Raw genomic sequence first — 67,049 nt, forward strand, 5'->3', positions numbered from 1 at the left:
AGCTGACAGCTGTGACCCTGAGTCAGGCACAGCAATGTGTCATGGATCGTCACAGGGTGGGGGCAGCCACAGGGATAACCCACAGCAACGCGTGGGAGGGTCAACTAGTGTTAGGATGAAAATGATAATTCTAATGCAGCTTTCTTGCTATCATGGAAAATGTTTTAATACAACATTATACTTCCTACATCAGCTGTGGCTGAAATGCACATTAAGAATCAGTGTGGTGTATTTTCCAAGACATTGAGCCCTTTGAAATCAGAGAGAGAGAGAGAGGGAGAGAGAGGAGCAAAGCGAAGCAATGCTCCACTTTTCACACTCATCATAACAGTACTGGGATACTATTACAATAAAAAGTATAACCTATTTCTCAGAATCACAACCCAACTATTTATTTCAGAGATGGTGGAAATGTGTTCTGGGGCAATTTCATACTCACTCGAACACTGTGGTAGGAAATTTCCTGACAGATTCAAAGCTCTTGAGGTTTGGGGTTCAATTTATTCACAAATGTGCAGTGATGGGAAGGCGTGGAGGGGGGAGACAGAGCCAAATTTCAGCAAATTAAATGAGTGACAACATAAGGAAAGTGAAAGAAAGTGGAATTAGCAGGACTACTGTTAAATAAATAAATGTTTTGCCTATAAGGAGGATTAAAAAAAAATCAAAAAATACTTTGGAGTGCAAATATTCAAGCAACATACAAGGTATTGCACACCCGGAATGCATGGTGGGGCAGTGTAATTGCACACCTGTGCCCTTTAGCCTTACCTGCCCCACACTCAGGGCTTATCCACACCTTTCTTCCACTTTTTCCAAGCACAGGCCATAATTTACAGCTCCATGTCCAAGCATCCTTTTTTCACTTTGGAAAATTCTCTGCAAAAATCCATCAAATAAAGCTCCATTTGCTCCATTGAAGCAAACCCTGATGTTAGGAAAGATTGAGGGCACAAGGAGAAGGGGACAACAGAGGATGAGATGGTTGGACAGTGTTCGCGAAGTGACGAACATGCGTCTGACCAAACTGTGGGAGTGCATGTTTCTTACAAAGCATACAAATAAAAATAAAACCTTATTTGACATCAGTATCTAATGCAGGGGTTCCCAATAAAATTTTTTTCGAGGACCCCTCATTGAGCCGCTATTGTGACAAGGACCCCCATTAATTCCTAATCCTAAAATTAAAAAGTGAGAGCCAAATTAAGAGTCTTTTTATAAGAGTCAGGGAGGAGCGAGGGGAATGGAGAAGACAGGGTACCTGCGCAGTAGCGCACAAATGAAGCCGACGCGCGCAAAGCATCTTGGGGAGGTGAGCGTTAGTAGAATGCGCGCGCTGCCTCTTTGCAAAACAGTAGTGTTTGTAAAGCGCCACCTAACGGCATACAGCAGAACTACTGCCTCTATCTAATTCTAGTTTTGCGCTAGACTCTGCTCATGCAGGAAGCGGCCAAAACAAAAAATCTGTTATCATACGAAATATATTTAATATATTTTTTATTCTAATAGCATCTGGCGGACCCCTCTGGCATAGCTCGCGGACCACCTGTTGGGAACCACTGATCTAATGTACTCACACACAAAAGTTCAATCCAAAGATTAAATCAAAAGTCTCTCCATCAGGTCCCTGCACTCCAGCAAGGGGCATGGTGAACAGCAATCTTCTCAAGGACAGACATTAGCACATCTTTGTAAACTGAGAAAACCTTTAATAATAATAATATAAAAACAAAGGTTGCCAAAGGAGAGCAATTTGCACCTCTAGACACCGAGTATATATCCTTATATATCCTCATTAACCCCATGAGGTATTGCGATCTTAAACCAATCGAAGGGATTCTTTAATCAGTCAAGATCCAATGATTAAAGACCTAGCTCTTATTTCCACATATCAAAACAATGGAATACAGCTGTGAGAATGTTAATTTACAAACGTCCTGGGGTATGAATCCCTCCCTATTTCCAAGGTCTGAGATAACAACAGACTAATTACAATTGACTGCTCTTTTACAACCCAGGACCCAAATTACCCCAACTGTAGTGGATTTAACATACATCCACATTGGAACCCAGATAACATCTTCTTCCTTCCAGATACCGTAGCAGTAAATCACATCCAAGCAATTAAGGAAAACCAAAAGGGGAACGTTTCCCTTTAAAGGAGAACCAAACACACATTTCTTTAAACTACGCAGGGCAAGAACCAAGGTTTAATCCTTTCCCCAAACTCCCCTCGCACTACAGCTGCTTTGAGAAGGATTGTAACAGGCAGCAAATAAACATATACTGTACCTCATTTTGGGGAAGGCAATTTAAGAGATGAGGGTTAGCTGGAGAGGCTGGCAGGCAAAGTGTTAAGCACCCCTTCCTGCTCAAAATGTAAGCTTTTCATTAAAAAGAAATGCTTCATTCCACACATTTGCATGTAATGGTTAGTCTGCCCCAGAGTTCAGGAATTAAAAGTGTTTGAAGTGAGGATCAGCACCAGCCGTTCTATATGGACGTAAGCTTTGCCAGAGGACACCGCAGAGCAGGTGTGCAGGTGTGCAGGACTTGTCCCATATGATGAGCAAGCTTCTCTTTCTTTCGCTGCATATATATGCACATGTCAGGAGGCCCTGTGTGGCAGCAGGATCCCTCAGTGGGTACACACGAAACCAAATGTGTTTCTATACACATGCATGAAGAAAGAGTGATAGTGGTTCAGTCGGGGGGGGGGGATTGTTAGAAGTAGGTCTGTGGACCCACAACCCCACCCCATCCAAAGCTGGCTGTTAACTGCCTGATTCGAAGCCTGTGCTGGGGGGGGGGCAGGTGGGGGCTGGCAGGAGAAGTAAGAGCTGCTTTGGGCCTTTTGAAAGCTTCGTATTGGGGGTGCCAGATGGCGAGGCAATGATTTCACCCAGTCCAATCATGGTAGGAATGTTTAAGATCAGGCATTAAAGATGATGCAATGTGGTAGATTTTACTGCTTCTTTTTATTGTCCCATTAATTAACAGGATAATGTTTGCAGGAGGGGAATATGAGGCAATAAACTGCCTTCGTGGGTGATTAAACATTTGAATGAAACTAAGACATTTGATGGTGCAAAAGCAGTTTATTGAAAAGCACATTTCCACTACGTATTAAACAAAGACCAGATTGCAAAGGCGAGGTGGGACAAGGACCAAATTCTGAACTACAGGCAGTTTCAGCATTTTCTGGACAAGCAATAAGGGAACAGATTATTTTATATACAGGTGAAACTCGGAAAATTAGAATATCGTCAAAAAGTGCATTTATTTCAGTAATGCAACTTATTATTATTTATTTTTCTTTTAATTTTTACAAAGGCTTTCTTTTGGAAATTCCACAGTAATAAAACAAATAGTTACAATAATACAAAATTAAACAAAAATAAACATCGCTATTACATTTCATTAATTACATTCCATTTATAATTGACCCGCCTAACGACAAATTACAATTACAACAAATAAAGGCTTGACATACCTTGCTTTGCATGTCATGCATCTATCTCATATATTGGTTTCACCTTTTAAGTTGCGTTACTGAAAGAAATGCACTTTTCGACGATATTCGATGATTTCCCAAGTTTTACCTGTATGAATTTATTATCAATCACATGGTAATGGGAGATGGGAAGGATCACATAAGCACTCCATAAACAAATCAGAGTGATGCTTAATAAAGCCCAGACACGGTCAAACTGCTATGTAGGTTTTGTGCCAGCAAATCAGGATGAATGTTCAATAAAGAGATCTAGTGAAGCCCAGAGATAAGAAGAAACCGCCGTTTAGATAATTTAAACTTGCAGAACGAAATTGAAAGCTGCCATTGACTTTAGCTCAATAGGGTCCCCCCCCCCCGAATTACATACATTGATATATACATTTTAGAGTTGCAACCAGAATTTAATGTCTAAATTTGAAAGTCACCTGCAAATCCAGGAGATGTGTTGAGGCAGCTGTGGCTCTGAATATTAATTTCAATTCTTTATACAAATATATTATATTAAACTTTACGATTGCAATACTAAGTTTATTTATGCCAACATTTTATACAGTGCTAATACTGTAGTATTGATATGGCATCCATAATTAATCAATACAGTGGTACCTCGGGTTACAGACGCTTCAGGTTACAGACTCCGCTAACCCAGAACTTTGCTTCAGGATGAGAACAGAAATTGTGCTCCGGCGGCAGCAGGAGGCCCCATTAGCTAAAGTGGTACCTCAGGTTAAGTACAGTTTCAGGTTAAGAACGGATGTCCAGAACGAATTAAGTTCTTAACCAGAGGTACCACTGCATCCTACTATCTTAGCATTTTTTTGGGGGGGGGATTACCTCATTTCAATTTTTTCTTTTGGCAATCTCATCAAATATATCTAATTTTGGTGTTATCTTGCCCATATTGGTGCATGGCTGAGCAAGAGAGGTGAGCAGAGCCTTTTTTGTGGTAGGGTAAAAGATTTCCTCCTCTTTCAAATATTCTTATTATTTCTACTTTTAGTTAAGCATTTTTATTTATTTACTTGGTTACGGGGGAGGCGAGCTGCCCGCCTCCCCCCCGGCTACGCCCAGGAATCCAACCCTACACTTATTACACAGATGGAAGTCTAGCTGTGTTCAGCAGGCTGCAAGGTGCCTTCTGGCACTGTAAAGACTTAACGTGTTTATTGTTCATAAGCTTTTATGAACTCTGCCCAGAACTCTTGATGAACCTATGACTATTTCTTGCATTCGCTTGGCCTTTAGGCCCTACTGTGTAAAAAATTGTTTTTTCACACACACCCCAGTCTGCACCCATCTTTCTAGATCATGTCATGCTTTTTAACCAATGGTTGGTGGGTGTAGGCACAAGATTCCCTTTCATTTCTACTGCAACATACTACTTAGGCTACTCTTCAGGAATCACATTTCTGTCTACCCTATTGGAACTCACAACACAAAATCTCCACTACCATTTTGGTTCTAGTCTTTTCTAACTGCAGACACAGGTTTTGAAAAGACTGCCTTTTGTTTTCCTTCAGAGAATAGTAAAAGTGTCTGATGTTTTTCCTTGCTGGAAGCATCTGAGGAGCAGACAACTCTTATGAACAATTTAAAAGCTGCAACAGTTCAACTGAACTGCAATGTTTAACCCATTTTATTCTCTGCCTATCACCAACATTAAAGGCAAAGCTTTGATTCCACATTTTATGATTCCATTTGTTATTGTCTTAAGCCTGACTGCAGCCTGTGCGTTTCCAGCAGATTATCTCTGGTAATCACTCTCTTTTCTGCAATGGAAATGATCTGAAAATTGCTCTTTGATAACCAGGGATGGGTTCATTGAGGCCACGATGCACAAAAGCAAGAATTGTGCAATAATCATTTGTAAAGAGAAACCGTTATCAAAGGAACTGCGGGGGACATCTCCAGGACTTCTCGGGCGAGTTGTTGAAATTTGAAACATATATTTCTCACACAGGAATTTCACTGTAAACTCTTCTGAATAATGCATGAGACTTGATTTAACATCACAGTTAATCCTGGCATTTGCCGCCAGAAAATAGTACTCTTAGGGTACATCAGTTTGGGGGTAGGAGAGAGGATAGTTGTGGCAGAATTCCAAACAGCTTGATAGGAAGATGCTTCTTGTTGGTAAGAACCTTCCTTAATGAAGCACAATAACCAGCTGCTCACATAACAGAGGCAGGAGAAAAGGGCAATGCCCATTCAAATCTGGATTTACCACTGCACCAACTCAACAAGGTTCTGCTTTCTCCTGGACTAGAGACTGTGTATAAAAAACACAATTGTCACATTCACATATTTTTAAGAGTGACTACTGATGCTTTGCATCCATGGAGTACTTTTCAGAGTTCAAAGCGCGTGTACCTTCACAACAGTCTTGCAATTGTTTATTGTGCCGCAACCATAGCTGCCAAGTCTCCCGTATTCCCCGGGAAATCCCTGTTTTTCCAGCTGTTCCTAGCTGAAAAAAATTATTTTATTGTTTTTCCCCGGTTTATTCTGGCGCGGCGGCCATTTTGAAACTGGGCGGAGCATGCTCAGAAGTGACTTTTGATGCTGCTCTGCCCAGTTCCAAAATGGCTGCAGTGCTACTTCCGGTCTGCTACTTCCGGCCCGGTCCCTTATTTCTCGGACAGCAACTTGGCAGGTATGGCCGCAACACATCCATTGGCCACAATGCAGTATTATAATATTCATGATGCAGGTTGGGAGCTAAGGGGGACAGACACGGCCTTGCCTGAGCTCTGCAAAGGCGTTTGTGGTTGAAATGAGACTGCCTATCCACAAGCAGGACAGACTTCAGCTCTTGCAAAGAGACTTCCCATGGTGTATCCTCACTTCCTTGTTCCATGTGTCTCCCCCCAGCGTGCTCTAGCAGGTTGGTGGACCCTCTGGAGCAGATTTGGAGGGCATGTTGGAATGCAAGGGGAAGCAGACGTTTCACCGTGTGAGCAGAAATTGGCTCAGGTGTTGTTGGAGCTTAAATGCACTAGGGATCTTCTCTTACCCCAGAGTAATGCTGCTGCTTTGATTATGTTGAATTTAATTTATTCACATTTTGATCCTGATCTATTCCCTTGCTCTCTGCTACGTATTAATTCATGAAAGCCTTGTTAGTTAAGCAAACATGAATATTTTTTCATTATAGTCATTCTTAATTTATGAAAGGAATTGCTTTTTTATCTATTCAGAAGAAGTTTAACTGGAATGTTTGCTAGCTAGTTAATGTGGATATACATTTACGGAATGTATCTAATCAGCTGAGTATATTTATGTGTTGTTTTGCTGCACCTACATGTTGATTTGTTTTACTCTTTCCATGGGCCGCTTTGAGCCTATCTATGGGAAAGCAGAAAATAAAGACACAAATATAATTAATAGCAAACAGGCACCTGATTCCTGCACTGCTTTGCTGAAATCAAAAGCTCTTGGCCCTGCAGCAGATGTCTCCTATGCCAGCATTACTCAGGTCTTGTATTGAGAAATAATATATATATGATAAGAATAATATTGGAGAAAACTGGGTATTGAAACTTGCTTAATCTAAATCATATATCCCAGTTTATAGCGGCCCTTTAAAGTACGCTTCACGCAGAGTATACACAGTCAGAAGTTGACCTGGCTAAGAAAACACCACCAAGAGTGTAGGGTATTATTTCCCTTATATGAAACCCCTTACTAGCTGCACACTTGTAAAAGTATGCAGATGAAAATACAAACGGTTGGGTTTCTTTAACTGAAAAACAAACTGAATCTAAAGAGACTTTAAACTAAAGATAAATGCTTTCTCTCTTAGCAATGTTATCTACCCACTTTCCAAACCTCCCACTAAACTCCCACTAAACTCCCATTAAACTACCCAAGAATTAACAGCAAACTAGCTTTATAACTAAGCAACTCTCATACTACGATTCAACTGGGAATCTCTTAAACTGAGAACAACTGAGAGAGTGATCTACTAAGAGATTAATCAAACTGAAAAGATCTAACTAAGAGATGGAGAAGGCTTTCTGGCAGAGCCTTATATACAAGGAGCAGAGCCCACGCCTGTGGGCAATTAAATCACCTGCGCCTGTTTCTCTTAAACAGACAGTATTTACATTAGACCGGCTCTAAAGTAACTTGACTATTCAAAAAATCCAACATCTTGAGCAATGAGTGCAAGCCATAGCATGGGCTTTTCACATTACCCAATAGCATGGGAAGGAATCACATTGCAAATTGCTTTTTCTACCTTACAAACATGAGCAATGGGCCCTAAATTACTCCTAAAGATGTAACTTGTGAAGTGGTCCAGTATTTACAGCTGAATCAGAAGTTCTGCTTATTCTTGCTCTCACCTCCCACGTGGGATCAAATTGGAGCAATTCTCAAAGAACAAATCTGATGTCCCGTAAAAGATTTAGAAGTGGTAGGGAAAGCCAATACATCACTGTAACTTTGCAAACACAAAACACAAACCCTCACAAAGATTAATGTGTGGTCAAAGTATATCAATCAATTCTTTATTGCAGTCCAAAGACTCACCAATAGATTCCAGTACATAAAAAGACATAAAACATACTTACGGTACTACTTGGACATTGGATAAAACTAAGCTTCTTTCAGACCTTTAACTACTGGTAATACAAAGTGCTCTCTGATCCTGACCGCCTTAGAATGAAACTTGGCAACTGCCAAAGATATGCTGGGAATCCTATCCTCTAATACAGTGGTTCCCAACAGGTGGTCCGGGGACCCCCAGGGGTCCGCGAGCTATGCCAGAGGGGTCCGCAAGATGCTATTAGAATAAAAAATATATTAAATATATTTCGTATGATAACAGATTTTTTTGTTTTGGTCGCTTCCTGCATGAGCAGAGTCTAGCGCAAAACTAGAATTAGATAGAGGCAGTAGTTCTGCTGTATGCCGTTAGGTGGCGCTTTACAAACACTACTGTTTTGCAAAGAGGCAGCGCGCGCATTCTAACGCTCACCTCCCCAAGATGGTTTGCGCGCGTCGGCTTCATTTGTGCGCTACTGCGCAGGTACCCTGTCTTCTCCATTCCCCTCCCTCCTCCCTGGCGCACACTGCCTCTTTGCAAAACAGTAGTGTTTGTAAACAAAGCAAGCATTTTCTTCCATGTGTTTCATTAAAAACAAATATAGGAATCGGCTCGACATGCGGTCGGATTTCAGCGTGAAAGTTTCAAGTTTGGAACCTAATATTTCAGAAATAATGGACTCAAAGGACAGATTTAACTCATCTCATTAAAACTAACTGTATACTGATGGAGTACTCTGTTGTAACTGTAAAAAACGTATAAATATAAAATATAAAAGACTCTTAATTTGGCTCTCACTTTTTAATTTTAGGATTAGGAATTAATGGGGGTCCTTGTCACAATAGCGGCTCGATGAGGGGTCCTCGAGAAAATTTTGTTGGGAACCCCTGCTCTAATAGGTACCTAATATAAAATTGTGCAGGTCTTTCTGGAAGGTTTGCAATTAAAGGAATAATCTTTTGTTGTCGGACCTGCTTGTATAGTCTGCAGGACAGTAGACTACGCTGTATAGGTTCTACTTCCTGATTGTACAGGGGCATAATCTAGCAGAGTAAGGAATACCTGAAAATCTGCCTTTTTTTTTTTAAATACGTTTTATTCCAATTTTCCAAATTCAACAAATTAACAAAACCAATCTTTTATACAAAATCTTATATTCACATCTTTTACCTTGCTCCGCCGAGCTATGACTTCCCCCCCTCCCTTCATGCGGGTTTCTTGTTAATTCCCTTTTTTGCAGTTCCTTTTTTAACATATTGGTCAATTCGTAAGGTTTATTTTAATCCTGCGAGAGTTTTTAATGATCTACAGTTTTTCTCCATATAGTCCACATATTTACTCCAGTCCTTTTGAAACCTTGTCTCCCCCTGGTCACGAATCTTGCATGTCAATCTAGCAAGTTCAGCATAGTCCATCATTTTTATCTGCCACTCCACAATTGTAGGTAATTCCTGTAATTTCCATTTTTGGGCTAACAAAGTCCTAGCCGCGGTTGTTGCATACATAAACAGTGTTTGATCTTCTTTTCTAATCTCTCCTCCTATTATTCCTAACAAAAATGCTTCTGGTTTTTTTGGAAAGGTATATCTAAACATCTTTTTCAATTCGTTATATAAACTTTCCCAAAATCTTTTAACTTTTTCGCATGTCCACCACATATGATAAAATTCACCATCTTTCTCTTTACATTTCCAGCAACTTTTATCACTCATTCTATACATTTTAGCTAATTTAACTGGAGTTAAATACCATCTGTACATCATCTTATATACATTTTCTTTCAAGGCAGTACATGCTGTAAATCTTAAAGTTTGATTCCATAATTTCAACCACGCATCATATTCAATATTATGCCCCAAATCTTTTGCCCATTTAATCATCACTTCTTTTGTCAACTCATCTTTTGTATACCACTCCAACAACAAATCATACATCTTTGCCAAAAGCTTTGTTTTGAAAATCTGCCTTAGAGCATTCAGTCTGGCCTTGGTAAAAAGTCTGCGGTAGTTGACCACTGTCAAGTTCTTTAGATTCTTAGTTCTTTAGCTATGTGAAATGTCCCGACATACTGTAAACTCACAGTTCTTGGTGAGCAGGATGAGTATGAACAGGTCTGCAGATCACCATAGTCTTTGTTTTAGTGATTTGAAGGCTATGTTGAAGCCCAAGTGTTCAAGAAGAGATGGGGACAGCTTTTTGGGCGTTGCGCTTGGACCAGATTCCAGAAACTAACATACTCAATCTATATGTTGAGTAGTCCTGTCCCCAATCCGAAAACACTGACTTTAAGCCAGTATCTGAAGGCTGCCTACCAGGGCATTCCTAAGTTTCCAAGAAAATGACTGAAATAGGCACATCTGGGGATCTGGAGGAGAGCCCTCAAGAATTTAGCCCGGAGTTCATCCAACTCAGATGTTAATCCTCCACTCCAGATATTAGAAGCATATAGTAATTTGGCAGCCGTCTTTGATGGCAGGTGGAATATATTGGCCCCCTTGTGCTTTCTGGAGGGCCGCAGATCTATGGGTGATCCATGTCGTTATGTGATGGAAGCCAGCCCCAGGTATTGGAAGTTTCTAATCTGATTGAGGGCGTGCTCACCTAGTGACCATTTGCATTGGGAAAGATTCTTCTCAAAAACCAAAATTTTAGATTTCCCAAAGGTAATTTTTAGGTCATTCTGTACACAATAAGACATGAACCTCTTTAGTTGATAATTTAGACCTGGTCTGGAACATGAGAGAATGGCTGCATCATCAGCATACAATAATAATGGAGCCCTCCTGACCCCAAGTTTGGGCAGGTGGCCAAGTGGCTCCTCTAGGACATCCTCTAGGTCATTTATAAATATGTGAAACAATGAGGGTGCCAGGATACATTTATAATTATCTAGTGGCAGCTAAAATAGCAGTATGTACTTGTTGCTAGGCGCCAGTCAGTAGGCTGTCAGCCATCAGTTTCTGAGCCACGTGATGAGAGATCAACTGAATTTAGATTTAGGCCAAATCCATCATTCTAGAGGAGGACTCATTTGACTCCCCTCTATCAACCCTTGGAGGGGGGATTTCACATACAATAAATACTATACAAAAATCCACATACACACAGTTTACACAGAATTGCATTCATATATGTATAAAGTGTTCCTGAGGAAACATAGCAGACATATTACTTATTAAATTTATATAATGTCCTTCATCCAAAGATCACAGGTGGGCTACAGTATACGTAATTTAAGACTGTTTGCAACTTAAATGCTTTAAAAGGCAGATATTACTAAAGGAATGAAATCTAAATCAACTGTTACGCCTTGCTTCCTCAAAATTACTTTCTAAGATTTTTTTGTACTGATAGCTTTGTAGATGTTACACAGTCATGTGCTTTGAAAAATTTAAGAGAAATTTGATTGGGAGCACAGCTCAGTGGAAAAGTGCCCTGCCTTGTATGTTAGTGGTCCCAGATCCAATCTCTTGCATTGACCAAGGGAACAGAGGTAGCAGATTTGGAAGACACACACACACACACACACACACACACACACACACACAAACACACACCTGGCACCTGGAGTTGCCAGTAGGAATAAGCCTATTTTGTACAAGGCTTCTTCATGTGAAGCAATTCATTTCTGTATGCGCTGAAAATTGATTGAATGGAGCCTAGCACAGAATAATGTGTGTCCTTCCTAGGGGTGCATCCCAGAATGCGTTTTCAAGGTAACTGCTCACCAGGCACACTTCGAGAACTGAATATTGTGGGGTAGAAATCTATCAGTAACCCAATGAAAATATTTATCGGTACCAGAGTACTGAAAGAAGGAGTGCCTTTGGGTGACCAGATTAAATTCAGGCCGAAGACACAAGCCAGGTTGGAACCCGTCATTTTGTTGAAAATGCTTTCCTGTGACACCTGGAAAGAGGAAACACATGCAGATCACTAAGCACAAAACACACAGAGGACCAAACTGCTAACTATTCAAAACTGGAGGCACAGCTGCCTCCAGTTTAGCGATTTCATTCTACGCTCTGCTTCTCTGCCCAGAAGTCTACCCAGCCTCTGAACTGGCTTACAATAAAATAAGATAAACAATTGATGCAGCATTTGTTTACTAGCAGGTATAGTGCAATTGGTATACATAATTCTAACAGTTATTTGATTCCAACTCTGAACAGCAAAGTAGAGATGGAGTTAGGGGAGTTTGACCGTTTGCCCTCCCCCCCCCTCCAATGAGGGCACTGCAGGGAGCATCCTGTTTATGTCAACTGAAAATCTTCAGCTCCCCTCCCAGGATGTTCATACTACCTTGACCTTTCCAAATGTAAAGTGTTCCCTCAGACAGTGAAGATGAAAAAACAAGGATCAGCAAAAACTGCAGATGTGAGCACCAAAATCAACTCAAGCCTGCATTTTACATAATAAGGGACACTCAAAAATAATTCTATGTTCTGTTATCCAATTACCAGAGACATCACAGAGTACTTTTGCACACCTCATTAACACCTTGAGCGTAGAGAAGTGTGTTGAAACGGCATGTCTATTACTGGAACAAAAAGTCACTTAGATCCATAATGCTGAGGAGAGATATTTGTAGCTAAAATAATAGCAAATGAAGTGAGGATTTTCATAATAGCTTCTGGAGATTATATTAAGCAATGACAGATGAAGGTATCTGATGCGTCCTGTAGCACCGTGTAAGCAGAAGTGGCTCTATTATAAGGGAAACTGAGGCAGAATGAAAGAATCACCTTGCTGCGTCACAGGGGACACTTAGTCTTGTTTTACATGTTTTTTAATATGTTGTGAGCCACCCAGAGTAGCTGGGGAAACCCAGCCAGATGGGCACGGTGTAAATAATAAAATTATTATTAGTACCGCGTTTCTCATAAAATAAGATGCACCTACAAAATAAGACATGGCAGGCTTTTCACGAGTTGATTAAATATAAGACATACCCCAAAAATAAGCCATAGTGGGGGGGGGGGGCAGGTCTGGCAAGGCAAGGAAGGTGTTTAAGCGCCTTCGGAAGAGCCGGCAAGAGGCAACAGCGTGCTTGCTGGCAGCCTTCTTTTCATGCCACTCGCAGTGGCCGCCTCCGCCGCCGCCGTACTTTGGCGCTGGGTGCGTGCCCGCCGTTTCTCTCACAGCCGCCTCTGCGGCTGCTTCCTGCTCCGCCAACATGGCCGTGCTCCTTGGATCACGGCGTTTCTTCTGCTCCTCAGCAGCACGCAAATGGGGAGGGCAAATGGGAGGGCAGCCTTGCCGTTTTTATTTTCTGCTCCCCGGCTCTCCCCGGGTCCCGCGCGGCACGTGCTGCAGGCTCTCGCTGGGTTGGGGCTCGGCGCAGCGCGCTGTTGCCAGCTCCCGCTTGAAAAAATAAGACATCCCTTAAAATAAGCCACCGTGGGGGTTTTTGAGGAAAAATAAATAAAAGACGGTGTCTTATTTTATGAGAAACACGGTAGTACCCCATCTGCAACATGGTCCAGGCACTTTGCTTTTAAAAAAGGTGCAGCCTCTCTGGGCTCAACAAAAGCAGAGGCCGTTACAGAATTTGGGCTGGTGTTCAATATGATGAAGGAACTGTGAATGCCAGCAAGACAACTGCCTTAGGAGACAGGTTTCAGTTAGTGATGGATATTTTTGATCTATGGGGCACCAATATGTTTTCTGGAGCAGCTCTCACTTGAAACGAATGGTGGCTCTTTTCAGTGAGGCCTGTGCATTAGAGATTCCAGATGGACTGTGCTCCAGCTTATTAGCCTCCCCCTAATAACAACAGAGAGACAAACCCCTCGGAGTGCTGATAATGTTATATCACATGCAGATGAATAAATGTGTATAGAAATGGTGTGCATGCTCTGGGCAACTGTGATGAACTGGAACTTCACAGCCACGTGTATTTGCAGCAAAACTGTCGCTTGCTATGATCAACATGTGGATGTCATTCTTTTTTGTATGTGAAAAGACTCCCCATGCTGGAAAAAGTGGTCAGAGTGCAGCAGGTTTAAAAAAGATAAGCACACATATTTCAATAGGTGCCGCTGGAAATTGGATAGTCGCAGGTCTCCAGACTGCTGTTATTTTGTTATTTGGCTAGATATGGCTTTGAAGCTGGATTAAATACACGTTATAGCGGTCACAAGGAAGTTGCTGAAAATGATAACCACACAGTGAGTTAGTTCTCCACCCACCACTAGCAAGTGACTTGCAGTGCAGTTGGCCACCATCCCCTGGGAAGACAGCCACACCCCTTTTGCAACCTGAAGCTTAGGTTTTAGGAGGAAATATCTTGCCACAGAGACACTTTTCCTTGTGGCATCCTTGCAGCAACTTTAACATGTATTCCAGATCTCAGTCCAGATCTTCTGAACATGCTTAACAGTAGAGAGTAAGTTACGGCAAGGCAAGGCACACCTGGCCATTGTATAATTTAGGCTGCAGCATCCTTTGACAGACTACAGTTTTGTTTTCACAGTGGAAAAAAGTAATATTTATGTTCACACGTTTAAGGATCTAGCCTACAAATCAAGGGAAAGCTTTAAGAAGTAAATAAGAGAGGCTTATAAATGCTTCTTTTAAACGGTTCAGTGGATTATTTGATTTTATTTGGATTTACATGGCACTTTAGGTTATTTATGAAAGGGGTTTATACTAAAGTTATCATTGGGGTCATTAGTCTGCTCTGACTTTTATTATTACTGGAGACAGCAGCAGTTTGTAACTGCTGTTTTGGCAATTAATGTTTCACAGCCTCCTTGAAATGTTTAGAATTAAAACCAGTTGTTACACAACAGCTTCAGAATTAAACAGCAGCAATCATGAGGATTTAATTCCTACTCACCATATGGAGAAAGCATATCAGAAACTTCAGAACAGCATAATTTTGCTCAGGAAGCCCGTGTACAATTTCTCTGCAGTTCATCACCCGTAAGCTACTTTCTACACCTGCAAGAACACAGAATTTATTATATCTAATGTTGATAAAGAGTCAAAGAGGTGCGTTGCCAGAGAGGAACAGTATGTCTTCGTTTGATCCCAAATGATTTTGTCTGTCAAGGCTTTTGTCTGGTACAGGCTAATAAAGGAGGACAAAATGCACTTGCGGTTCCAGTTTACACCCTCTAATGAAACTGCCTGGGAACCCTTTGCCCAAAGCCAACTCTCTTCCATATCCAAATTCAATCAAAACAAGACTGCACCGCTTATCCATTAGCTAGTGGGAACCTGAGTTCTAATGTGATCTTGCCCAAAACACACACAAACACAAGCTGCAACCCAACACACCCCTCGTCCTCCTTCTCCACACAATGCAGAAGAGCCACAGGTTCACTTCATGCCAAGCAAGAGTGACAAACAACATTCTTTCCCCTGATCATTTGGCAGATGCAGAGCACTTGGCACCAAGGAGGGATCAGCTTCTAATTTTGTACCACCTTTTGTAGACACTTGGAAACAGCAGGGATAGAGTCTGGTAATCTTTTGTAATATGGCACCCTTTGTGAGGCCAAAATTTGGTGTCCCCCAAATGTCTCTTCTCAATTTTGTGCCTCCTTGGCTTGGTGCCCTGTGCAGGGAAAGCATTTCACTGCTCTAAATCCAGCACTGGAAACAGCAAAATATTCTTGCTTCTTCTCAGTGTTGACTCCTTGCCTGTATCAAGTTCCACAACACTTGAGGGACATGGGTGTACCCAGGATCAAAACTAGGGGGGGGGGCAAGGGGAGGGGCCAAGGCACGGAAGGGGAGGGGCCACAAAGTGGGCGGGAACGGCGAACTCGCGCTCCGCCGGGCTGTGCCCCTCCCTAGAAGCAGGGCTGGTGGGCGGAGGCGGAGCCCAGCCCAGCGGAGCGCGAGTTCGGCGTTCCCGCCCACCGCGCCGCGCTCCCTGGTTCCCCGCCGTGCTTGGCCTTGCCTGAGGGCGCGCCGGGGAGCTGGAGGGAGGGTGCAGCGCGGCGGGAATGGCGAACTCTCGCTCCGCCGGGCTGTGCTCCGCCTCTGCCCACCAGCCCTGCTTCTAGAGTAGGGCAGCTGCCCTAACTTGCCCTGTGGTGGGTACGCCCTTGTTGAGGGAGGATCAGGGCTGACTTATAAAGCCCAACCAAAATATGTGAATCCCTGCAATGGGAACTTCGGTTTCACTTGTAGGCCTGCAAAGTCCTGAAAATTCTAGGTGTCTTTAAAAGAAAAGCATGTGTCTAACTCTCATGGTTCACGTAGACAGATCTGAATACTGCATTGCATGTCAACTCTTCCACAGAAATGCATGAGACTTGCAAGTGCTCAGTTCTGGCAGTGTTTTTTGGATGGCAGAAATCACAGATAAATGAGAAGCACATTCTCATCATCATCATCATCATTTACTCACTGGTAATTCCAATGATTTGATCATAGGGTTCAAAGGTTAGTAAAGGCTCCGGGAGTTCCCTGAGTAAAGTCTTAAGGATGACAGCAGGAATATGGATATCTCCATAATCATCAAAATTAACAGACTTTCCTACGTTAAAAAAAGAGAGAGGCAAATTAGCAATATAGTTTTACAACCTATTTACAGCCTGTAGGCAGACCAACTTTTCATTATGAAGATGTCTGCAAACATAACATGAAGGCTATATGTGCAGAGTTGGGCCAGCACCTTCTTGAAACAAGGGGTTGGATTATCACTTTTAAATATTGGCTGAAAATTCATTTTAACACAGTCAGAAAGCTTACTATCCTTTTTATTAAAAGACAAACATAATTTTATTTGGTTTTCTGATATTTTTCTTAAACTTAGGCAAATAGGCTTTAATGTGGATTCCCTCTTGCCATTCGAGGAATCGCACATTTTTGCACTTATTAAGCAGAGGCTGCTAGATAATGAATTTCAAAAATTCTATCCTTCTCAGCCCTCTGTATGTTCCCCTGACTATCTGGGGCTGCAACCCCATCATGGAATGATGCCTAACTACTTTTATGATTTGACCACGCCATCTCATCGTAGAGCATTTATGTTGGCCCGCTTAAGCGCCTTTCCGTCTTCTGTGTTATTTGGAAGGCTTACGGGCATCCCCTATCAGAACAGACTCTGCCCCTGTGGCCAGAATGTGCCAGACTCTATGGACCACATGATTCTGGAATGCCCTCTTTCTAACATCTTCCATGTTGGCCCTTCAATGCCCTTTTTGTGGCTCAGGGCCCCATCCAATAAACAACACATGGTCCAGTTCCTGTTGAGGGACGACTCCCCTGTACTCACTAGAGTTATGGTGCAATACCTGAGCAGGATTTTTGAAATCAAATCCAGTACATCTGGCCTACCCAATAGTGACTGCTGAGGATTCCCTATCCTTCACCCTTTTCCCTTATTCATTGTGTGTTTTAGAATCATCACGGGTGGTGTGTCACTTCAAGAAAAAACCCATAATTTTGCGATCTTTATAGTTTAAATAACAAAAAATGTATAATTGTAATATATAACTGTATTTAATAAACCAAAAACTAATTATTTAACCAAACCAAACCAAAAACCGCTTATTTATCACAAAGTGCCCAGAGTTGTTGAGCTTTTTGGGGGGAGCTGCTAACCAAAGTTTTGGAGGTTTTTTTGGGGGGTGCAAAAGTTGCTTTGCTTTTTTGGGGGGTGCCCCAAAGCTGCTGCGCTTTTGGGGGGTGAAAGAGAAGAGATATAAATGACGAATAATACCTTCGCTGGAACTAACACACAGCACCGACATAGTTTGCCAAAGTGCCAAAAAACCCAGCACAGAGCGGGTTAAAAAACGAACACTGTTACACCCAATCATAGTCTGCCAAAGCGCCAGGAAAAAGCAGCACAGAAAGCGTTAAAAAAACCAATCTCTGGCTACCAGCAACAGCTAAGTAAAGCTGTAGGAGACGAGTTGGAGGATGGGCCGATGGGTTGTGTGCCAGCAGTGAGGGCTCTGCGTGTCACGTCTGACACGCGTGTCATAGGTTCGCCATCACTGACCTAAAGGCAGCCCTGTTTAGGGAAGTTTTTAATCTGTGATATTTTAATGTATTTTAGTATTTGTTGGAAGCCGCCCAGAGTGGTGGGGGAAACCCAGCCAGATGGGCGGGGTATAAATAATAAAAAATAAAATAATAATAATAATAATAATTTCAAATACCTACTGTTATTTCACAGGTTGTTGCAGCCTGTCTCAATGTTAGGGTCACATCTTGCCCTTACTTCAACCAGTAATTTGTCAGCTATAGCCTGGACCCACAGAGCAGCTCTTCCCAAGTGCCCAAAGAGTCTTTTGATTTGTGTTTATGCAAAAGCAGCCCTCATGCCCTTCAGAAACATAGAGGACCCTCAAATGGGTTTGTGATATGGAATGTAACTTTGCTGTTCAAAGGTGGAGGGCGTCAGCATATAGAACTGCCTTATAGTCAGACAACTGATTCATCCAAACAGTACAGTGGTACCTCTACTTACAAATAACTCTACTTACAAATGTTTCTACTTACGAATGGAGCTCCGTCCGCCATCTTGGATGCGGTTTAGATAGGATTTTTTCTACTTACGAATTTTTAGATAGGGTTGCTTCTACTTACGAATATTTTCTCCCAATGCATTCCTATGGGATTCGACTTACAATTTTTTTCGACTTACGAATGTGCATTCGGAACGCATTAAATTCGTAAGTAGAGGTACCACTGTACTGTCTACTCCAGGGCTAGCCAGCATCTTGTTGGTGTACAACTGCCACCACCCCTGACCATTGGCCATGCTGGCTGTGGCAGTCAAACCCTCCACATTAGCTAGTCTGTGAAGTAAGGGGTCCTCTTAAGTGGCGCTTCTAGGGACTGAGCCTGGGACTTCATGGATGCAAACCCTGTGCCCTAGCAAGAGGCTGCCTCAATCCAACTGAGTACACCCATTGTAGTTCTTTTGATCCTGGCTAAAAGTTTCAGTTGATTAACTAGCATGGACCAATTTCAATTGGTAGGGCTAAAAATTAAGATCCTGCTAGTTTATCTATTAATTGTTTATTATTATAGTTCTGGTAGGTTAGCGGAAGAGCAAATGGGGAAACAAATTAAGGGTAGCCTTTACTCATAACAATGAGCTATAATTTATCATCATTTACTATACAAACACAAGCTCAAATTTCTTTCAATTTCCCCAAAGGAATCCATATTTGGTAATATGCACATCTATTTAATTGTCATCAATTAAAAGGCAGATGATTAATCAACTACTCACTGAAGACAGCCTTACACAACATGACATTTCAGGTTACAAATCAGCTTATCATTAACCAATAGAGTGATAAGGAATCCATGCTCACCAACATAAACAGTATTTTAAAAATCATTATTATATTTTGATTATAGCAGATGAAAACTTACCCTGATTATAAAGTTTCTGAATCTCCTTAATACTTTGTATGCTGGCTGACCGTCTAAACAGTCCTTCTGCTTTGAGTCCTGTAAGGAGGTGGGGTGGAGGTGGGAAAGCATGAATAAGATTCCTCATAAAATTGCTGTTCACAAACATCTTTGTGCTGGTTCAGCTCCCTAAGTCTCCAGTGCAAAGAGAAACTGATGTCTGACTAAGTACAGTATGCTCACAAACACAGGAGCTGCACCCTGGTGGTGGTTCACATGAGTACAGGAGTGTGTTTTTCAGTTGCTCTGCTTATATACACACTGCTGACAGGAAGGGTCAGGTTTATTTATTATGACCTGGTTTTGGGGATATGTACCCCCACAAGAAAGTTTGCAGCATAATCACATAGCAATGATACTGTTATGTACTAAGCTTGGATTCTAGAACAATAGGCAAGTAGGATCCTAGAATGCAACAACTGATTGGCCTGCAGGAAAAGACCAATCAGGCTCCAGGAGGGAAGCAGAATCAGCCAATCAGACGGGACTCATTGTGTAAATAATGTATATAAAAGCCTGAGGTTTCATTCACTGTTTTACAAGCTGCGATAAAGAGCATGAAGTCACTACAGGACTCCTGAGTATATTTCAGATACCCTAAAATTCTGAATTCTAACAGTAAAATTGATGTTAAAAGAAGGCAGCAAGAGATAAAACAATTGTTAAAACACAGCATCATAAAATTACTCAACTGGATGAAAAAACTCTTATAAAGCTTTCCTAAAGGCCAAAAATACAAGATCAAACCTATTTCCGGTGAGGTGGCGGCTGTGTTCTGCAAATGTGGGGTTGTCACGGAAAAGGCACCGTCCCTGCTACTCACTTATATGACAGCTCTCAATTGGTGGACTACGAAGCAACGTCTCAGATGCTAATATTAAGGCAGGGTCATAAGGGTGAAGATGGTCCTTCAGATAGGTGAAGTGCACATGCTGCCCACCAAAGCCTTACAACTGCAACTTCTAGGTTCCAGCGAAATCCACTGGCACCATCTCTGTGGGGCCGTGGGTGCCAAGGCACCCACAAAATTTTCAATGAGGGGGCCAGGCCCCCTCAATATGTCTCAGCTACGTGGGCTCCAGTGGACCCAGCCCTGGCTACACCAGGCTCCCTCTGCTGGGGGGAAGGCCCTATGGAGCCCACCACAGCTGTAGTAAGCCCCTCTGGGCCTTTTGGAGGGTGCACCGGGGCTCCTCCCAGTGTGTGACATCATGTGCAGTGTGCATGACTTTGCGTGCACAATGTTGGGTGGAACCTGGCACTCCTGGCAAGATCGCACAAGAGCCCCACGAGATCACATGGAGGCTTCAGTTTGATTGTGTGGGGCTGAAGTCTTGCCACAACCCAGAAGCTGCCACAGCTGTTTCTCCTCACTTCTCTGGTAGTGGCAGCAGTGGAAATGCCTGAGGAGGCACCCCTTCAATGATACAGCTGCCTCAGTCTGCTTCATGGATGGGACGGCCCTGACTGGGAGTTGTCTCCACATAGTTGGCTCATTGGGCTACTCTAAATAGGCATCTGAGTTGACCCATAAATATAAGAGGTTTCCATCGGTCCTTAAAAGATTGTGAGCTGAGTCTGATGATCATAAGAAGGTTCAGTTGCATGAAGAAGCCACTCACACAATTCATCTATTCATGTGAGCAGTTTAGCAACATCGCGGCTCCACCATGCATCTTTTAAAAAGTAGAAATGGGAAGTGACTTTGTCACCAACGCACAGCTTGTGTTGTTGTTGTTGTTGTAAAGGGTAAAGGGACCCCCGACCATTAGGTCCAGTCGTGACCGACTCTGGGGTTGCAGCGCTCATCTCGCATTATTGGCCGAGGGAGCCAGCGTACAGCTTCCAGGTCATGTGACCAGCATGACAAAGCCACTTCTGGTGAACCAGAGCAGCCCACGGAAACGCCGTTTACCTTCCCGCTGTAGCGGTACCTATTGTGTTTGGAGGCGGTTGGAGGATGGATCGCGGCTAACAGATTGAGATTGAATCCTGACAAGACAGAGGTACTGTTTGTGGGGGACTGGAGACGGGCGGGTGTGGAGGACTCCCTGGTCCTGAATGGGGTAACTGTGCCCCTGAAGGACCAGGTGCGCAGCCTGGGAGTCATTTTGGACTCACAGCTGTCCATGGAGGCACAGGTCAATTCTGTGTCCAGGGCAGCTGTTTATCAGCTCCATCTGGTACGCAGGCTGAGACCCTACCTGGCCGCAGACTGTCTTGCCAGAGTGGTGCATGCTCTAGTTATCTCCCGCTTGGACTACTGCAATGCGCTCTATGTGGGACTACCTTTGAAGGTGACCCGGAAACTACAACTAACCCAGAATGCGGCAGCTAGACTGGTGACTGACAGCGGCCGCCGAGACCATATAACACCGGTCCTGAAAGACCTACATTGGCTCCCAGTACGTTTCCGAGCACAATTCAAAGTGTTGGTGTTGACCTTTAAAGCCCTAAACGGCCTCGGTCCAGTATACCTGAAGGAGCGTCTCCACCCCCATCGTTCTGCCCAGACACTGAGATCCAGCGCTGAGGGTCTTCTGGCGGTTCCCTCGCTATGAGAAGCCAAGTTACAGGGGACTAGGCAGAGGGCCTTCTCGGTAGTGGCACCCACCCTGTGGAATGCCCTCCCACCAGAGGTCAAAGAGAACAACAATTACCAGACCTTTAGAAGGCATCTCAAGGCAGCCCTGTTTAGGGAAGCTTTTAATGTTTGATTTCTGTATTTTAATGTTTTGTTGGAAGCCGCCCAGAGTGGCTGGGGGAACCCAGCCAGATGGGCGGGGTATAAATAATAATAATAATAATAAATAATAATAATAATTATTATTATTTATCTACTTGCACTTTGACGCGCTTTCGAACTGCTAGGTTGGCAGGAGCTGGGACTGAGCAACGGGAGCTCACCCCGTCGCAGGGATTCGAACCGCTGACCTTCTGATCGGCAAGCCTTAGGCTCTGTGGTTTAACCCACAGCGCCACCTGCGTCCCAGTTGTAGTTGTATAATGTATACAAATGAGTTCTCTTTCAGATTTCCTTGCTCGGGGGTCCAAGCTTTCTTCTTTCCCAAATATCTGGAAAATGTGGCCTTATTCTTTTTCCTGTCCCAAAAGACAACTTTCATTCTCAATCTCATTCTCCCAATTTTGTTGTGGGCATAATAGTTTGCCCTTATTTTCTACAGCCTAGACAAGTTTCACTTGGGATAGATTTTAGAGCAGCCAGTCCTTTGGTTCACGAGAGTTTATTTAACAGTTAATGCTCTTGTCTGTTGAAGATCTCCTTGTGTAAAGTGCTGCATAATAAATGTTTCCTTTTAGCAGGCTGGGTTTTTGTTTTGTTTTCCCCGGTATGCTTTAGTTTAAAGTGACTTGCAGCAAGCCTTAATTGAAGACATTAATCTGAATTACAGGCAGCAGCTGTGCTTGTCTGGAATGGTTGTTTGAGACTCACATCTTTCTTACTTTAGAAGTGCCATAGCATCAAACCTTTGCCGGGTAGCCTTCCTGCCAGTCTTGAGGACAGAGCAACATTGAACTACAGCATAGAAATATGAAATAATGGTCTGACCTATTATTCATACCAGAGATCACATTAATCAGGCAGCCTGAGATGTGAGTGGATATCCCTTGGTCTTTTTGGAAGATAAATACAGTGGTACCTCGGGTTACAGGCGTTTCAGGTTACAGACTCCGCTAACCCAGAAATAGTACCTTGGGTTCAGAACTTTGCTTCAGAATGAGAGCAGAAATCGTGCTCCGGCGGCGCGGCAGCAGCAGGAGGCCCCGTTAGCTAAAGTGGTGCTTCAGGTTAAGAACAGTTTCAGGTTAAGAACAGACCTCCGGAACGAATTAAGTTCTTAACCCAAGGTACTACTTTTCTGGGGGTGGATTTTAGAGGTCTGTGTTCAAATTCCTGGCTAGACATACAGAATAGCCTTGGGCAGTTCACCCTTCTGCCTTAGCATTATACGTATTCCAACAAACCCAAGGTAGCTGAAACTATAAACAGAACTGTATGGAACAACCTTACATTTACAGATCAAAATATCCTCTTGAATTATATACCCAGGGAATTATATACCCTACAAAAGGGGAATTATATACCCTACAAAGGGACAATACGAGTGGACTCTCTGTGCCCTGACCACAGCAAAAAGACTGATAGTGATGAATTGGAAAAATAAAAATGCAGCTCCCTTCTACGATTGGATTGAAGACTTATACAAACTCACAACACTTGAAAAACTTGCATATAAACGCAGACTTGCCATGGACAAATTCAATGATATTTTGAATCCATTCTTACAAATACTGTACAGTAATAGCTTAAGATCTGGTGAGGCACAATAACAACTCTGTAAAGTATACAGTTTTGGATTCCCCCTTCCCCCTTTATTTTCCCCTGTTGTTGTTTAGTCGTTTAGTCGTGTCCGACTCTTTGTGACCCCATGGACCGTAGCACGCCAGGCACTCCTGTCTTCCACTGCCTCCCGCAGTTTGGTCAAACTCATGTTCGTAGCTTCGAGAACACTGTCGACACGGGTGCTATTTCTCTTTTTCTTTTTGTCTCATCATGTTTAGTGCACACATAATTATGTACTTTTTGAACTTTCAATAAAGAAGTCTGGGGGGAACCAAAACAAAAAAGCCCTACAAACACACCCAAACATTGAAATCCTTTTGAGCTCAGTGCGATTTACTCTCAACTGCATGTGCATAGCACAGCAGTTCTAGTTCCAACTCTGGATATGGACAGAATACTGGCATTAGTTCTCACACATTCAAAGATAATAAGGAACTTTCAAAACGTACATTTAAGAATGTAATTTCAAATGCTTACCTCCCCCCCCCCCCCAGTCATTGACACCGGAAAGGAAAAAAAATATTTATGTATATGCAATTCAAATCCAGACAGCCTTAAGACTGGACTTGGACAAGAGTGGATGAGGCTTGAATCTCCCCCTCTGGACGAAAGCTCACTGGGTGACCTCTCTGGTTAGCTTCTCTCTCTCTCTCTCTCTCTCTCTCTCTCTCTCTCTCTCTCTCTCTCTCTCTCTCTCTCTCTCTCTCTGCCTAGCCTACTTAAAATGAGTGATGTGAGAATAAAATAAGCCCATGTTTACCACTATGGTTAAGTATCTGAAACATAATGGGAGCAATCTAATACCTGCTTCATATTTGCTGCTTTTCTGTATGTCAGTTTAACCCACATTCAAAGGTAAAATAAAAATACACAGTATACACTGCGTATACACAGCAGTTCTGAGTTGTATCTATAACAGGACTTTGCTGGCTGAGCAGCTAACAAATGCACCAAATAAAGAAGTAAATCACCACTGTGGGTGTCTGAAAACAAGCAAATGACATTTGCATGTTGACAACCCCAGATGAAATTTGTGACGGTCCAAATACTTAAAAGATGCACCAGTGAACACTGACAGTCACATAAGCTGTTGAGATCTGTCCCAACAAATGAAGACAAACACCAGGGAATGCTAACGTTCACAAAATTTGCCTGAGATTGCCAATTTTCAGGTATGATTGTTTATATTTGCCACATTTTGGATACTCAAAGCACTGAGTGGTAAAGCAGCTTCCCGCTACACCCTTGGGGAGGGAGGGTACTGCTGAGCTGAGTGATGCCCTGGGATTTCACCTTGATAGCAAAGGGGTGGAAGTATTCCGTGAGATTGGCAGGCGGTTGACTGAAGCTGCTGGTATGCTGGAGGAAGGGTTTTCAGAAGTATAAAAGGGTAGCAGAGAAAGAATGACAGTGTTGGGTCTGAGAAGGAAGGCTCAAGGAGGATACAAGCACCTTTCTAAATAACCAGCGGTGGTCAGTGGGTGTGGTAGTAGTCCCTGCTCCTTTCTAAGACAAATTTCATGGCTTGGATGCAAGGGCCAAGAGAAGAATGAAAGCAAGGGTGTGCTACTTAATAGCACAATGACTCGGGAATGGCTCTTGTGTTTAATCAGCAATATGCACATCAAAAATACTTATACTGTACCTATTTTACAATATTGCATTAACCGAGTACCCAGGAACTACGGTCCTTCCTAAGTCCAAATGACAGGTATGGGCATGTAACTCTTTTATTTAAAAGCAAAGGGAAGGGAGAGTTGGCTACAGACATTTTTATTTTGGAAGCCGAGTTCCTCATTGATTCTTACGGGAAGTTCTACTTAATAATCAATGGAACAATTTAGCCCAGGATGTGAAGAGAGCTTCACTTGCCATTTCCTGACCTTATAAGCAAAAAGTCACTAGTGCATGGTGTGTGGGTAACTGTGTTGTATAAATACTCAGACCATTGTAAATATGGGGCCGTTATTCAAGGAAACAGTGAAGCTAGATGCTTAGAACAGAATGCATTTTTGGTTCTTTCATTTCACCCATGTGGCTCTGTGGTCTGATCCACTCCATCCCCACAGCTGCTTTTCACTGTGGAAACTGACTGCTGGAATCCCCCCCCCCCCCCAAATCCCAGATATTTTTCATCTAAAACCAAAGTAAATCCTTACCTTTCCTTTTTAGATAAGACACTGTGTGCTTCATTACTGGTGGGATTAATTCACCTTTGTTTTTAGCTTTGAGACTGTTGGAGGAAAGAAAAACAAATCTGAACAAGTTTTCTCACAGGGTTTCCATACCGTTTTCTTACAGGGACAGCTCATATTTGAATCAACAAATAAATTACAAATGAATGAAAATTCAGAGCATTTCCAAGCACCATGCTGCTCAATGGAGTCTGTTCACACGCTCAGCTGTGACTCAGCAAGTGATGAGTAATCAAGCTATAACCCAGCTCATCTCTGAAATGTTCCTGATCCGTTCTGTAGTATTTAGATACCAGGAACATTTCTGTAGTTAACTAATCTTGTATTCCACAGGGGCCCATAATGGTCTTTCCAAGAAAGCAAATCTTTACTACCATCTTGCGGTAAAAAAGAATAGGAAGGAAAAGGGGTTTTTATCCAATGTGGCATATGAATTGCGGCAGTCCTAGATAAAGACAGAGGCAAGCCCTCTCATCAGTGATGGATTTCTGTGGCTGATCCAAACCTGCAAGAAGGCATCTGTTTCCTGGTTCTTTTCAATAAAAAGAAATTTGGTTCTGTATAAGGAATGCAGGGGCAGATCTACCTTGAAACTAATGCAGCTTAAATTTCAGAGCCGCTAATTCCGGATGGGCCCCAGAAGTGACTTTATTCCACGTTGCTTACAAATTTGGGGTCTAGTAGATCCAGTTAGAGTTTCATGGCTCAATTTGATAGGTTCCTCAGCAGATAAGTCCATGTGGAAAGGATGCTTTCAGGATATGGCAATGTGGCATCAAAGCCAGGAACCCAATCCAAACACAGTCTGAAATCCACTTAGGCAAGACCAGTTCCAAAGTCAGTTGGGGTTGGTCCACACATAATTAACAAAATATTCTAGTGAAAATATGTTTTTGCCTCACATACAAATGTGTGGGATTTCTCATTCCTATAGATTGTATTCTGCAGATTTCTGAATGATGTAGTCATTTCACAATCATTAATAACAGGCCTCCTTATCCTTCCTTTCTTTAACAACTCAAAAATAAATGTGTTTCTGGGTTCATGAATGTTCTGGGTTCTCTGTTGCAATGTAGGCACTCATAACTGAAGGAGTTTTAAGCATTGTGAGAAAGAGAACAAAGAAAGACATGGCAACTCATCCAGATTGAGTAAAAAGAAAACTTACAGTGAAAGAGTCCTTTTTCCAACAACATACTGTATGAAAGAAATTGTGTGGCTTACTATTGGAGGCTGACACCAAACTGCTGGGTTGGAAGAGGGGGTCTTGGTGGAGGGATCTTCACTGCAGTAAGTGGTTTTTTCTTTTGTTTAGTGTGAAGATTTTCATCATGTCTAGTGGAGAAAAGTACACTTAATATTCTAGAATGGTGTTTGAATCATTCATGTTTCTCAAGAAAAACTTACAAAGACGTATAACAAGTTCTAGGAGTTCAATCACATTGAAATCTTAATTTCAGACTGTAATCTCTTCACATAATATTAAAATATAAAATATCAACAAAATGTACCACTTGCTATTCTCAATTCCCCACTTGCTGGAGTACACTTCATCTTATCCAGGCACCCCCAAACTTTGGCCCTCCAGATGTTTTGGACTACAATTCCCATCTTCCCTGACCACTGGTCCTGTTAGCTAGGGATCATGGGAGTTGTAGGCCAAAATATCTGGAGGGCCGCAGTTTGGGGATGCCTGATCTTATCCGATAGCTAACATCACTTGGTATTCTTTTGTATTGCACCAATATGGAATACCTTAACATTACTGTTTATCTTCAGGTTAGGGTTTTTGTTTTTTGTTTATAGAAATTATTTTAAGGAATATGTGTGTGACGCACCTTAGATTAGGGCTGCCATATTTCAAAAGTGAAAATCTGGACACAAAAGTTGTTGAGCTTTTTTTTTTTTTGATTTCCTGGACATTAAAATGATTCCTGCCCAGACACTATTTCTGATGGCCGAATCCCGGTTATGTCTAGGAAATTCCCTACGTATGGCAACCATACCTTAGATGAGATTAACCACTTAAAGCATGCAAAAGTGCAGCCATATTGGGTCTATATGGATTCACGGCCTAGGTGAACTCTGCTAGAACACTTTTCTCATGGGCACTTCAGGTCTAAATAATGGTTTTGTTTTAGTTTGAAAGTTGCAGCACTAATGCTGGGATCTTGGTTCTCGCAATGACCTTGAGGAGGGGGAGTGTTGTATTTTGCCTGTTTGTTTTGACATCCATTGCCCTGAGCTCTTTTAAAGGGGGATGATCTAGAAATATTCTGAGTCAATCAATCAAAATAAATAAAATTAAAATAAGGCCTTTAGTCCTTTAAGATCATGAGAAAAAGAGCACCAGGAATGCAACAGTGTCCTGCTTCTCTGGTTGTATAGCAACTGTGTGTGTCCTGCCCTCCCTCTTTTCTGTCATTAAAGCTACACAAGAGTAAGATGAGAAAGAATTTAAGCAGAGCCCTGCTAGATCAGACCAAAGCTGCATCTCCTCCATCATCCTGTACTCATGGTGACTCACCAGCTGCCCACAAGCAAGATATGAACACAACAGCCCTCTCCCCGCTGGTGCTCTTCAGGTACTGATATTCAGAAGCATACTGCCATTGATCCCGGAGGTAAGGATTAGAAGCCACTGATAACCCCCATCCTTTAAAAGCCATGCAAGTTGTCCACCATAACCACATCTTGCAGGAGCAAATTCTTTTGTTTAACTAGTCTTAACTACCCAGCTTGTGCATCTTGGTTCAGAGGCTTCCAGTGCTGGATTAAACCCTGTGGAGGCCCCAAGGCAGTCAAAATCTCGGGGGGGGGGGGGGCTGCCAAATTATCCCGATATATTTTTGTAATTTTCTGTCAAGATCAAATCAGTATTATTTGGCTCTTTTGTCACAGGGCCCCTAAAATAGGGTTACCAGATGTCCCTGTTTCCTGGGGACAGTCCCCAGATTTGCAAATAAGTCCCCGGACAAATTCCATCCCTGGAATGTCCCCAGATTTCATCTAATGTCCCCGGGAAACACAGCAGCGGCAGCCTCAGCAGCTCGGAGCAGTTGGCTCTGGCTGGCTTCAGGAACTTCTCAGAAGTCCCCATATGATGGTTGTGCAGGGGCTCTAAGATTCAGCTTCCGGGCTGCCTCCACCTTCCCTGACCCCAGTAACTAAGCTGTAAAGGGAGGCTTCACGCTGCCTATCAGAGCTTGCATGCAATCAGGGGGAGGCAAGGATCTCTCAGTTAGGCAAGGAAGCCTCCCTTCCCAGCTGAGGGATCCCCACCCCTTCCTGCTTGCACACAAGTAGGAGTTGGGATTGGGCTGCTCCGATGGGAAGGGAGGAATCGCGCTGCCCGAGCCTCACCGCCACCGCTTCTCTCGGCCCTCCTTCTCCGCCTTCCATGCCTGACCCACCGCGCACCGCTTCCCCACCACCACCACCACCACCACCGAAGAACCAACAACTACGGGGCTGCCCAGGCTCATGGAGAAAGGAGATAGAAGCCTTGGAGGAAGGGGAAACGTGATGGTTGAGGTCAAGGTGGCAGCTGCCCCTCTGCCACAGCCATCGCTGCAGCATCAATGTCCCGAATGTGTAGTAAGTAATTAATTAATGAATTAATTAAAGTGTCCCCGGGTTCATTGAAAAAAATCTGGTAACCTTACCCTAAAACACTGGTGCCTACTCTGGCAACCCGGCACTGGAGGCTTCTAACAACAATACATCCCGTCTCTCCTCCAAATGCTTCTGGAGCAAAAGAAAACGCAGTACCATGGCAGCTGCAACTGCAATTCTTTGACTCTATTCCTCTGACTTTATGCCCTTCATACACCTCACACTTTTGAACCTCAAGAAGAGTGAACCTCAAGACTGCACACGGCTCTCTCATTTCCTCAGTTGTGGGAGATCAGCTTCTGGGCAGAAAACCCGGGAAGGTGATCACTGCGCAAGGCTGGACCAAAGGGCCAAATCACACACCGCCATTGCTTAAGTGAACAGCTAAGATACTGTACACATACATTTGAATATTTAAAGTCGTAACAACAAGCATGCATGGGCATACAGTGGAACCTCGGTTTACGAACACCTCGGATTACGAATTTTCGGTTTACGAACGCCGCGGACCCATCTGGAACGGATTAATTCACTTTCCATTACTTTCAATGGGGAAGTTTGCTTCAGTTTATGAACGCTTCAGTTTATGAACAGACTTCCGGAACCAATTACACCCATGCTTCGGGTTAAGTACACTTCAGGTTGAGTACTCCGCGGACCCGTCTGGAACGGATTAATCCACTTTCCATTACTTTCAATGGGAAAGTTCGCTTCAGTTTATGAACGCTTCAGTTTAAGTACTCCGCGGACCGTCTGGAACAGATTAATCCACTTTCCATTACTTTCAATGGGAAAGTTCGCTTCAGTTTATGAACGCTTCAGTTTATGAACAGACTTCCGGAACCAATTGTGTTCATAAACCGAGGTACCACTGTACTTGTTTTTACAAATACACTTCGCATACACAGACACAACACTTGCTAGGGAAGCAGGTTGGCAGCCTCTGTTTGCAAAACAGCTCTGAGTTAAAATCATAATTCTGTCACTTTTACAAGATGGAAGTATAACTCCTCTTGTACATTAACTGCATGGTTATTTATTAAGCAGGGAGGCATGGATGAATGTTAAATTATTATATATTTACGTACTGGTGTACAAAAAACCATTTATATAACAGTGATACAGCACCTGTACATTTTGTTTTCTTTTATTGCTATCGCTAGTGGCTGATGCAAATAAAGATTCTTCTGATCTGATCTGCAACACCAGCTTCTGTCAGTCAACCAAAGCATGTAAAATACTGTCACGAAGCATTTTATAGGTACTTCCCTCATCTGGAGATTCAAAGAACTTTAAGGAAAATAACAATGGCTGCAACTGGGAGTTCTGGTAACATGAGAATTGCTGGAACACTCCACGGCTAATCTATTGAGGCTTCTGGCCTTTATGGCTGGATAGGCTTGAAAGTGTGAGTAACTCCAGCTGAAAAACCAGAAGTCCGAGAAGAAGCTGGTTGCCAGTGGTTTAATGCAGGGGGTTAGTGTGCTCTGCAACTCCCCTACAAGGAAACGTTGCTGCATTTTGGACTTTTTAGTTTAGAGAGAAGACAAGTCAGAGGTGATGGGATAGAAGTTTATAAAGCTATGTATGGCATAGAGGGAGTGGTTAAGGGTAAAGGGACCCCTGACTATTAGGTCCAGTTGTGACCTACTCTGGGGTTGCGCACTCATCTCGCATTATTGGCCGAGGGAGCCGGCGTACAGCTTCCAGGTCATGTGGCCAGCATGACAAAGCCGCTTCTGGCAAACCAGAGCAGCACATGGAAACACCGTTTACCTTCCCGCTGTAGCGGTCCCTATTTATCTACTTGCATTTTGACGTGCTTTCGAACTGCTAGGTTGGCAGGAGCTGGGATCGAGCAACGGGAGCTCACCCCGTTGCAGGGATTTGAACCGCCAACCTTCTGATCAGCAAGCCCTAGGCTCAGTGGTTTAACCCACAGCGCCACCTGGGTCCCTGGTTAGAGAGTGGTTAGAGGAAAGCATTAGAACTCGTGAAGCTGATGGCTAGAAGATTCAGGACAGATAAAATAAAGTGCAGTGCTGAACTCATGGAAGATAAGGCTGCAACAGCTACTAGCCACGATGGCTATGTTCTGCCTCCAGGGTCAGAAGCATTATACGTCTGAGCACCAGTTGCTAGCTGTTGCAGGTGTGCAGAGCGCAGTCATGCTCATGCCCTGCTTGTGGGCACCCCACAGACATCCATCTGGCCAGGCATTGCAAGAACAGGATGCTGGACTAAATGGGCCATTGGTCTGATCCAGCAGGCTCGTCTTACATTCATAATGAGGTCAAATAAGTAAAGTAGGAACACATTTCCTCAGTTCGCATAATTTGAACAAGTTGCAAAAACCAGCTTTTCTTGGCGCACAGTTTGTATTACTGGAGGCAGAATTTCCTTTTCCTTTTCAACACAGAATAAATACAGCCCAAATGATATTCTGGTGCATAACGTACAAGGCTGGTCCCATGTGTAACCGTTTCTTAAACAGATATTCTAACCCCTGCAGAGACCTATTTACTTTCTCTGTGGTGAACCATTCAACATTTCTTAGAGGTTATTACTGGTGACAATGGACTTTGTACGATAACATGTAGCCAAGAATAGATCAGGTATAGCAAACATTTAATCAGACAGAAAAAGGAAAACAATTTAATATAAGACCTCTTTCTTTTTTTAAAAAAAGAACCTTAAGGACTGTTTTGAATGTGTTACATACCGAATAACTTCTTGAGGGATCTTAAGTTGGTCGTATTTAAGATGGTCTCTCAGGTCACTCAGGTAATTCAGGTAGATTACCTTTTTTCCAAACTTGTGACTAAAAATATAAGAAAATTTATACAAACGCAGGAATTAGGAATATTTCCTGAAAGTGTTACTTTAATATTATGAAACCTGAGTGTCAAAAGTGGACTATGATTAAAGCAGCCGTGGCACAAGATGCATTGGTTTTCATTTGATCAAACATAAACATACCACGCTTGAGTCCAATTTGAATAAAAATGTCTGTCTTCCATCCTAATGTAACTGCTATTTGCATAGATATAGAAACCATTGTTTTGAGAGGGAAACAAAAACCTTTATTTTAATGCGGCATTAAAAATGTATGGAAAGTGTGTTCTGTTAAGCTTTCTATGTCAATAGTTAAGTGGAAAAAATAGACCTTATTGCTGGCAAAGCAATTTGTGCCTTGTTTTATATGGAGAGAATAAATCGCATGGCAGCAGTTTTCATAGGTCCAATTCTTCACTACCTTGACAGAATGGAAACTGCCTTCCTGCTGCCTAGTCCCTTTCTGCTCCTGCTAATATCTGGATGTAGGTGTCAGTGTTGGTTGTACAGTTTCCATTCTGCTGCAGCTCGGATTCCAATGAAAACCAAGTTATTCATCTCATTGTCTGCTATGGTGGAATATTAAATTGAAATTACTGTTGCTGTTATTAGGATATTCCACACTATTCTTTTCAATGCAAAGGAAATCCAATGCAGATTAGGAGGGGAGGGGAATTACCAATTATAAATCTTTTGTAGTAGTAGCCATGTTGGTCTGACGCAGTCAAATATATATATAAAAAAATTGTCCAGTAGCACCTTAGAGACCAACTAAGTTTGTTCTGGGTATAAGCTTTCGTGTTCATGCACACCTCAGATATACTGAAACAGAAGTCACCAGACTCTTATACAGGCGTCGGCAAGCTTATGCGGCCATGAGCCGGATCCGTCCCACGGAGCTCGTCCTTGGGCTGGACATGCACTGCACGATGCCAGAAATTACGTCTGCGCATGCCAGGGCATGCCCAGACGCGGTTTCTGGCACCTGTGCACAAAAATCGCTTCTGCGCATGCCCAGATGCTGAAAATTTCGCTTGCGCAGAAGCGATTTCCGGCGCCAGGGACATGCCTAGACACGGTTTCTGGCATCTGCGCACGTGCAGATGCCATTTCCAGTGCCACTTAGCGAGTCCCTGTGCCGCGCCGTGCTGATTTAGCGCAGCACGTGGGGGACTTGCCGAGTGGGTGGCTCGGTGACCGGGCGGGTCGTGGGCCGGATAAACGGCCTCCGTGGGCCATATCCAGCCCATGGGCTGGAGGTTGCTGATGCCTGCCCTTATATATAGTGGGAGGGTGGGGTGGGGTTTTTCTCAGGAGGGTAGTAGGAGATGGCTCAATGGGTATGGTAAACCTGTTGAGGACTGTTAATGACTGCAATTAGTCCTACAGGAAAAAGCAAGGGATAGTATGCAGATGACCAAAAATAGCTTTAGCATATGTAATGAGACAAGAGTCCAATATCTCTATTCAGACCATGTCTCTCCATAATACTCAGTTTAGTAATAAGTTGTAATTCAGTAACTTCTCTTTCAAGGCTATTCCTGAAATTCTTTTGTAATAAGACAGCTGCTTTGAGATCCTGTACTGAATGTCCTGGGAGACTGAAGTATTCTCCTACTGGCTTCTCTGTCTTGTGATTCCTGATGTCAGATTTATGTCCGTTTATCCTTTGGCGTAGGGTTTGGCCTGTTTGCCCAATATAGAGAGCTGAAGGGCACAAGGGATGAAAACAGCAATGAATACCAACTGTATTCACTGGATTGATTTCTGTTCCAGATGCAGGATGAGTAAGAAAACACTCAGAATTTCCACTCCCATTTCCATTGGAATTCTCTGACGACCCCACATGTGTTGCAGAAATAATTTGTTGTTGTTGTTTTTCTGGTGAGAACTTTGATCCCTACAAAGGGCTACACTTCCCAAGCAGAAATGATCTTATCTGCCCCTTCCACATGGTTCCTGCAGTCAGAGGGGCATGGGAAAGAAGCCTGTAAGCTGTGATAACATACGCTACAGAGGAACTTGATGCAGCACAACACAGTCTTCTCTCTCTTTTAAAGATAGTGTCAGAAGCAGTTTGTCCAATATTCAATGGGACTGAGCTGAAATTGTTCCAAGAACAGTGTCAAAGATGATTAAGGGTCGGGAATCCAAGCCTTATGAAGAACAGTTGAGAGAGTTGGGTGTGTTTAGTTTGGGAAAGACAAGACTGACAGGAGATATGACAGCCATCTTCAACTATCTCAAGGAATGTCGCATGGAAGATGGAATAAGCTTGTTTTCTCCTGCTGTAGAGGGTAGGAGCTGAACCAAAGGTTTCAAGCTACAAGAAAGGAGATTCTGACTAAACATCAGGAAGAACTTCCTGACTGCAAGAGCTGTTCAACAGTGGAAGGTCTCCCCCGGGAGGTGCTGGACTCTCCTTCCTTGGAGGTTTTTAAGCAGAGGTTGGATGGCTATCTGTCGTGGATCCTTTAGCAGACATTCCTGCATTGCAGGGGGTTGGACCAAATATATAATCAAGCATTATCTAGAACTTAATAGTAATGGGTAATGGTCTCAGATCTCTGGGCCCCAGAGAGAGTAAGTGCCCTTTCATGTATCCCTTTCTTAGACCCTGAAAATAAGACACAAATTGGGCTAACATAGTTAATATTACTGTATTCCCATTTCCGTAAATTATTCTGCAGAATAACATCGAAAGCCCAGCTCTGCATGCACCAGCACCCCTAGTGGAAGACGACAGACATTTTAATTAGATGGATTTAATTAACCCCAAGAGTTGGCTTCTGCTGTCAAGGAAGCACTTTTACAGAATTAACACACTTGATCCTCAGGGTGTACAAACCTAGTTAGGCCTTCCAGGATGCTCTTCTGTGATAAAATGAAGCATTTATGCCAGCCTATTAGCGAATTCCAAAAGAAAAACACACACGCACACCAAAAACAGATTGTGTTACCCATTGAAGCAGTGCCTTAAATAACTTAACACTATTAATACAGTTTTTATAATACAGATAATTTGCTCTTTACCTCAGGAGGGCTTCCCGTTCTGCAGGATCTGCTACCTTGACATTAATGTTTTATGGTTTTGCTGCTTTTTAATGGCATGGAACCCAGCCCTTTCACTCTCTCCCTGACTGGAAAAAGCCAACTCCAAGGCTGGGATGGAGGTAAACATGAGTGTTTCCAATCGCTACGTCTGGAAAAGGCACCCAACACCCACTCCTACCCCCCTGAACCTCTAAATTATTCTTCCCCTCAGCTTGAAACAAAAGAAAGCAAGCAGTTCTTTTCAGATGCCTTGTAAGTTCTTGGACTTGGAAACTTCTTGAACATTAAGCACACACACATACACACAAATGTTCTCTGAGTCTCAGCCCACCAGCTGCAATCTAAGGGAGGGGACTTTTAGCAAAAGACGAAAAGAACTCCACTAGATCCCATATGTACCTAAGCACCACACTAACAGAGAGGATCTAGACCAGAATGGTCCATGTTTCCATACCAAGTGTGGGCTGCCAGAGTACTTCGACATGGGACCTGCGGGCCACACACTGCCTTGTTGTGTGGGAGGAGAAATCAGTATTTGACACCCCAGGGCTTTGGGAAGGAGGCGGGAGTACTCTAGGATGCTGGGAAGTCAAGTCTTATGAACTCACGGAGATTTAGTTCCATCAGCACGTTTAGTGCAAGTAACAGAGACATCAACATAGTGAGCACAATGGGACAGAGTGGGAAGAGTGAGAACTCTGAACACAGTAGACAGTTAGGAGGAAACGTAAAATAAAATAATTTCACGTACTCATGCCAAGTCCTCATCACCCATAATGTATTTCATTGGCAGGCTCCCCAAGTATTTTTTACCTTGTGTTTTCTATAACACAGATGTTTCTAGAAATCCACTTAAGAGTGAGAAAAAAAGCAAACTACCCTTCAGCTAAGTACAAAATTGTCTCCAGCAAACCAATATGTACCTGATTAGAGGTTTAAAAATGTTCCAAATTATTTTTATGAAATTGGTTGGATGTACAATGTAGAGCGCTTTCAGATTTTTCTTATACCTGCAGAAAAGAAAATTAAATTGTTAGGAGACTTCTGAACGTTACATGCTGTAGTGGAGTGGAGCTGCAATTGAATGTGGGGGGAATTTTTTATTACTGGAACATTATACAGTATTCATTTCAAGTACATCTAATTCAGAGGAATTGAATGTAAAATGAAAAGAAGAAATGGTCAGTCCTGATGGAACTGAAGTAGGTGAAGATTATACAGCGATTACATTACAAACCAGTATCTGAATTGTTTTGTGGGTATAATAATGGTGGGGAAAATCTCTCTAAATGGAAAAAAGTGTGTGGGAAATGGAGAAAGAAAAACGGTAGCAAGAAAGGAGAAGATCTTTAGAAATTCAAGAGACGGACACCATTATTTGATTCCAATTTCTGTTATTCATTCATTAAAAAAGAAAGTTCCACACTGAAATGAATTTCCAACTTAATCATTTTTCTTTAAGTATTTTACTTCACATTCTTAAAGATACCTGGAATTGACCAAAATGATATATGATCAGCACAGTCCCTGGTAGAAGCAGTTCAGTCTCCCAAGATCTTCCTTTATAAACCAAGGGTAACATTTTGGAGGCAGCCAGAGCAGCTCATTAGGCTATGCACAAATCCGTATGAGGCGCACCAAGGCAAAAGCAAGTTTAACAAGTGCCCTTCCCTGCGCTGCCCAGTGCCGCTACTATCTCCCAAAGTATTTTAAAACCAAGTTCATAGTAGTCACAGGGGTTGCTGGGTGGGCTAGGTGCACCCCCAACCCGAATATCCTGTTTTACCCCTCTTCTGTGTAGACCAGGCACTTCTGAGCTATGCAAGAAGTACTGACAGTTGAGCTGTGGGTGGTTGGAGGCAGGAAAAATTAGGTTAAATCTGTTATTGAAGTGGTGCTATACCAGTGCAAACTATTTCCAGGACTTCGTAGCACTGCAGGGCAAATCGAAAGGAGTGAATACTCCTTTGTGCATTCTAAGTTCATGGTGGTCGGGATTCTAATAACAGGTGCAGGTTGCCTTAGTGTTGGACCGATTTCCCAGGCATATGGAGCTTCCTGCTTGTTCACTACTTTTCTGCATGAGGACAGGGACAAACAGGTGAATTTCTTGCAGAAGGGAAAACATCACTATGGGATCCAGCACCCCGCACTCCATCAACCCATGGAGACTAAAGACAGCAATTCTCCCTCTCCTCGCAATGCTATTTCTATCCTGTGCAACAATGGTAAAGTTAGAATGCTTCCGATATGCCAAAAGCCTGGTAAATATTGTTAATTCGTTTTAAATCATGCCCCCCTCAATCATATAGGACAAAGCTCATCTAGATCTCCTCCCTTCTGTGAGTGAGTGCCACAGGCCTTTCTGCAAAGGCAGCTTAAGCTCCCCACAAGGTTATTGTGGAAACAAAAATAGGAAGACCAAATATGTGCTATGACGTGCCCTAGGAAGGGGTAATTAAAAATGGGGAAAACCTGGCCAAACTATGCTTTTAGAATGGTGATTTTTTATTTTTATTTTTAAAAAGCGCAATTTAGAAAACATACTTCCTGTCAAATTCTTTGTAGGCGCTTTGTAACCAACTCAGGGAGGGTTTATTCTTACTGTTCAGTCCATAGTGAAAGTAGACCACTGTGTAATCATTTTCCACATACTGGTCCAGTGCATACTTTAAGTATCTGGAATAAAAGCAGCATAGAACACACCAATAAATACACTGTATTTTCACTGTGGTTCTTTAGATCTAAAGAGGAGAAGGCATACAGGCGCCCAATGGCCTGATACATACTATTTTCATGGTATGCTCAAGCCCAAACATTGAACATCCCCACATAGGACTTGCTAGTATTAAAAGCTTATTCGGAGATCATTCAAATACAGTCAAAGAAAGAAAGAGCACAATTCAATGATGAAGTGAACAATTGATTTTATGGCTGACAATTGGAAAGCTATAATGGATGTGGCCCACACTTCACTGGTGAGCCCCTGCCCTCCCTGTTGACACATGAGTGAAAAGAAGAAAAGACTTACTCTAATAACCGTCTGTGATTAAGTTGATAGGAAGGAGGCAAACGGCAGCAACTGAAAGCAATCACTTTTCTCCCCAAATTATCATCACCTGGTAAACCAACAAGAGTTTAGTTATCAGGGTGATAATTTCACTCTAAATGCACATGTTTTAAATGCAAAGCTTTACATGCTGGAAGACAAAGGTTTTATAGGAGGGTGTAAGATAAATTGAGAGAAGATCAGCAATTATTAAAAACAAGCTGTTGTGGGGAGCTACTTCTCCCCCACCAAATATCCCAAATATCATGCAGATAACCATGTTCACAAATGGGGCTTCTGGGCTGCACTGACACAAAACCACTTGTTTCTAGAGCGTCTGAATCTATTGATCTCTGAGAGATGGGCCCCTGCACTCCCAGGCTGGTTTGCTCCTCCTTTGGGGTAGGATGTGGAGAGGGAGAGAGGAGAAAAAAGGAAATGAAAGACGTGAGAGGAGGTTTCTCCCAATGCCTGCCCTATAGGAGCAAGGGCGGGCATTTGGAGAGGATCCCTAACTTTGGGGAGGGGGGGAGAGGCAAGCAGGACAAACTGGAAGATGTAGGATGAGTGGCAACCCTACATCTGAATATCTGAGCAAGGGTTGATGAGCCAGTAAGACTGCTGATTTACACACACGTTAGCTGAGAAACCTGCAGTCAGATCTTTAGCCCACTCCTCTCTGTGTGAACAGGCCCGTCCTAGCCATAGAGCACGGGTGTCAAACACAAGGCCCGGGGGCCAAATCCGGCCCGCCAGACCTCGTCATGTGGCCCGCCGAGCGCCCCAGCCAGCGGGACCCAGCAGCGGGACCTTGCTGCTGAAGCGCCGCGCCGACAAAGCGCCAACAAACAGCTGGGGCCGGGGGGTGGGGGTTAGAAAGCCGGCCAGAGCAGCACTGCGTGGAGCGCCCCGAGCTCAGCAGCGGCTCAGCCTCACGAATGTGCAACTCTGAGGCTTTACGCACTTCTCCTAAAACGGACACCCGCTGCCTCACGCTGCACGGGAAATACTTTTTGCCCCTGGGTCACTTCGCGCTCTTTTCTGGCGCTGAATCAAGGCAGCGACCCCCCCCTTCCCTTTCTTTCTTCCTCTCTCTCGTTCTTATTCTTTCTTTCCCTCTCCTTCCTTCCTTCTTTATCTCTGTCTTCTCTCCCTCTTTCTTTATCTTTCCTTCCTTATTCCTTCTTTCCTACTCTTCTTTCTCTCACCTCTTTCCTTCCTCTCTCCCTCCTGCTCCCTCTTTTCTTTCTTTCCCTCTACTTCCTTCCTTCTTTCTCCCTTTCCGTCTTCTCTCCCTCTTTCTTTTTCTTTCCTTCTTTATTCCCTTCCTTATTTCCTACTCTTCTTTCTCTCCCCTCTTTCCTTCCTTCCTCTCTCCTTCCAACTCCCTCCTTCCTTCCTTCCTTCCTTCCTTCCTTCCTTCCTTCCTTCCTTCCTTCCTTCCTCCCTCCCCTCCCCTCCCCTCCCCTCCCTCTCCTCAGAAACATAGGATGCTGCTTTATACTTCTGGCCCTTAAACCCTGGAACCAGGAGAGCAGCTCCAGCAAGTCAACCTCAGCCAGTCCCTTTGGTGAAGGGTGGTGGCTCACTGGCAGAACATCTGTCCTGCATGCAGAAGGACCCCAGCATCTCCAGGTACTAGTAGCTCTGCAAAGGTCCTGCATGAAACCCTAGGGAGCCTCCACCACCCAGTGCAGTTACCAAAAATCATTTTTCAATAAATTGTACAATAATTGTACATTTGAATATCTACTTGCCATTATTCTGACTATGTTTCTGCTTTCAGAGCTAGTTATTACTTACATTATTACAAAAACAGTAATAATTGAATGCAGTGACAATAATTTATGATAATAAAGAGTGGACACATAGTCCTACAGATACAACCGGCCCTTTGAGGGTCACCAAACTGCTGATGCGGCCCCCGATGAATTTGAGTTTGACACCCCTGCCATAGAGGCTAGTGGCGCGGAGAACCACGGCGCCGGGCACTGGAAGGGCGCCAAGTGAGCGCAGGGTTCCGGCGATCTGGCCAGGACTGCACTCCTTCTCAGAGGACTCTGCGCTGCACCTCCTTCTCGTTTCCCCAGCGCTGGGTTCCGCTCAGTCGAGCTTCGCCACCAGTGCACGCACAGCGCCCAAGCAGCTCTTGCTGGTTCCGCGGTGCACGCTAGTGGTGAAGCTTGACTGAGCGGAACCCAGCGCTGGGGAAACGAGAAGGAGGTGCAGCGTGGAGTCCTCGGAGGTGGCCTCCCGCTGCTGCTGCAGTCCGCTTGGCACTCCCGGGCCATTGGAGAGGCTCTGGAGGGGGCCGCTGGAGGGACCTAGCGCCAGGGCGCTGGGTGGGCTTAAGACGGCCCTGTGTGTGAACAACTTGAGATGCTCTCCTCTGTTCACACACTTGCATAGCTGTCAAGTTCTCCCTTTTTTAAGGGAAATTCCCTTATGCTGAATGGGCTTCCTCACAAGAAAAGGGAAAACTTGACAGCTATGCACTTGCATAACCCAAAATATATACATATATACACAAACACATGAGTGTTAGTTACAGGTAGGTAGCCGTGTTGGTCTGCCGTAGTCGAAACAAAATTTAAAAATTCCTACCAGTAGCACCTTAGAGACCAACTAAGTTTGTCATTGGTATGAGCTTTCGTGTGCTGAAGAAGTGTGCATGCACACGAAAGCTCATACCAATGACAAACTTAGTTGGTCTCTAAGGTAGCTACTGGAAGGAATTTTTTTATTTTGTTTAAACACACGAGTCAACAGCCGAACATTAAAATAAGGGACTGGTTCTGCCAAAGCTTCTCTCAGTACTTACAGCGTGGGCGGGGGCAGAGGAAGGGGGTACGGGCCGCCCTGGGTGTCACCACTGAGGGGGATGACAAAATGCCGGGCGGCACTCAGCACGGGGCTGCAGCGTGCCCGAGCCACGTGTCTCTCCTGGGAGAGACGCAGTGGTTTGGGTGCGTGCAGGCTCCTCGCTGCCCAAATGGTCCGCCTGCTGCCTGCCCCCCCCCCCAGCTGTAGGGCGGCTGAGTGGCAGGACTCTGGCAGACTCTGGAGGCCCCGCGGTGCGCCCCGCCCCATGGCAGCTTCCTCTGCCGCTGACTGTGGGAAAGATGAGCCCATTGTCTGTGCCTTATCATCACACCTGAGAAAAAGCTACACAAAGTGGGAAGATCCTTGGATATTGTTGTTGTTTTGTTGTTGTTAATTTGTATCCCACCTTTTCTCCAAAGTGTTCAGGGTTTGTTTTTCACACATTTCTCCCTTTCTCATGACAACATCCCTGCAGTAGGTAGGCAAACAGACAGTGATGTGCCCAAGGCTACTCGGTGCGCTTCATGGCTGAGGGATTTGAACCCTGGTCTTCCGAGTCCCACTCTCACACTTGGATTGGAAGCAAGATACCAGAGATCAGTTTTGGAAGAGTCCGAGTGAGAGGCTGATCTGGTCACCCATTTGCTTTCCCTTCTAAATGCAGGCTTCTACTTTTGCTCTAATCCTCCAAATATTACTTCATTACAGGTTAAATAACTTGAAGCAGAAAAATTAAGTGATTTGCAAATACAAAGAAGATGCCAAATAGGTTTTCAGCAAACATACCTACAAGGTGAAGTATATTGTGTCTGGCCACATCATAATATGGGTGTGTTGGGCTTATTTCAGCATCACCATTTGACACAGCTGCAAATGATACCTGGCTCCCTTCAAGATCTGCATTTTCTGCCTCATCTTTCCTTAATTCTGAAGCAAAAAACATATTCAGGTACATTTAGAAAAAAACAAACCAGTAACTCAGGACCAAATAATTAAAACAAGAATACTGTTCTTTATTAATATATTCCAGTTATTCAGATGCCAAGTATTTCTAGTCCAGATTCCTGTTTCCTGGCAAGCAAATCCACCTGGGCAGCTCACAACTGGGGCCACTCTCCCTCGCCCTGTTCCTGGGGTTTCCAGTATTGATAAGTCTGTGACCACTGCTAGATGGTGAAATTGCCCACTCCCCCTTTAAAGCCACATAAGCCAATGACAATCACTGTGTCTTTACGGCAGTGACTTTCCACTGATGGGTTTTTAATTTTGTCTACTGTGTTTTCCTTTTTTTATTCATAAAATTTCTATACTGCCTTCATTTGAAGATCAAAGGGTGGTTTAAGAATAACAAACAAAACCAATAACCCTCCCACACACAGTTATTTGTTTTCATTGAATCAGTGTTCATGCAACGTTATCCAAAATGCCTATGTATTTGTTATAAAACACTACTGTTTGATGTTGCGATAGCTCAGTCTATACTGCATGAGACTCTTAATATCAGGGTTGTGGGTTTGAGCCCCATGTTGGACAAATGATTCCTGCATTGCAGGGGGGTTGATTGACAACCCTTGACGTCTCTTCCCACCCTGCAATTCTAAATCTATGATGCATAGCAATGAATATGGCACTAATGAACCCATGCTGAAATCAACAGCTGAAGGGGGTGAAGCTGTGAGATGTATCAGGAGTGGGGCAGGGGACAACCTCACTCTAGTAATGGGAACACATTCTTATCGAGATTTTCAAAATGTGTTCCTGGAGTTCCCTAGAAACTCATTAAGGATTTCTTGCGGCCACAGAAGAGAAATGGTGAACCCAAGAGTTCAGTCCATGGCCCTACAAACTGGCTACAGCTGATGTAGGAATCAACAATGTGAGTAGAGTGGACTGGATATATTTTCTGAAGACGACAGCTTCCAATATATTTTCCCACAATGAGGGAAAGCCTTCCTGGAGAGAAAAACCATTGGAAACCTGCTCTTTTAACATAGCATTATAATAGGAATGTGTACAAATTAATGGAAAACATTGATGTTACAGTTGTTACTGTGGAGATTTTCTGCATATCTGGTGAACAGACCTTCTAAAAAATTTTGGAAGGAGATTGTTAGCATTAACAGCACTAATGTTGTTGGCACATCACATTTATTAGAAAGTTTAAAGAGCAGTGTAAAGATCTTGGATAACAAATTAATCATTAACTTTTAATTAATAATTTATATAATCCATATATACCGCGTTTCTCCAAAAATAAGACACGTCTTATATTTATTTTTCCTCAAAAAAACAACAACACGGTGGCTTATTTTCAGGGGATGTCTTTTATTTTATTTTATTAAGTATGGTACAGTTTAACCTACAATGTTAAACTGCCTATCACTATGGCTTATTTTCGGGGTATGGCTTATTTTTAGGAGAAACACGGTACAGTGGTACCTCGACTTACGAACGACTTGACAACCAAATTTTTCGACTTACGAATGGGGCAAATGGCTGCACGCTTACGAATTTATCGACATCCGAACGGAAACCGCGGTGGTTTTAGACAGGGTTTTTTCGACTTACGAATTTTTCCGTTTCCAATGCATTCCTATAGAAAATCACGTTTCCAATGGCGTTTTTACGAAGGTGCCTTTGGAATGGATTAAATTCGTAAGTCGAGGCACCACTGTATATAAATGTAAACTGGGCATGTGGGTGTGTCTCCACTTTTCTCCAAAACCGCTTGACCGATTGCGTTCAAATTTGGACACAACATCCCATGTGAATATGAGAGTGACCCCATACCATTTGCATAGACAGATGTTGCACCTGGGCCAGGTAAAACCCCCAAAACCCACATGGTCCAGAACTCACAACTCGGATGAAAGTGCATGTTGGGAGCACAGGAGAGGTTGCAAAAACAGCGTCCTCTAGTGACGGCTACACTGGTACTGCACCTAGGAAAGCTTCCCTCTCCATAGCATCTCGGCTTGGCTTTCCAGACTGGGCCGAGTGGAGGTGGGGGCTCGCCTGGGTGGGGGATGGGGGGGAGGAGGGGGTGGGATAGGTCATGAGTCGGGACAGGGTGGGGCCAATCACAGGGATGAGCTGGGGGTGGGGGGAGGAGGGGGTGGGATAGGTCATTGGTCAGGACAGGGTATGCCCAGCCACAGGGCTAAGCCGGGGGGGGGGGAGCGGATGGGATAGCTCATGGGTTGGGACAGGGTGGGGGGGAGTCACAGGGATGAGCCTGTGTAAAAAGAACATGTGTAAAACATTTCAACAAAATGAAGGGGGGAGCAGAAGGTGAGGGGAGTCTGAAGGGGGACTCCTGAGGGTCCATTTAACAGACTCAGCCACAGCAACGCGTGGCCGGGCCAGCTAGTTATTAATACAATAGTTAACTATAGCAATGCCAATTTTCACATTGCATAAAGCATAAGGCATTGCACTTATGTTAAAAGTGACATATTTTAATAGCAAGGAAGAAACACGGACACTATTTTGTAAAGTTAAAATGTAAAAATGATCAGGCATTAACTCTAATGAAAATCTGTTCATATTAAATATTAGCTTATGTCATCATTTTTCAAAGGGAATAGGCAATGCTTACTTAATGGACTGGTAAACACTGTTAGTATGTTTAAAAAGTAAGAATTATATTATTTCCGCATCACATTAAGGATCCCTCTAGTCCAGCAGCCAACCAGATGCTTCTGGAAGTTCCTGAGCAGGGCAAGGTGGTGATGGCAACCCGCTGTTATTTGTTCCAGGCATCCTAGCACTCAAAGGTATACTGCTTCCAACTACAGAGAGGATTGTTCTTACACGAAATGATTTGTGTGCGATTTCCTTCCTTTTATGTATAAGTGGTGAAGTACAATTTATGTTTTCTGAATAAACAGGGTTTGCAAAACTCAAATTTCTATATTATTATATGTTAGAATTGATTCCCCCCCCCCAAAAAATGATGGTCCCCCTAATGAGTTGGCCATATGGTTATGTTCATTGGAACATCTTCAAAAGATAACACACAATCAGGAGGTCTCTAGCCTCATTCAATACTTGTCTGTTTAGAGTAATGACTCCCATTTGTGCCACAATATGTGATGACAGCATTATTCCAATAGCCTAGAATTTCACTGGGAGCACATGCCAATAATTCATTTAAACTGTGTGTATTAAACTAACCTTCAACCTTAATAGCTTTTGATAATAAGGTACATGCCAGTGCAGCGGTTGTAACTCAAAAATATTACACTACCCTGGCAAAAGTTTTTCACTTAGGGAAGAATGTCTTCTAAATCATCTGGAAATATATAGGAGATACCACTTGATGGGCAGTAATAGATCTATCTATAATTTACCTATTTCAGCTAACTTTTCAAAATCGATTTCTGACATGCCTTCCATAGACAAAGCTATCCAGCGCAGACAATGTTGTCTTCTGGTTCTTCAGTCCTTGGTCAACCCTAAAAAACAAAACGAAAATTATTAGAATCAGATAGAGGGAGAAAAGCTTCACCAGATAATATTTTTAGGGCTCAGTTCCAGACCCATCTTGTTGCAGCTGTGGTAGGCACTCAGCATTGCATGACCTTTCTGCGAGTTTCTCTTGGAGGAAAAAGAAGGCACCTATCTGCTTATTTCTTGTTAAATTCATCAAACACCTTTCCAAGAGTGGGCAGATCAGTATGGATCTTCAGGAAATTGTCTGAGTGATCTGCAGTGGATAAGCAACTGTTTCCAGCTCACAATGCTTTTAGCAGTGGTGATGGGAAAAAGCATTATTCTCTCTCTCTCTCTCTCTGCTAAATTAGGCTGCCGGAAACTGGGGCAGGAGAAGAGAAGAGGAAAGTTCTGGTGTTGCAAGGAAACTCCTGGGCTGACAACGGGCTCTGAAGCAACTTGTTCTTCCATTCTAGGTCCCCCTTCCTGATCCACTTGGTGTAACTCAGAATTCTAGTGGGAAAACAAAATAGATTCTACACTCCTAAAGTCTGCCCAGTCCTGATGTACGTAAAAATACCATTAAAACCCTAAGCTGCAGCAAAAAGAGAGCAGGTATGGGAACAGCAGAAAAAAAATCAAATATCTAGATCACAGCCCAAAGTGGACTTAAAACAGAAATGTTCTTGCTTGCCTCCTTGTAGTGGGATGACCACTATGCACTATGTAGTGGGATGACCACTATGCAAAAGCCTTTGACTGTGTCGACCACAGCAAACTATGGCAAGTTCTTAAAGAAATGGGAGTGCCTGATCACCTCATCTGTCTCCTGAGAAATCTCTATGTGGGACAAGAAGCTACAGTTAGAACTGGATATGGAACAACTGATTGGTTCAAAATTGGGAAAGGAGTACGACAAGGTTGTATATTGTCTCCCTGCTTATTTAACTTATATGCAGAATTCATCATGCGAAAGGCCGGACTAGATGAATCCCAAGCCGGAATTAAGATTGCCGGAAGAAATATCAACAACCTCAGATATGCAGATGACACAACCTTGATGGCAGAAAGCGAGGAGGAATTAAAGAACCTTTTAATGAGGGTGAAAGAGGAGAGCGCAAAATATGGTCTGAAGCTCAACATCAAAAAAACCAAGATCATGGCCACTGGTCCCATCACCTCCTGGCAAATAGAAGGGGAAGAAATGGAGGCAGTGAGAGATTTTACTTTCTTGGGCTCCTTGATCACTGCAGATGGTGACAGCAGTCACGAAATTAAAAGACGCCTGCTTCTTGGGAGAAAAGCAATGACAAACCTAGACAGCATCTTAAAAAGCAGAGACATCACCTTGCCGACAAAGGTCCGTATAGTTAAAGCTATGGTTTTCCCAGTAGTGATGTATGGAAGTGAGAGCTGGACCATCAAGAAGGCTGATCGCCGAAGAATTGATGCTTTTGAATTATGGTGCTGGAGGAGACTCTTGAGAGTCCCATGGACTGCAAGAAGATCAAACCTATCCATTCTTAAGGAAATCAGCCCTGAGTGCTCCCTGGAAGGACAGATCGTGAAGCTGAGGCTCCAATACTTTGGCCACCTCATGAGAAGAGAAGAATCCTTGGAAAAGACCCTGGTGTTGGGAAAGATTGAGGGCACTAGGAGAAGGGGACGACAGAGGACAAGATGGTTGGACAGTATTCTCGAAGCTACGAACATGAGTTTGACCAAATTGCGGGAGGCAGTGCAAGACAGGAGTGCCTGGCGTGCTATGGTCCATGGGGTCACGAAGAGTCGGACACGACTAAACGACTAAACAACAACAACAACAAAGTGGGATGACCAAGGCTAGGCAAATGGGAGGTTAGTTTTGCCTACCCACAAGGGAATGGACTCCGGAAGAGTCAGGACAGTGGGTCCTTTCCTCAGCACCAAATTGACCCTGTGTGAGTAATAAGCAACAGGCAGATAGGCAGGCAGAAGTTCTCGAGAGGCAGCGCCACCTTTCTGAATAACTGCCCCCACCCACTCTGCCCCACCAAAGGTCTAGAGGTAAGCAAATCCTGCAGCTTAGGTTTATATCCCAGATTTTCTAAACAGTGCCAGAATGCCCCTGCAAAAAAAATCAGAAACAAGTTAACACACGAAGGGAGATGGGATCATGAAAAGAGAACATCTGCCCAGTTTTCAGCAAATTGTTGCTGAGGGGCTCCAATTAGAAAGTTTCCATTTACAAGAAAAAATTACTGTAGCACCCTAGGAAATTAATTTACCCCTGACCATAAGCATTCTCTGTTCCTAAGAGATAACATAATCTCCTTAATAGCATTTGATGCCAAGTATGACTGTTTATAGTGAACTGCCAGAATTAACTCTTCCTCGGTGCCTAACGAAGGAAAATGTTCCACAACAAAAAATTGGAAACCTTCTACAATAAAGCCCAATTTGTATCATTCATGAGTTCTACCTTTTGACAGCCTAGAAAGATTGTTGCCATGTATGCATTTAAAAAAGAAAAAAGAAACTGCAAGCACAACAGTTAAAAAATATATAAAAGAACCTGCATCAATGGATAGATGAAACAAAGCCAAAGGATTCCTTGCAATGTTTGTTAACTCTTTGATGCTTTCCCTTTGTTCCTCTGGCTGTCAGCTACACCTCTTATTTAAATGTAAAGCAGAAAGCTATTGATCTGAATCTTTAAAAGGGAGGGAGATCCCTATCTCCACATGCATCTGCCCTCCACCAATAACTCTTTGTTTCTTCTGAGATGCAACATGAAATATCAGGCTACTTTAATAAGCAAAGTACATTTTGCATTCTTTAACATCTTGAGAGAAGCTAAAGCACAAGTTTCAGAGAACTTTTTTTAAAAGATAAAAAAAATCAATATTAAATTAAACCTGCATGCCTACTACTGTACAGGGTACCAAGAAAAGTAAAATGCAGCCAGTAACAGTTGGGAGAGAGCAAAAGAGCTTGCATATCATTTTAATGAATTATCTAATTAATGTCTAGGTTTCCTGGGCTGCGATCCTCTGGCCCCCGTGGGTCATAACATGCTCTAGATCAGACATGTCCAAAGCCCGCTGGTTGGTTTAATCCGGCCCCTGTGGCAGTTTATTTCCTGGGGTAAAGTCCTAAAAATACCTTTAAAAAAGCTCAACAACTTCAATCCTAAAAAAAGATTAACAACTTTGGTCGGCCCCTTACTTCATCAAATCTGGCCCTCTTTGAAAAAAGTTTGGACACCACTGCTCTAGATCTCCCACTCAAAGGTTAGGCAGAGAAAAGAGAGAGGCAGCCCTGGAGGTCTCTCCCTGCCCCATGGAGACCTCTGTGACACTTGCCCCACTGGCACTGGAGCGCTGGCATCAGTCGTCCCTGTAACCTCACTTCTCACACTGAGGGAACCCCCAGAAGGCCCTCGGAGCTGGACCTCAGTGTCTGGGCTCAATGACAGGGGCTCAACGACACGCTCCTTTAGGTATGCAGGGCCAAAGCCGTTTGGGGAGTTAAAGGTCAGCACCAGCAATTTGAATTGTGCTTGGAAACATACTGGGAGCCAGTGAAGAACCTTTATATGTTATATGGTCCCAGTGGTGCTCAGTCACCAGTTTCTGGCTTAGTTGTAGTTTCCGGCTCACCTTCAAAGGCAGCCCCATGTAGAGCGCATTGCACTAGTCCAAGCGGGAGATAACTAGAGCACGCACCACTCTGGTGAGACAGTCTGCAGGCAGGTAGGGTCTCAGCGTGCATACCAGATGGAGCTGATGAACAGCTGCCCTGGACACCCTGTGCCTCCATGGACTGCTGTGAGTCCAAAATGACTCACAGGCTGAGCACCTGGTCCTTCAGGGGCAAAGTTACCCCATTTAGGGCCAGGGAGTCCTCCATACCTGCCCACCTGCTGTCCCCTCAGGTTTCTGAGGTGTGCAACCAGGTGCCCCCATGACAGGTTTCCTCATCGAGGCTGGAGCTGCGGGGAACCAAGCCACGCCTGGGCCTTTGAGGCTGGCGCTGTGCTTCTTTCTCCTTGTGGTCAGCAAAGGGACGCCCGCCCCTGGGCCAGCTGAGAGAGAGGGAGGGACCACCATTTCACGCAGACTCCTGCCATCTTCTCAGGACACGCTGAGGGAGCAGAGAAGGGGCAGCTCCGCACCCCTGCACCATCCCCCCGCTCAAAAGCCCTTTTGCGCATCATTCATCATCCCTCCCCTGGCGCCACCAGCCCCTGCCACCCTCTACACAGGTCAGCAGGCACCGGGGCTCCCCAGGCTGTGTGGGGAAGGGAGGAGAGAGGGAAAGGGGGAGTCAGTCAGGGGGGCAAAGAAGGGACCCTAAGAGAAGGTTCTCCTGAGTAGGAGGTAGCAGGGAGCAAGAAATAGGGGGAGAGTGGGAGGCCGCTTGGTGCCCAGCTGGTTCTTGCAGGGTGGGAGCTTGGATCAACAAAAGAGGCAGGTGGCAGCGGGCAGCGAGGGGTGCTTCTCCTGGCAGTTGCAGCCAGCAACCCACACTATGACCCTGATGCATAGGCGTAGTCAGGGGGGCAGGGGCAACTCCCCTCCCCAGGATAAAGTAAAATAGAAATAACTGACCAAACACGTTGGTTCTGCCCCCCCCAAAGTCCTTCCCCCCCCCATGTCCATGCCCTGATGCCAGGCATGGGTTGTTGGAGGGCATGGATCCCAGGGGACAGAGCAAGGTGTAGCCACATTCCCCTTGGAGGGTGGTTATTTTCCCTCTGGGTGGAGCTGTGGCAGCTATAGTTCAACATCTGGAGGACACCAGGTTTTGAAGGCATATGTACCAATTACTTCAAGGTCCTATTGATTTAAATGCTTACATTTCTTCTGTTGAAATCAGTGGGATTTAAGTGCTTACCTTTGACTTTTGAGGGCCCTTTATTATTATTTTAATTTTTTAATGTTTTTTTAAAGCATCATGCTAGATGTTTTGTGGATTCTAAGCTTTGGCTTTTGGTGATAAGATACAGGACAGAGAGGGGCACAGAGAAAGGTTAATTTCTGAGATGGACTGAGATGCAGCCTTGGGAAAGTCAGGATGAAAGCAAGACAGACGAGCTTTTGTGTGCTATCATTCCAGGTTACACACTGATCAGACAGAGCACATATTTTGGGAACCAATTTTCTCCCAGTCTCATTCATTCAACATTTGAGTTTAAAGAGCGTTCGATGCGTGAGAATGTTGTTTTATTTTCAAGAAATATATACTATCCAGAGGCAAGGAAGAAATCTAGCTTGGGCACTGATATTTCAGAGTTTAAACACAGGCAGTTACAGACACCATCCTGAAATGCCTTCTTATTTATTTATTCTACGCTGCGACAAGGGCTTCTTAAAGTTACATTAATATCTCTCCTGGATGGTGTGTACACCTAGAGACACATTTTCCTTAATGCTTGGGGTAGAGGACACACATTGTAAGAGTGTGAAGCTAATGTACCACAGTGTCCCAACACAAGCACACCCTAAGTCATATCATATTATTTTTGTTGTTATTACTATTATTATAAAGTTTAAAATGGAAAGATTGGGGGACGGCATCATGGTATCACAACAAATTACCAATTAAAATTTATTTTTAAAAATTAGTCACTGCTCACAGGCTATATACGTTTTACTTATTTGTTCTTATTCCACTTTTCTGTTGACATAAAGTCTTTTATGCTACAAACTGTGATTTTATAATATAAGTTTATGTGGGCCACCCAGAAAACAATACTATTGAGCAGTCTTATATAAACATGGTAAATAAAAAATAAAATAAATAATGTATTGTATTAAAAATGGAATATGTAAAGTGGTCTTCATAGAGAAAAACAACAGTTCAAAGATATTCACAAGGGCTCCTCAAAGCATCCTAATAATTGGGGAGGGGGGGTGAGAGAGAGAAAGGAGTTGGGGAAAGTGTTAGGCTACTCATTTTATCAACTGTTTTACTCCATGGTTCAGAGTGGGAAACTCCTCATACTTTACCCTCTGATGCACTTTGAGAAGTAGAGAGCTGCAGGCTACTATTTCAGCCGTGCTTCCATGTGTCTCCTAGTGGTGCAGCAATAAAACTGCTAGCACCTTTGCAAAGCTAAGCAGGGTCCAGAATCGTTTCAAATTGGATGGGATTCCTGCACTGCAGAGGATTAGATTAGATGTCCCTTGAGGTCCTTTCCAACTCTATGAGTCTAGTACAGCTCACAAAAGTTAGCAGTGTACTGGTCATTTTTGGCACACGGAAAGGGGAGGGGACAGGACACTCCAGCAACTTTCAAAAGCATCTCTTCCTTGTCATCTAGAAGCAATTTTATTTGCCACAGGCAACCAGGATAGTAGTTACTACCTAGCCTGCTCTATTCTAGTTTTGAGTCTGCAGAGCTGTGGATAAAAACAGTTGCCTCTTCACACTTCTGAAAGGTGATCCCTCCTGGACACAAGACCAAGCATCAGTGCCACTATTATTTTTATTTCATTAAGTTTTTGGGTCATGTGAATTGGCAATTAAATATGTCTAAATGGTGGCTGGATTACAGCCAGAGCTTGGCATAAAACAGACAGCAAAATCTTATATTTGCTTGAAGCAGTGCACGTATTTATTGGGTAAGTATGATTAGCTGTTAATCACAATAAACATTAATGATCAACCGTTTTATGAAATTTGCTTTCTATTAAATTAACTAACTGTAAAAGGAAGCAACAAAGAATTATGTTAGGCTAAATCTACACTCAAGCAGAGATGATATTCCAATAGTATAATGCTTTGAATCTTAGACTGAAATATATTTTAAGATGGCAGCTTTAATTGAATTAAGCTGGCAAGCTAGTGGACAACAGTCTGGTACGTAGTAACTACATATTTTTAACTGCAAGAATGATCCACAGGGAATCATTCAGCTCAAATAAGTTAGTTCTTCATAAAGAATATTAATATATTAAACAACATAGGCTTGAGTTTCTTAAGCATAGCACACAATAGCAGCAAAGAAACACACAGCAAATGAGACATCAATGGCAATTCACACTGAAACAATGCGGATTCCCACATCAACAAGGACATGGAAAGGTTCACCCAGTTCCCAGTGCACCCGATGAGATGAATTACATGTGGGTGGGAACAGGCACCTTGGTCCAGGGCTATGAATTATCCACAACAAAGTGTGACTAGAGCTAGATCAAGACCCTTACCTTTATTTCAATCAAGTGCTGTTTAAAATGGTAAAATGATTCTAAAATTGTGTAAAGACCCTTATGCAGCTTGCCTGCTCAGGAAAGGAACCAAAGAGAGACAGCGTGCAAAGTCACAGTGTTTCCTCCGGGTTTCTTACGACCTTCCCCAAGCTATGCGGATATAAAATGTAAGTGCCAAAATGGAAGAAGTGAACTGAAGCAGAAACACACAACCCAACCCTAACCAAGAAGAATTTGGCACCGATCTTAACAGGACTTCAAGTATGTGTAGGAATCTAGTTTTGATGAGATAACAAAAACAATAAAACTTCAACCAGCTCCTTCAGGCAAAAAGCAGGAAATGTTTGTCAGCACCACACAGGCACCATGTAAAGCTGTTGCGTTGCAGAGAACAGGGAAGAAAATGTAAACACAGTGGAGTCATTCTTTTAGTAAAACTGAAGTAAAAGGTACAAAATAAGGTATAAAATAAGGGTCTCCCGCTTGCTCGTCAGAATGAGGAGAGAGCAGGAGGGTACTTGCCCTCCAAATCTCCTCTGGGGTGTCAGCTACCCAAGGACATTTTTAATCTGCTTTCTTTCCAAGTCCTTGGGGAAAATCCTGCTTGACAGGTAGAGAGGGGTGTGTGTGTGGCATTTATATGTGTGTGTGTGTGTGTGTGTGGAATCAGCATACATGGTTAAAGGTTAAGCACCTCCCTTCACAGCTGCCAAGTCTCCCGTATTCCCCAGGAAACCCCCGTTTTCCCAGCTGTTCCCAGCTGAAAAAACGGATTTTTCCCCCCGGTTTATTCTGGCGCGGCGGCCATTTTGGAACTGGGCGGAGCATGCTCAGAAACGACTTTTGATGCTGCTTTGCCCAGTTCCAAAATGGCTGCAGCGCGACTTCCGGTCTGCTACTTCCGGTCCAGTCCCTTATTTCTCAGGCCGGAACTTGGCAGGTATGCCTCCCTTGCACACACCCCTTGCACTTCCTATGCAAACAGCCACCCCACCCTTGGCAGTTGTCTGATGTTCACACACCTCCCACTGTCAATTCTTTCCTCTCCTTCTTACACAGTACAGGAGATGAAGGTTTGAGAATACCTTATTTGCTCAGGTAACATATAATTATTTTTTCAGTGCCAAGTTAAATGATAAATATGTGTATGCATTCAGCATGTCTTGCTTTTGCTTTGAAAACAATAGCTCGGGGATAACCCAGACTGAGACTATGGCAAGCAAGAAGGAAGGGTTTAACCCTTCTCTACCTATACTGTCATTATAAACTGCAACTGTTCTGGAATGTGATACATGAAGAATTAAAGAAGATATTGAAAATTTCATTAGACAAACACCCAGAAGCATATCTTTTGGGATTGTTAGATAAGAAAATGCCACAAGAAAAAAGGAAAATCTTTTTATATGCGAGTACAGCTGTGAGAATGGTGATGGAGGCAAAATGGAAACAAGAAAAATTACCAACAAAAGAGGAGTGGATTTGTAAAGTAAACAAATACCTATTTTTGGCAAAATTAACCGCAATAATAAGAAACCAATCTAATCAAAAATTGAAAAACGAATGGAAATTGTTATGTATTAGTGTATATAGTTTTTCCTCAGGTCCGTGACAGTTGTTTTAGGAGGGAACTTTAGGAGGAAACTTTGAATTATGTTTGATACATTGTTTGAGCCAGCCTCTATAAAAGCAGGCCAGCTCGGCAATGCAGTTCAGTTCTGTTCCAGCTTCCAAATAAAGAGCTGCTTTTGAAGAATCACTGTGTCGTCTACCCACTATTTTACAGAAATGTTTTGATGCTTATATGGTAAAGCATTGCTCAGAGAAAAACACGCTGATATGTCTAGATTAAAATGTGGAGTGTGAGGTAGATTACAAAATAGAAGGTTAAAAATTCAAATTCAAATTTAAGAGTAAGAATTGAGAATACGGAATGCAAGGAATGAAAAATGTTCAGTTAAATATAAGGAAATCTAGCAGGGGTGGAGGGAAGGGTGGTGTAAAGGGTGGAGGGGAGGTGGTGGGATTAACAATGCCATATAATTTTGTTCGGATATATCTTTCATTTTGGAAATTTATGATTTGTACTGATTTGTATTGGATTGATTTGTAATTCAAATTTAATTTTAATAACAGGTAGGTAGCCGTGTTGGTCTGAGTCGAAACAAAATTAAAAATTCCTTCAGTAGCACCTTAAAGACCAACTAAATTTTTATTTTGGTATGAGCTTTCATGTGCATGCACTCCTATCAGCCCACTCCTATCAGCCCATCACCCATTCCCATCACCCACCCTCTGAATATACATAAGGGTCTGGTTACTTCTGTTTCAGTGTATCTGAAGAAGTGTGCATGCATACGAAAGCTCATACCAAAATAAAAACTTAGTTGGTCTTTAAGGTGCTACTGAAGGAATTTTTAATTTAATTTTAATAAATAAAGATAAAAATTATATTAAAAAACTGCAACTGTTCTTTGACTGAATGGTTAAAAAGAACTCTAAGTTTTGGAAAATAAGGTCTATGGAATCTTTTTTTAGCCAACTTGGATATAACTTTGCCTATGAGACTGAAACCCCATTATTCCCTGTTCTCTAATCTCAACTCTGCCCTTGAAGCTGGAAAGAATGTCAACATCCGGAGCTGTACCTGGTTTTCAACAGTCAGTACTAAAATTGTTGTGGGAACTTATAATTGGGCAGCACCAGATCAGTTTGTACTTAGAAAGGAATAATAAATCATTGGCGGAAGAGGAAGGATTGGAAATTAAAGAAAGTATAGTGGATGAGAGAGAGAAATGAAGAACCAGTCCCTGAGGACAAAGGGATAGAATCCAAAGAAGAGGAAGAAGAAAAAGTTAGACAAGGAGAGAAAACCTATTGATATGTTTCATGGAACTATGCTGTCTCAGAGATGGAAGAACAAGAACTATTTTGGGGATTGATCATATGGGAAAAACTTGGGTCTGGCAATGGGCAGAGGGAGGGGAGGACAAAAAGTTGGGTTTTAAACCATGTGAGATTGGGAGTGGGGTGAAAAAGGAAATTGGATTTTATAGGATTGGATAAAAATGGTATTTGAACTCGGGCTATATTATGGAACTTTCTGTATTGATTGGGGGAAAGAGACTGGGGGGAGGAAGTGGCAGAAAAGAGATGGAAAAAATAAAAAGGTAATACAGTCGAACCTCGGTTTATGAACACCTCGGTTTATGAATTTTCGGTTTATGAACACTGTGGACCCATCTGGAACGGATTAATCCACTTTCCATTACTTTCAATGGGAAAGTTCGCTTCAGTTTATGAACGCTTCAGTTTAAGTACCCCGCGGACCGTCTGGAACAGATTAATCCACTTTCCATTACTTTCAATGGGAAAGTTCGCTTCAGTTTATGAACAGACTTCCGGAACCAATTGTGTTCATAAACCGAGGTACCACTGTAGTTATTTGTGAAATTAAAGGTATGAGTAATCGTATGAATTTTTTCTTGGCGGAAATACTAGGCTAGGGTAGGAAAAGTATGATATATATGTGATAAATAGGTTTAGAAATATGAGAAATTGAGAAAAAAGAGAAGAATGTTTTAGAAATATGAATATGAGCTTAAAATAAGAATTGATGTAGATGATAATGGATGAAATTTGTAAATATGAAACTGCTAAGGATAAAAACAATTTTAAATGAAAATCAGAAGGGTGGGATCTGAGGAAGTCCTCAAGACAATGTTAAGTAAAATATGAAGTTAATGAAATATTGATATGTTTGTTTGTATTTTGTTTAAATGTTTTTATGTACTTGTTCTGTATTGGTTTTCTTTTTCTTGTATGTTTTATTATAAAATGAATTTGAAAAATTTGAAAAATAAAAATAACCTTCTCTACCTATAGCACAGTAAAATCACCCCCAAGCTGCTGCTTTTCCTGGGAGGGAAGCAGATACCGTACAACACTCCTATGCAATATTCAGCTATATCTCACCTAAAGCTGAATTGAGTAGGCTGTTCAGTGTTTATAGGCCTTGAGGTTGTTGCATGAGGACAAAGTCTTCCTTTTCAAGGTGTCCTTCTTCCTCTTACTGTATTCTCAACCCCTTTTTGCCTGCCTAGAATCCTCCTTAACAGGCTCTCCAGTTAGGATCACCAACTACATGGTTCTCCCAAGCAATCACAAATATGAGTTCACACTGCATGTGATTCCTCATGTGTTTTGTTTACCATACCACACAAACAGCACCTGGCCTCTTGGAACGTGTGTTTCTTGTGTGGTAAGGAAATCGTGACATCAGAGGAACCAGAAGCCTTTCAATGTACTGAACTGGTACACAGCAACCACTGAGGTAACTGTGTTCAAATATGATAGCCATGTTCAAATATATAAAAGGATGCCATATAGAGGAGGGAGAAAGGTTGTTTTCTGCTGCTCCAGAGAAGCGGACACGGAGCAATGGATTCAAGCTACAAGAAAGAAGATTCCACCTGAACATTAGGAAGAACTTCCTGACAGTAAGAGCTGTTCGGCAGTGGAATTTGCTACCAAGGAGTGTGGTGGAGTCTCCTTCTTTGGAGGTCTTTAAGCAGAGGCTTGACAGGCATATGTCAGGAATGCTTTGATGGTGTTTCCTGCTTGGCAGGGGGTTGGACTGGATGGCCCTTGTGGTCTCTTCCAACTCTATGATTCTATGAGGTAGTAACAGTGGTGGACTTGGGGCTTTAAAATTTCAGCAGTGCCCTGTGCAATGCCAAAATTTGGCGCGTGCCCTACCTCTTGCCTTCAATTACTCACCACTGTTGCAGTGTTACCTGCAGCGCCCTCTCAGCTTGGTGCGCAGTGTGGGCAATCGGGTCACACTCCCCTAAATCCGCCTCTGGTGGTAATAATCAGAGTGGTTTGGGCAAGAATGATGGGTCTTTTGCACAGATAAGAATTTCAGCAGTCATGCATCAACATGGAGGTCTGACCAACACCACCTCTGTTTAATTTTTCTCATTCACACCACCAGTAAGTGTAGAGGAAGCCCTGCCCTCCTTTCCATCCTGGCCCTCTAAAATGGACACGAATCTGATTATCAAAGGATCCAACTTCCAAGTAAGTATGTGTAGGTTTACAACCTTACAGCACAAACTGAATATATTTAGACAGAAATCTTACAGGTCAATGGGACTTATTTGCAAGTATATTTGGAAGTAAGTCATGTTAAACACAGTGGGACTTGCTTCTAAGTAAACTTGTATAACAGACAAATTCAGACACCAAGGGAAACACCACTTTGCAGTTTACCACAACCAAATAATAAATTTACAGTCTTATAGCCCTGATTGTAACCGTAGTTACCTGGAAGTTAAGTGCCATTAACTTTGATGCAACTTGCTTCTAAGTACCTTGAGGGCCGCCGCTTACTCTGAAATAACTCCCAAGTAAGTTGAGCAGGGCTTATTCTGAAGCAGAGGCCTACAGAGTGACAGCCTCATGGGCTAGTCATATAAAAGTTAACTAAGCAGTAAGACCCGTTGACTTTAGTGTGACTTTCTTCCACTTGAAGCTCACTTTATCCTGAAGAAGATTCCAGAGGGTCAGCTGTGTTTGCCAGAAGGAATGGAGAACAGTCTGTAGCAGCCCTGGTTCACTTCTGGGCTGGACCCAGACTTGAGAAGAGACACACTGACATCAACTGGGTTTAAGTTAGTCGTGACTTATAACTCTTATTTCACAGTGGATCTACTCTAAGCAGTCAACCTCCTTGGAGGTGGGATGGCCATCTATCATGGATGATCTAGTAGAGATTCCTGCATTGAGGTGGGTTAGACTCCCAGGAGACTGCGATCTACTCACAGACAGAGTTAAAAACTGACAGTGATCTACCCCCCTTTTGGGGTTCAGGTGAAACTGTTGAGCTTTTTTTTTAGGAAGGAGGAAGTAAAATGTTGAGCCATTGGGGGGGGGGGGGGTTTCAGGTCAAAGTTGTTGAGTTTTTTCAGGGAGGAGGTAAAATGTTGAGCTTTTTTTTTAGGGGAGCCACAGTTGTTCAGCTTCTTTGGGGGGAGCCAATGATCTACCAGTGATCTACATCCTGTGACCTACCGGTAGATCAGGATCTACTTGTTGGACATGCCTGGAGGACTAGTGGGTTCCAGTTCTGCGATTCTGTGATTGTATAGGAAAGTCCCTAAGGAAGAGCGGAGTTGATTCCCCTCACTCCTTGTGCACAGCAATTCCCAGGGCGCCTTCCGGGTTCAGGAAAAGGATTCCTGGCCGCCAAAGGGCTGCATTTCCAAGGATATTTGAGGACAGGCTCAACCCAAAAGCACAGATTTCTGCGAAATCGTAGCCCTGCTGCTCCCAGGACGTTGGTGGCAAAGGCGGCGACCCATATTAAAGCCGACCTCCCCCCCCCCCCCGGCAAAGAACCACCACCGACTCTCGGTGAGGAAACCCAATTCAGGTCCCGCAGCCTACGGAGCCCTACAGAGGAGAGGAGTAAGCCCCATGCCCAGTGGGACTTCCTCCCCGGCCTCCATTCCTGCCCTGGGACTTGGGGCGGGAAGGTCCTCCGTCCAGGCAGGGCGGCCGCGGTGGAAGCTCCGCTCGCCCACCTGAGGAGAATGGGGGGCGCGGCGGCCGCCGCCTCTCCCTCCCTCCCTCCATCCCCGTTCCCGCTTTCGGGGCGCGCGGCAGAGGCGGCTCCCCCTCCTCACTCACCTGGCGTCGCCGGCTCCCCTTCCTCGGCGAGGCGCTCCTTCCTCTCCCGCTGCTCCTTCCGCCTTTTGGGCCTGGCCGGCCTCCCGGGCTGCAGGAACCAGCTGGGACGGGCCTCGTCCCTCGGGCAGGGGGAAGGAAGCAGCCTAGCCGCTCCCGGCCGGGAAAGGCCCTTCTTCCCACGCCGAGAGGAGAAAGAAAAGCTGCTCTTCTAGGCTCCTCGAGAGTCCATGGCCTCCCTCACGCGTGAACCTCTGAGGGGCCACAAGCCTCCTGGCTGCCCTCGCTGCAAAACCCTGTCCGTGCCCTGGGGAGACGGCATTGCACTCACGACGAGACGCATCTTTGCAGGATACGAATCACCCTTTTGCAGGATACTTGCTAGAAGCTGCTAGGGGCTCTTCCCTCCCCGACTACCCTCTCGAATACCCTTCATGTCCTGTGTGCTCCTCCTTGGTCATCATGGCCAGGCTCCTTGGGGGACAACAGAATTTACAGATTGCTATAATTCTGTGTACCTAAGGATTATGTAGGAAATGCTGCCTTGTTTTTAGGTGGGGCAGTTTTGGTTTCAGGTTGTTAGGTAGGTACTCAGCCACCGCAGTTCACCATGATGCCTTTTCTAAAAGGGTCAGTTCCCCCCCCCCTATCAACAGTTGTGTTTCTGGGGGGGGGGAGTTGATGGGAGGGGAGCTGACATTAGGGGTCAGCAAACTTTTTCAGCAAGGGGCCGGTCCACTGTCCCTCAGACCTTGTGGGGGGGCTGGACTATATTTTTTTTAAAAAAAATGAACGAATTTCTATGCCCCACAAATAACCTTTGTTGTTGTTTAGTCGTTTAGTCGTGTCTGACTCTTCGTGACCCCATGGACCATAGCACGCCAGGCACTCCTGTCTTGCACTGCCTCCCGCAGTTTGGTCAAACTCATGTTCGTAGCTTCGAGAACACTGTCCAACCATCTCGTCCTCTGTCGTCTCCTTCTCCTAGTGCCCTCAATCTTTCCCAACATCAGGGTCTTTTCCAAGGATTCTTCTCTTCTCATGAGGTGGCCAAAGTATTGGAGCCTCAGCTTCAGGATCTGTCCTTCCAGGGAGCACTCAGGGCTGATTTCCTTAAGAATGGATAGGTTTGATCTTCTAGCAGTCCATGGGACTCTCAAGAGTCTCCTCCAGCACCATAATTCAAAAGCATCAATTCTTCGACGATCAGCCTTCTTTATGGTCCAGCTCTCACTTCCATACATCACTACTGGGAAAACCATAGCTTTAACTATACGGACCTTTGTCGGCAAAGTGATGTCTCTGCTTTTTAAGATGCTGTCTAGGTTTGTCATTGCTTTTCTCCCAAGAAGCAGGCGTCTTTTAATTTCGTGACTGCTGTCACCATCTGCAGTGATCAAGGAGCCCAAGAAAGTAAAATCTCTCACTGCCTCCATTTCTTCCCCTTCTATTTGCCAGGAGGTGATGGGACCAGTGGCCATGATCTTGGGTTTTTTGATGTTGAGCTTCAGACCATATTTTGCGCTCTCCTCTTTCACCCTCATTAAAAGGTTCTTTAATTCCTCCTCGCTTTCTGCCATCAAGGTTGTGTCATCTGCATATCTGAGGTTGTTGATATTTCTTCCGGCAATCTTAATTCCGGCTTGGGATTCATCTAGTCCAGCCTTTCGCATGATGAATTCTGCATATAAGTTAAATAAGCAGGGAGACAATATACAACCTTGTCGTACTCCTTTCCCAATTTTGAACCAATCAGTTGTTCCATATCCAGTTCTAACTGTAGCTTCTTGTCCCACATAGAGATTTCTCAGGAGACAGATGAGGTGATCAGGCACTCCCATTTCTTTAAGAACTTGCCATAGTTTGCTGTGGTCGACACAGTCAAAGGCTTTTGCATAGTCAATGAAGCAGAAGTAGACGTTTTTCTGGAACTCTCTAGCTTTCTCCATAATCCAGCGCATGTTTGCTATTTGGTCTCTGGTTCCTCTGCCCTTTCGAAATCCAGCTTGCACTTCTGGGAGTTCTCGGTCCACATACTGCCTAAGCCTGCCTTGTAGAATTTTAAGCATAACCTTGCTAGCGTGTGAAATGAGCGCAATTGTGTGGTAGTTGGAGCATTCTTTGGCACTGCCCTTCTTTGGAATTGGGATGTAGACTGATCTTCTCCAATCCTCTGGCCATTGCTGAGTTTTCCAAACTTGCTGGCATATTGGGTGTAGCACCTTAACAGCATCATCTTTTAAAATTTTAAATAGTTCAGCTGGAATATCATCACTTCCACTGGCCTTGTTATTAGCAGTGCTTTCTAAGGCCCATTTGACTTCACTCTCCAAGATGTCTGGCTCAAGGTCAGCAACCACACTACCTGGGGTGTACGAGACCTCCATATCTTTCTGGTATAATTCCTCTGTGTATTCCTGCCACCTCTTCTTGATGTCTTCTGCTTCTGTTAGGTCCTTACCACTTTTGTCCTTGATTATGGTAATCTTTGTACGAAATGTTCCTTTCATATCTCCAATTTTCTTGAACAGATCTCTGCTTTTCCCCATTCTATTGTTTTCCTCTATTTCTTTGCATTGCTCATTTAAGAAGACCCTCTTGTCTCTCCTTGCTGTTTTTTGGAAATCTGCATTCAGTTTCCTGTATCTTTCCCTATCTCCCTTGCATTTTGCTTGCCTCCTCTCCTCCGCTATTTGTAAGGCCTCGTTGGATAGCCATTTTGCTTTCTTGCATTTCCTTTTCCTTGGGATGGTTTTCGTTGCTGCCTCCTGTATAATGTTACGAGCCTCCATCCATAGTTCTTCAGGCACTCTGTCCACCAAATCTAAATCCTTAAACCTGTTCCTCACTTCCACTGTGTATTCATAAGGGATTTGATTCAGATTGTATCTTACTGGCCCAGTGCTTTTTCCTACTTTCTTCAGTTTAAGCTGGAATTTTGCTATAAGAAGCTGATGATCTGAGTTACAGTCAGCTCCAGGTCTTGTTTTTGCTGACTGTATAGAGCTTCTCCATCTTTGGCTGCAGAGAATATAATCAATCTGATTTCGATGCTGCCCATTTGGTGATATCCATGTGTAGAGTCGTCTCTTGTGTTGTTGGAAGAGAGTGTTTGTGATGACCAGCTTGTTCTCTTGACAGAACTCTATTAGCCTTTGCCCTGCTTCATTTTGAACTCCAAGGCCAAACTTGCCAGTTGTTCCTTTTATCTCTTGATTCCCTACTTTAGCATTCCAATCCCCTGTAATGAGAAGAACATCCTTCTTTGGTGTCATTTCTAGAAGTTGTTGTAGGTCTTCATAGAATTGGTCAATTTCACTTTCTTCAGCACCGGTAGTTGGTGCATAAACTTGGATTACTGTGATGTTAAAAGGTCTGCCTTGGATTCGTATCGAGATCATTCTGTCATTTTTGAGATTGCATCCCATTACAGCTTTTGCCACTCTTTTGTTGACTATGAGGGCCACTCCATTTCTGCTACAGGATTCTTGCCCACAGTAGTAGATATGATAGTCACCCGAACTGAATTCGCCCATTCCCTTCCATTTTAGTTCACTGATGCCCAGGATGTCGATATTTATTCTTGTCATCTCATTTTTGACCACATCCACCTTACCTCCACTCATGGTTCTTACATTCCAGGTTCCTATGCAATATTTTTCTTTACAGCATCGGACTTTCCTTTCGCTTCCAGGCATATCCGCAACTGAGCATCCTTTCGGCTTTGGCCCAGCCGCTTCATCAGCTCTGAATCTACTTGTACTTGTCCTCCGCTCTTCCTCAGTAGCATGTTGGACGCCTTCCGACCTGAGGGGCTCATCTTCCAGCGTCATAACTTTTATATGCCTGTTGTCTTTGTCCATGTAGTTTTCTTGGCAGGGATACTGGAGTGGCTTGCCAGTTCCTTCTCCAGGTGGATCACGTTTAGTCAAAACTCTCCACTATGACCTGTCCATCTTGGGTGGCCCTGCATGGCATAGCTCATAGCTTCTCCGAGTTATTCAAGCCCCTTCGCCACGACAAGGCATTGATCCATGAAGGGGACAAATAACCTAGAGATGCGTTTTAAATAAAAGGACACATTCTACTCATGTAAAAACACCAGGCAGGCCCCACAAATAACCCAGAGATGCATTTTAATTAAAAGGACACATTCTACTCATGTAAAAACATGCTGATTCCTGGACCGTCCGTGGGCCGGATTGAGAAGGCGATTGGGCCGCATCTGGCCCCTGGGCCGTAGTTTGGGTTCCCTGTGTTACAGGATACATTGGAGATGGGTCTGATGAACTAGGATTAAGGGGGCACGGCGTATTATTGGTATGTTCTTAATATCAGAATGCAGTTTATCATGGGTGCACCAGCTGACCCCCTCACAGGAAGGGACATGTTTAGCAAAGAAAAAAGAGAGCTTCTTGCTGAATGGAAAATGGCCTCTGCCCAGCCACATGCATACCAGCTTCCCAACCTATTTGTTCACAGCATCAAAGAACCAGGCTTTGAGCAAAGTTTCAGCCTTGGGGCCTGTAAGAATTGTAGAGTGTAATTTACTCTGTTAGGGGTGGCAAAGACGGAAAGTACAACGTCTCCAGAGAGGGAGTTTTACTCCCAAAGTATCTTGAAAAGGAATAAATCGAATAAGCTGTGACATTTTTTAGAACTTATTCTGCTGTGTGTGGGTTTTTTTCCACCTGAGAAAAGTCTAGCAAAAGGGTGAATGAAATGCACAGGGGTAAGAATTTGCCTTATATAATCCACCATTTTGAAAAATCTCCTAGCTGCATGCATGATAACAAAACACAAACATATGGTGATTCTTATGCTTTGTCACAGCCAGCTCTCCAAGTAGGTAAAGACAGGGTGCTGAGGCCCATAAAGGAGGATTCAAGCAAGTCGTCTCCACTCATGCCCGCCAGCACCATCAAGTGATAAAGTTCTTGTTGGACTCTGCCCATGAGTTTACGTTGGACAGCAAGGTGCAGCGAAGCCACATGTTTGTCACATTCATGCATTAGTTTATTTAATACCATTTTATATCTTCATAATATCCCAGGGAAGTTTAATGCAATAAATACATTAAGGCAGAAACAAGTGCAGATTCATGAAGCACTAAAAACTCAGCCATATGTGACCTTCGATGACACCTCTCAGCTGAATGTGCCTCACTGGGATGGATGTCGTGAGGATAAAATGGGGAGGCCACTTAGAGCTTAGAGAGAATAAATACATAAATAAAAATGTACTTGTGAAAAGGCTTCTTTTCATTTCTATTGACTGGGTGCTGCCTTTTTGCTTCATAAACAGAAATGTTTATGAAGTTACATTTACTAGATTTACTGAAGAAGAGAATTCTGCAGTAGCTAAACTTTAAAAAGGAAAATCAGCCCAATTATGCCCAGAGTGTGATGTCTCTTTCTTTTGTCACAAGCTTACCCCCCCCCCCCGGACTCTCATACCTATACCCTGAGGAGAATTCTGAGTTACTCCAAAACTTGCTGCTTCATTTGCTTTAATTCCCTCAGATGAGCACACATGAGAAGATAAATCTATGTTGTGTTCTCAAAATAGGTTTTATGGGAAAGAATAGGTTAAGCAATAATAAGATAGTAACCCATCAGCAATCTATGCTGATCAATGTAGCCCAAAGCCAACCCCTGCCTGCCACAAAAAAATAAAATAAAAAATAATTGTGCTGCTAAGGGCAGGGCCTTCAATTTATCTCATGATTTGGCCAGTTCATTGCTCTGGATCACTGCTGGGGCTCAGTTCATGGGACTTGTACATGAAAGTAACAATGATGTTTAATTAATTTTGCCTCCTATCTCATTCTTTGCACACAGTTAAGCTACAGAGAGAAACTGGTCTTTCTCCTCTCTGTGATCATACAAAATCTTAAGCACATCATGTAAATGAGCAAAGGTTCCTGTCCAGCTGGTTGGGGAAATGGCAAGGATCCAAGAAGGCCTGCAAGGAGTGATAAAAGAAAACTGATTGCAGCCGTCAAATGCAATGCTGTTCATCTTTCCTGCTGTCCCATCAATAGTAAGTATTCTTTCTGAAAGAAAAGATAACACAGACTGCTCATATTTTCCTTTCCCTAAATAGACTTCTGCATGGGCACACAGGCAGGTGCGCATGCGCGCAGCGCGCTGCGCACACACACACACACACACACACACACATCGCAGCATCCTAGCACATGTTGTTTGAAGATCCCCAAATGCAGGGGCTTTTTTTCCTCCTTGAGCAAAGGCAGCTGGTGAACTATAGGAAAAATATTAAAACTTTTCACAGAAAGGGCTTAATCCACATCTGAAATTCACAGAAGCATTAAGTCATTATTCAAAAGAAAAGCTGCATTTGCCCATTAACATATTTTCATCAACCAAAAAGCAAGATGCTGATACGAGGGATGATCTATGCATTCCTATTTATATGGTAATTGCCTGGTTAGGGAGTTTTTCTCTGTTATTTTCCTAGGATGTGCTATGTGTCGATTAAAACAATGTTTTTAGCTACCGTTCTAATGAAACCAGACATCGTTAAGAAATCATTTCTTATGTGTAACCACTGATGGAGAAGGGGAGGACATCTAAAGTCAAGCATTTTGTGCAACCTTCATAACTACAGTATCAGCTTTTGACTTTACTATGAAGAAAAATTATTATTTTTGCCCGGTCAATGTTTTCTGCCTGTCAAATTTGCTGTAAATAAGCATAGGAACGTTGCCTCCCCTCCTGTGCATTTACATACTGAGAACATTTATTTCATTGAGGAAGCCCCCCACCAATTCCCTCCTTCACAAAAACAAACAAGCCCCCCTCATATCCAAGATGTAATAGTTCAGTGGCTTGAGTTCTTTGCTGTTGTCAATCAGGCTTCATTTCAAGAGGGGAAACATCTTTTGAGAGCAGATTTGCAAGTGAAATTCATTATGTTCAAAGCTTTGCTTCAACTCATCATCATGCAAGAGATGAAACATAGCAGCCAACATTAATTAAAATGGGCACATTTTATCAGTGTCATACTACTGAGGAATGTGGGTCAAGCATGACCAGGAGTGATGAGTGGCACAGGGCAAGGAGGAGTCCTGGATGCTTCCTCTGAGTGCCCAACTGGAGTTATTCAGAAAAGAAAGCGGTGGGGCACATATCAGGCACATATCATATTCCATAACATCTCTGCTTTTGGAAGCCACAGTCTTTTCCTCTCCTCACTTCATATGTGGTACATGGTTCGTGTCTCCGCTCCTCCACATGCAGCTGCTGGGTGACCTTGGGCTAGTCACACTTCTTTGAAGTCTCTCAGCCCCACTCACCTCACAGAGTGTTTGTTGTG

The 67,049-nt window shown here is 43.5% G+C and overlaps 1 protein-coding gene across 7 annotated transcripts; it reads right to left on the bottom strand.

The window, feature by feature from the left end:
• Positions 1-9,143: 9,143 nt before the first annotated feature.
• Positions 9,144-60,725, bottom strand: ARHGAP8 (Rho GTPase activating protein 8). Of its 7 annotated transcripts, none has more exons than XM_060275183.1 (14): positions 60,530-60,725; positions 58,397-58,410; positions 45,747-45,851; positions 42,181-42,321; positions 38,554-38,641; positions 38,070-38,201; positions 36,446-36,532; positions 32,356-32,454; positions 27,243-27,353; positions 25,983-26,056; positions 19,419-19,496; positions 16,429-16,557; positions 14,905-15,008; positions 9,144-11,972 (listed from the first exon to the last, which is right to left on the bottom strand). In XM_060275183.1, the coding sequence occupies exons 3-14, from the start codon at positions 45,790-45,792 to the stop codon at positions 11,775-11,777; spliced, it is 1,287 nt and encodes a 428-aa protein (XP_060131166.1). In that variant the 5' UTR covers positions 45,793-45,851; positions 58,397-58,410; positions 60,530-60,725; the 3' UTR covers positions 9,144-11,774. The 7 variants fall into 7 exon arrangements, with proteins under 7 accessions (XP_060131166.1, XP_060131167.1, XP_034993274.2 ...); XM_060275184.1 differs by having other exon boundaries at positions 58,350-58,410; XM_035137383.2 differs by lacking the exon at positions 60,530-60,725 and adding an exon at positions 59,715-59,904 and having other exon boundaries at positions 58,350-58,592.
• Between the last annotated feature and the right edge of the window lie 6,324 nt (positions 60,726-67,049).

The sequence above is a fragment of the Zootoca vivipara genome, chromosome 5 (assembly GCF_963506605.1).
Source record: "Zootoca vivipara chromosome 5, rZooViv1.1, whole genome shotgun sequence".
Classification (NCBI taxonomy): domain Eukaryota; kingdom Metazoa; phylum Chordata; class Lepidosauria; order Squamata; family Lacertidae; genus Zootoca; species Zootoca vivipara.

Bases quoted from the DNA above. Each gene is read 5' to 3' on its own strand.
- ARHGAP8 (XM_060275183.1), bottom strand. From the start codon at position 45,792: ATGGAAGGCATGTCAGAAATCGATTTTGAAAAGTTAGCTGAAATAG. The intron at 42,322-45,746 runs GTAAATTATAGA...TTTTTGCTTCAG, and splicing joins TGAAAAGTTAGCTGAAATAG to AATTAAGGAAAGATGAGGCA. The intron at 38,202-38,553 runs GTAAGTCTTTTC...CTTTTATTCCAG, and splicing joins AATCACAGACGGTTATTAGA to ATACTTAAAGTATGCACTGG.